This window comes from Bos grunniens, chromosome 29 (genome assembly GCF_055505025.1).
Source record: "Bos grunniens cultivar Pamir isolate PY7600 chromosome 29, Bosgru_T2T1.0, whole genome shotgun sequence".
NCBI lineage: Eukaryota > Metazoa > Chordata > Mammalia > Artiodactyla > Bovidae > Bos > Bos grunniens.
The window spans coordinates 46,840,266-46,912,354 of record NC_141193.1 but is presented as its reverse complement, the minus strand read 5'-3'; the positions used below and the strand labels follow the sequence as shown (position 1 = coordinate 46,912,354).

At 37.9% G+C, this 72,089-nt stretch overlaps 1 pseudogene; it reads left to right on the top strand.

The window, feature by feature from the left end:
- The first annotated feature begins 19,962 nt into the window (after positions 1-19,962).
- LOC147342623 (adenylate kinase 2, mitochondrial pseudogene) lies at positions 19,963-43,590 on the top strand (annotated as a pseudogene).
- Positions 43,591-72,089: the final 28,499 nt, after the last annotated feature.

The window sequence follows — 72,089 nt, the reverse complement described above, 5'->3', positions numbered from 1 at the left end:
ACCACGAAGGTTAATACAAAATTGTATGTTATTTTTAATTTCTATTTTAAATTTCTGGATTTTCCAAATTTTCTACACTGCACCTATTTAATATTTGTAATTGAGAAGAATGAAACACACTTAAAAAATAAGGGAAATGGACAGAAAAGCAGAAAAGATAAAACCAAAAAGTAAGGAATAGATAAGAAAGGAAAACCTCTTGCCTGAACAATGTTATTATTAATTTTTGTAGCAGTTTGGAAAAACTCAAGATTCTTGAGTTTGTGCCTTAAAACAATATTTATTTAAAGTTGTGCCACCATTTATGTCTTAACCCTCTGATGTTTTTGCTCACAAGATAGTGAACGGATTCTCTCTGCTGCACCAGGCATAGTTCTTTCAAAGATTTTTAATACATACCATTGAAACATACATTTAAAAAACTAATTTAAAATAATTTCAAATTTTCATAGTGCTTATAAATATCAGGTCAACAGATTTCACTCTGTACTAATATTGGACACTATAAGTGCTTAATATTAATAATGCTTATTATTCATTGAATTTTTTCTACTTGAGATACTTACCAGGAGTCTCTCTAAGAGGTAAAATACATTAAATTTCTGTAAGTCAAAAAGCTCCTAATCTTAAGGAGTTCATAATCCAGTGAAAGAAGAGACTGGCTTATACACAGCAATACAGTAGATACTATTTTGGATTTATTAACAAGGATCAATAGAAAAACAGATGAATAGTAACCTCTAGCTCTAAAGGGGGAGAAAAGATTTCACCAAGAAAATAATATTCAAATTGACTCTTGAAAAATTCATAAGCTAATTTATTTATCTACTCTCTTTTTATGTTTTTTTGAAATCCTGTGTTCCAGACACTGGGCAAGGCAATAGGGACATAATTTTTATCTACATATTCAATTCCTGATCCACTATAACCTAATATAGGAGACAGAAGTGATTTAAATATAAATCAAAGAAAATATATATATAATTTCAAACTGAAATGTATTCTATGGAGGCAAAGAATGAAGATCTATAAAAACATATAAGACAGAACCCAAATTTACCCTGCTTACACTTGATAGGGTTAATTAGACAAAGTGAAGGATAAAATCAGGAAAAAGTATTGTAGGTGGAAGATCATCTGGTAAAAGGAAGTAGAATACAGTCAACCATTCACAGCAACCAAAAACTTGTACCAGAGCAGAGTACGGGAGGAGAGTAATGTAAGATGAGCCGAAACCCTTGTCAGGATCAGATAGACACCATTTTTAGGCCATGTTAAAGACTCTATACTACATCTTTAGAGCAATGAAAGCTTTTGAAGAGGATATTGCCTCTCAAAGAACAGCATTTTGTTCAATCCTGACCTTAAAATTAGATGGCTAGACGATAGGTAGATAATATTAAGAAAAGAAAGAAAATAAGAAAAGACAGCATGTAACATATTCAGAGAATGATAACCAGATGAGCTTAAGTCAGGCAAAGTGAGGCTTTAGAGGTAATGAAGACATCCTTCACATTTCCATCAGGTTGAAGAAACTTGAGACAGTCTTCCATATACTACACCTTTGACCTCCCTTTTCTTACAGCTTTTACTTTAGAAACTTATAATTGTAAATTTATTTTCTGCCCCTTTGAAATGTAAATTTAAAAAAAAAATCTTCTTGCAAGCTTTTCAACTAAGAAATGTCTTTCTCGGAGACCTGGGAATTGCCCCTTTGAAATGTAATCATCAAGAAAGATAGCTCCTCTATCTCCCAAGTTCTGTGGAAGGGTAGATAGGAACCTAATATTGACAGGTATCTTCCTCCAAGTTGTAAAAACATCTTCTATCTTGAAGATACCACAAAGTTTACTCTTCCTTTGGGTAAAGTCAGTTAGGAACATAGATGGCCCTTAAGTACTCTGACTCCAACTATTAAAAACTATAGACCATTTTTTTCAGTAGAGTTGAACTCACACTGAGTTCTGACTTTCTCCTTTTTTACAATAATCTTAAATAATTTCTCCCCTATCTGTTTAACTCTGGTGCAATTTTTACCTTGACAGAGGTGAGACCAGAAAAATCAAATATGCTGAGGTTTTTTCATTCTATCATTAGGCAATGTTGAAGCATCCAAGGATTTTAAGCAGAAACAATGATCCTATAACTTGGACATAGATGGAAAAAATGCTTCTCGAGGACCTCAAAGATGAGTGAACACATTGATCCCCAGGAGTGCATGGAAACAACCCAGTTTTGGAGAATTGAGTGTTATGGCTCAGTTTCAGATGGCATTAAGCTGCAAAGAAAAGAGGGGACTTTTAGGAGAGGTTTGGCCTAGGACAGTGACAACTACCTTTTGTTTAGAGTCAGAAATTGTAGTCAGGAAGGGCTAAATTAATGGTATCTCAAAAAATGAGGTTGAGCATTGCAGAATTTTGTAAAGGAGGTGACTTCAGCTGCCAAATAGAGGGGGTGAAAATTGACATCTCTGCTGGAAATGTGAGCTTCTTAAGTATTTTGTGATGGTCCTTTCTTACAATATCCTGGAATCTCAAATTATAACCATGTGTATATATATGCTCTGTTGGGTTGACTCTTTGTGACCCCCTGACTGTATATAGCCTGCCAGGCTCCTTTGCCCACAGAATTTTCCAGACAGGAATACAGGATGGGTTGCCATTTCCTCCACCAGGGGATCTTCCCAACCCAGACATCAAACCCGAATCTATTTGTACCTCCTGTACTGGAAGGCAGATTTTTTTACCACTGAGCCACCTTGGAAGCCCCTATAACCATGTGGGACTCAACATATTAGAAGTTACTCGGTGAGGATCTGTTAATGTGAATTAAACTGGCACATACTCTAAATACTAGTGTTTTATTTTATAAACATACCGTCAGTCTTGGTAATACTAATTTAATCAGATTTCAAAGTGAAATTTTTCCTATATTAATACTAATAAACAATTCAAGAATCTATCTATGTGCATAAAGGGAAAATAAATTAGCACAATGCTGACACATAATAGAACTTAAAAATATTAGTTTCCTTGTTTGTTCTTCCCTAATGAAAACACATAAGGAAACAACCAACATGCTATAATACTTTAAAAAATATTGAAATGAAATATAAGGTACCTGTTGATAATTTGAATATATGAACTAAATAAAATCTACTTTAGAGAAAATAGCATTTAAGAAAGTTGAAATTTTGTAAATATATACACATTTGATCATAGAAGGGAGATGTATGGTTTCTGTTTTAATATAATGGAGAAGATTCTTGAGAGTCCCTTGGACTGAAAGGAGATCCAACCATTCCATCCTAAAGGAAATCAGACTGATGCTCAAGCTGAAACTTCAATACTTTGGCCACCTGATGTGAAGAACTGACTTATTGGAAAAGACCCTGATGCTGGAAAAGATTGAAGGCAGGAGAAGAAGGGGATGACAGAAGATGAGATAGTTGGATGGCATCACTGACTCGATGGACATGAGTTTGAGCAAGTTCTGGGAGTTGGTAATGGGCAGGGAGGCCTGGCGTGCTGCAGGGGGTCACAAAGAGTTGGACACGACTGAGTGACTGAATTGAACTGAACTGAACAACTTTGAAATTACAGAAGTTACAGATTTTGAGCAAACTAAAGCAGAAACAATGTACTAAATGTTTGAATCTGCAGAAGTTGCAGTATCTGAGCAAAATAAAACATATTCAATAAAAAATATATACTATATAATATAAAAATGAAATAATCCCTGATATATTTAATATAATTTTCTAAAAATATTATTAAAGAACAAATTGTTGCAACATTTTCTACATTTACATTTTTAAATTATTAGAAATTTTGGGTGGCCAGTAGCATAACAGAACTTTCAGAAGAATTGATGCCTAATCTTCCATGGTTTAGTAGAATTATTTGCTTACTCTCATGAAAATAAGATGATTTTCTTCTATTGACTTAAGACCATTTCTTTATTGTTTTGGTGACTTTCCCTTAGTAAAAGGAATTCCATTAAATTTTGTTAAGCCTTTTAGAGCAGTTAATTTATTTGATTTCCCTTTAAAAAAAAAAATCTTGGTATAAAATTAACATCTCACAAGTATTTTGCTTGAGAAAGATATCATAAAACAAAAACCTTGTTTTTACTATACCCATAGGTGTAGTATAATAGATAATGAAGATTAATAGTGTATGTAATGGCATTGTACTTATGATGAACATGCTCATCATTATAAACTAAACCACAGTAAAAAGAAATAGTTCAGTCGGATATAGTTACAATTAGAATATGGGAATTTAAAGCTGAAATGACACTTCAAAGTCACCCAATTAAACTCTTCGTGACACAGAGGATAGTATTGCATGCTTTAGAGCTTAAGTGACATGTACAGATTTTCAAAGCTAATAAAGGGTGTAGCTAGCTTATATCACAGGTTCCCGCACTATTCAGGTTTTACTGTCTCTGAGCCCCAATTTTCTCAACTATAAAAATAGGATAAAAATGAAACTAGACAATGACATAAGGAGTCAGTAAATGGTTGTTGCTGGTGTTATTATGCCATCTGTCCCAAATTAGTATTGTCAACTCCCAACCCCATTGAGGGTCTGAATGAAACAAAAAAAGTGACTGAAAACCTAATTCTCACTCTCTTCTTCATTCTTTAGTCAGAGAATCAAGGTAGATATTAGAAAGCAATGGAGCCAATGGATATGGTCAAAAATGTTTTGGCTCCAGGGGCATAGATCAGAGAGAAAAGTGATAACACAATAAACACACTCGTGTATTCAACTTAAGTAAGAAGTATATACCAGGGATAGGTTCTTCATTGTTGTGATGGAGACAAAAATGTGATACACACAGGTTTTTCCCTATATTGCAATGAGAGAGACGTAGAATAAATATGTGCATTAAAGTGAAGCATATGAAAGGTGCTATGAATGCATAAAGGAAAAAATGAGTTAATTTTGGGTAAGGAGCACTAAGATTTCACAGCTTGGCTCTTAAAGAATGTATAGGAATTCACCACATGAAGAGAAAGAGAAAAGGGCATTAAACAGGAAGGAAATAGCTTGGATAAAGGCTGGGGGGTGTGAAAATGTGTGAAAAGAAAGGGTGGGTAGTTTGATCCAGTGGAATTTTGAAACACATAAGTGGGAATAACTGAGAATGTGAATGAGATATCCTTTTAAAATGTACCTTTAAAATGTATTAAGAACTTTAAATTTTATCTTATGTGCAATGAGAAAACATTTCAGGTTTCTAAACATCATCTGTGTTTTGGAATTTTATTTAGACTTTCTCTGAAAAGTTACTTTTAGTAAATTATAGTGCCTTCCTTTGGCATCCATAAGCTGAGCAGGTGGAGGCTATAAAAAAAAGTATATGAACTACATCCTGAAAGACAACTTTTTGGCATGGAAATTGTAGATAATAAGTTAACCCAGCTTTTTCACATTTTCTGATAACTCTTATCACCTGAGAGATTGATCGTATGGAAACCAAAATCAGGAAAGTCAATCTAGTGTGTTAATGTAGTCTAGAAACATTTCCTTAATGCCAAAGGAAATTCAGAATCTGCCTTTCATTTGATGCATTGAAAAGGAGCCAACTTACACATTACCACATTGTTATTTCTCCTTTCCTCATGATAAGAAATGAGGTATTATGTCAATATATTGGCAATGGAAAACTCCATGTCATGTGGTTACCTTGAAAGCTGTTTTCACTTGCTTTTGTTTTTTTAGAAAAATAAGTTGGAGTAACTGACATTGAGAAATATGAAAGTCAAGATATTCTACTCAAATTGCATCTCTAGTAAAATAATTTTATGCCAGTATAGTTTGTAATACTGTAAATGAAAGTGGGGACCAAATGCTTGCCTCTTGAAAGCCAATAAAAAGACAAGGCTGGTGAAAAGGAAAGTTTGCCTTATTTTGGATGCCGGCAACTGATGGGGCGGGTGGACTCCTGTCCAAAGGCTGACTCCCTCCATGAACAATCAAGGGGCAAGAGTTTTCATAGGTGAAGGAAGGAGGCTGCATGCAGAAACAGCACAGTTATCTCTGACAGTTGTCTTTAAATTGGTCATGCGGTGGTCTGACCAATATCATCTTGATTGTTTTAAGTACAATTAATTTTCAATTCCAGGGTAGGTTTATTCCCATTTCTTGAAGGTCAATTCCCAGAATAGTGGCAGCTTATGTCATGGCAATTGTGCTCATCACCTGGTTAGCTTCATCCACCTTGGTGGGAGTTTCAGTATCCGTAAGACAGCTCTTAGGATATAGCGCAGAATACTGTGTATAGCCTTGCTGCTGCTAAGTCGCTTCAGTCATGTCTGACTCTGTGCGACCCTACAGAGGGCAGCCCACCAGGCTTCCCCATCCCTGGGATTCTCCAGGTAAGAACACTGGAGTGGGTTGCCACTTCCTTCTCCAATGCATGAAAGAGAAAAGTGAAAGTGAAGTCGCTCAGTCGTATCCGACTCTTAGGGACCCCGTGGGGTCCTACCAGGCTCCTCCATCCATGGGATTTTCCCGGCAAGAGTACTGGAGTGGGGTGCCATTGCCTTCTCCTGTCTATAGCCTTGAGGAGGAACTAAATGTCCTTGACTGTGCTTAGTGACTACGTTATCATTATTTGGTCTCCTTTGACTGTTTTCTTTTGTTTCTGTGTTTTCTCACTTCTCTGATTCAAATTGTTTGGCTAAAGTTTTTCCACAGACGATAGGCAGACAGAGGACTTGCAGGGCAAGGACCACAGGGAACTGATCCATTTCAATATTGTGTCATAAGAAAATTCTTTCATCTTTTCCTGCAGAGTCAATAGTCACTGTTTCAACTGTAGATTTTTAAAAAGACATAACGGCTTGCATATTTTATTTAAAATTACAAAATTCATGCTTTAAAAAACTGTAAACCTAAAAGTTATCTTAAATAGAGGGAAACAAAAATTTGTTAAATGACAAGAAATCTACAGATTCAAAACAAAGTGATAGCAAGGAAAACAGAAAACAAATCAAGATGACGTATTAGGCAAAACATTTCTTATACAAGTAAATGCAAACAGTAAAAACATATATTAACAGAAAAACATAATGTTGCATTGAAAATAAAGCAACTACATGCCACGCATGAGACATTTGAAACTAGTGCCTTAGAAATATCAAAAATACAAGGATGGATAAAGATATATCTGAAAAATATCAGTAATAAAATCAATAGGACTAAAACAGGTTTAAATATGAATTTGAAATGAATTTCAATCTATGGAATATTATTCAATCTATTATATGATAAAAATAGAGATGATTTACAATGAAAAGAGCTACTGTGAAAATGGAAGATGTAGCTGTTTGGGAGAGTAAATGGTTTAATTGTCAAATCAGATTCACATGAATCTCAGTACCAATTTTACTAATAAATGAAAAGATACAGCAAGCTCAAGGCAGCAAACACTCTTCCCTGGGAGAAGTCACACTGTGAGACTCAGTACCCAATTAAAGTCCATTTTCTCCCTCGTTATCATACATTCTGGTTTCAGAGTTAACGTACACAGTTTTTATTTTGAGAAATGTATGTGGATGTATTGTTTACATAGGGGAATAAAATTTGCTTATAAACTTCTCCATTTTATAATTCCATTCTCCAGCCAATTCTGCTCCCATAATTCTACCATTTAAAATTAAGCAACATAGATAAGCCAGGTATGTTAGCTTTCTATTACTGTGGTAACAAAGTACTCCAAATTTAGCAACTTTAAATACAAATATATTATCTCACATCTTGTACAGGTCAGAAATCCAAGGGTCTACAGGGCTAAAATCAAGGTGTCACATGGACAAGTTTCTTACCAGAAGCTCCAGGGAAGAATCCTTTCCAAGCCCACTCAGATGGTTGGTCAATTTTAATTTCTTGTGGTTGTAGGACTAAGGTCCCCAATTTTATTTGCTCTCCGTCAGGAAGGAATATCCCATAGCTCCCAGAGGCAACTCTCCAGTCCTCTCACATAGCCACCATATTTCAAAACTCACAATGATGCATGATATTCTTCTCACACTTGAAATCTAATTTTTGTTTATGTTGCATCATAACTGCCTCCTTCTGCTGTATCTCTCTGGCTCCAGCCAAAAGACAGTTTTCCGCTTTCAAGGGCTCCTATGGTTAGATTGGGCCCACCCAGATAATCCAGGCTAAGTGCCTTATTTATAGTCTTAACTATGTGATTATTCATTACAATTAATGTGAGCCCCATTTTCGACGTAACATAGATTCCAGATATTAAGACATGAATATCTTTGATGAGCCATTACTACGCCTACAAGAACAGGTATATCCTCTTAAAATCATTTCATAGAAAATCACTTTCTATTATCTTTTCACTGGTAATCACATTACTATGTCAATCAGATCTGGTTATCAGCTTATAGGAGACTTTTGACAAGATACTTCCTCCTTTCTGAGCATCTCATTAGACGCTGTTAACCATTGTTTTTATTTTCTTAAACTGACAGAACCTTTCAGGTGCCAAACAATACAGAATCAAAATATATAAAGCAAAATCTACCAGAAATTCGTATAACTATTATATTAAAAAATAATTGATAAGGCTATTAATTTAAATTTATCAAAATCATCACTGACAAATGAGTACACTTTTCTTTGAATAGTCCATCAATTATTTGCAAACATTACCAAATGTCGACACTCTAAAGGAAAACTCAACAAATCTTTAAAAAGGAGAAAAAGTAGATCCAAGGAAGATGAAGAAGGAGAAGGAGGTAGAAGAGGAAGAGGAAAGACCAGGAGGAGAATGAAAAAGGAAAGCAACATTTTTAAGCTCTTCTATATACCAGGAACAGTTTCAAGTACAATTGAATCCTCTAAAACCCAATGAGGCATTCACTGTTATTATCAATATTTTATGATAAGAGAATTTGAACACAGTGATATTAAGTGAAATATTCAAGTAAAATGCACAAATAGTAAATAGTACATCAAAACAGCTTAGCTCCAGAATTTGTCTTTTTAACCACCATTTTGTATTTACCCTGAAAAAAATAAAAATTAATAATAAACATGCATTCATGCTCACTTGTATCTGACTCTTTGTGACCCCATGAACTGGAAGCGAGGCTCCTCCATCCATGGCATTTTTCAGGCAAGAATACTGGAGTGTGTTGCCATTTCCTACTCCAGGGGATATTCACAACCCATGGATTGAACCTGCATCTCTTGTATTGGCAGGAAGATTCTTTACCACTGTATCACCTGGGTACTTTCCATGTTATGAATCAAATGTTTTCCAAAGGTCATAGACTGAAGTTTGAGCCCCCAGTTTATCTATATTTGGAGATGGGCCCTCTAAGGAAGGAATTAGGTTAAACAAGGTCAGAAGGTGGGACCCTGATCCTATCCTTATAAGAAGAGACATCAGGGAACCCATGTACCTCTCATTTCACATGCGCCACACACACCAAGGAAGACCGTGTGAACACAGAGAGAGAAGGCAGCCACCTACAACCCAAGGGGAGAGACTTAACCAGTTATCAACTCTCTGGCAGCTTGACTTTTGCCTTCCAGTCTCCAGAACTGTAAGAAAACAGTTGTTGTTCGGTCACTCAATTGTGTCCAACTCTTTGCAACGCCATGGACTGCAGAATGCCAGGCTTCCTTGTCCTTCACCATCTCCCAGAGCTGGCTCAAATTCATGTCCATTGAGGTGGTGATGCCTTCCAACCATCTCATCTTCTGTCATCCTCTTCTCCTCCTGCCTTCAGTCTTTCCCAGCATCAGAGTCTTTTCCAATGAGTCAGCTCTTCACATTAGGTAGCCAAAGTACTGGAGATTCAGCTTCAGTATCAACTCTTCCAATGAATATTCAGGGTTGATTTCCTTTGGGATTGACTGGTTTGATCTCCTTGCAGTCCAAGGGACTCTCAAGAGTTGTCTTCATCACCACGGTTCAAAAGCATCAGTTCCTTGGATCTCAGTCTTCTTTATGGTCCAGCTCTCACATCCATACATGACTACTGGAAAAAACATTGCTTTGACTATATGTACCTTTGTTGGCAAAGTAATGTCTCTGCTTTTTAATGCACTGTCTATGTTTGTCAAAGCTTTTCTTCCAAGGAGTAAGTGTCTTTTAATTTCATGGTTTTCATGGCTACAGTCACAATCCACAGTGATTTTGGAGGCCAAGAAAATAAAATCTGTCACTGTTTCCATTGTTTGCCCATCTATTTGCCATGAAGTGTTGGAACCAGATGCCATGATCTTAGTTTTTTAAATGTTGAATTTTAAGCCAACTGTTTCATTCTCCTGTTTCACCTTTATCAAGAGGCTCTCTAATTCCTCTTCACTTTCTGCCATAAGGGTGGTGTCATCTGCATATCTGAGGTTATTGCTATTTCTCCCGGCAATCTTGATTCCAGCTTGTGCTTCATCCAGCCCAGCATTTCTCATAATGTCTCTACATATAAGTTAAATAAACAGGGTGGTAATATACAGCCTTGACATACTCCTTTCCCAATTTTGAACGAATCCATTGTTCCATGTCCAATTCTTACTGTTGCTTCTTGACTTCCATACAGGTTTCTCAGGAGGCAGGTAAGGTGGTCTGGTATTCCCATCTCTGTAAGAATTATCCACAGTTTGTTGTGATCCACATGGTCAAAGGCTTTAGAGTAGTCAATGAAGCAGAAGTAGATGTCTTTCTGTAAACCTCTTGCCTTTTCTATGATCCAATGGATGTTGACAATTTGATCTCTGGGTCAAATTGCCGACAGTAAACAGTAAGAAAACAGTAAAAAAAAAAAAAAGTCTCTGTTGTTGTGGTAGCCTGAGCAGACTAATACACCACACCACCTGGATATTTTAAAACTCTTAATAAATACACTTTGCATTAGAGACAAACAAAAATCAAAAGTGTAGAACATATTGAAAGCAATATAATTAAAGTACAGCTTATAAAAACATGTAAGATAGAGCTTTCATGAATGTATGCCCTTTTGGCAACTGAGCATGTATTCCCTATTCTCATGGTGACTGTCACCACTCCTATATTTTTAGTCCATGACTTTTGAAGAAGTTGAAACATAGCTTCAGAAATATGTCCTTATTAAGTTAAACCCATCTATATTTTACATTCTTCTGGCCAGGGCAACTGTTTCAAGAATGTCCATATGATTGAATCAAAAACCCTAAGACCAAGGAGGTTTTTGCTGAAACTTATGAAATAAAACCAGACAATCTTTTTTCTACAAGACTGGAGTGAAGTGAGTATAGGCTAGAGTTGATGAGACCATAAGCCCAAGCTGGTAGCACCAGAAAGCTCACTTACAGAGGTGGGTAGAGAAGTAATGAGACAAAAACTAGGTTCTTTGGAAAATGTTTGAGCCCTACTCAGGCTCCTTTGAATGCAACACCACCCTTGAGACTTAACAGTAACATAAGTCACAAGACTAGTTTTTGGCTGAAAGCAGTTTCAGTTGGATTTTCTGTCACATTCGACCTAAAGAGCTGTAAATAATATAAAGCTGAAGTAGTGCTCCAGGGAGAATTCTATGACTTTTGGACCAAATGTTATATTGTCAAATCTTTGATTCAGCCTTGATTAAAAGTAAAGTAAAAACATGACAATGTTTCTATTGAGTTAAAGAAAACAATCCAAACCATTTTGGAGAACGCAATTCTCAGAATAAATATAACCCTTTGATAAAATGGATGAAAACCTGAGAGATTTTGAAAGTCTCTTTGATCTTGATATGAATGCATATTTTTATTCAGAAGTTTAAACTTCATGTTAATTACTATTATAATCATGGAAAATATATGAGTTCTAACAACACAACTGTCATTTAAGTAGTTCTTACCCACAGATAAAAGATAAAGGTAAACTTAAAGCAGTAGCTATAACTAGATTAAATATGCAACCTAAAATAAAAAAAATAATGGTTTTAGGTTTAGAGACAAAAAGACTTTTAATTTCAATGAAGTCTCTAAAGCCTTGGTTTGGTTACCTAATGGAATATTTTATAGCAAAACAACTTAAAAGAGTTTAAGAACATTAACTCAGAAATATAAAACTCTGACATAAAACATGAGGTTTCAGAGCAAGAAGTACTGGGCAAATATTTTAAATATAGGTTTTGTAAAAATAACAATAAGAAATGAGGAAATACATTTCCAATCTTCATTCTCTATTCTATTTTTTTGATAGGCTACCTTTAGAACAGGTCTTCACTGAGAACTACTAAATGTTTTTGAATATGTTAAGTGTCTATTGTTCTGTTCATCGATTATTTTCTACATTAGGCATCTGCTAATCAGAGGCTTACAGACACATGCTTAAAATTATAACAAGATGAATGAATATGCAAAACTATGTTCATCTGACATTATTCTTGAGTTATTTTTTAATTTGAAGACCATTTTCAAGATTTCTATCTTCATTTTTTTTTCTTTTTAAGCCTCAGGCAATCTCCATGTTAAGTAGCTCTGAGCATATAAATTTAACTGAAAAAAGTTTCTTACACTCCCCAAAATTGCTGAAAATTGAAACTGCAAATTTTGATATACATTTGCAGAGAAACTCATTTTTTATTATGAGCTGAAAAAGCTTGTCTCCTGAATGCTTGAGGCCACTCAGTCAACCAGCTTGCATAATTCAAATACTTGGAAACCCACAAATAATCTAAGGCCAAACTCCAATTGCAGAAAATAGCACAGGAAAACCCTTTCTTGCATATTTCCAACACATATGGTGAATTGCATTTTCTGTTGGTAGAGAATATTTTAACTCTGATGAGTTTGAAATTATATGCAACTAATTAGTACCATTTAGAAAAGAAAAGAAAAAAAAAAAAACTGCCCTTTCTTTTAAGGAGAAAGGAAATTCTAATCTTCCCACAGTGACTACCATTTTTAGTATATGTTAGAAATTATTTTTAGAAAGGAATTTAAGCAAGGGCAGTTAATCAATATGCATGAAATGAGGGTCACGAAGTATGATGCCAATCTGCTTTAGCCTGTCTTGAAATCAGAATCCATAAGTTGGCGAAATATTTTCTGATTGACATTTTGGTTGTGTGAGGATTCAAATCTGTCTCAAAGTTAGTACAACTCTGAGAGTTCAAGTGTGAATAAATCTAGATAGGAGGTTTTTGTTTTGTTTTGTTTTGTTTTTTTCTTTTTCGCTCTTTTAGTTCGTAAGTAGGGCTGCAAGTTTTAAGACGTCATTTGAAAACTAGTACTAATATTTCTGCCCAAGAAAAGTGAAAGCGTTAGTTGCTCTGTTGTGTCTGACTCTTTGTGAGCCCATGGACTGTAGCCTGCCAGGCTCCTCTGTCCATGAGATTCTCCAGGCAAGAACACTGGAGTGGGTTGCCATTTTCTTCTCCAGGGGACCTTTCTGACCCAGGGATCAAACCTGGGTTTCCTGAATTGCAGGTGGATTCTTTACCATCTGAGCCACCAGAGAAGCCCGATATTTCTGCCCAATGCCTTAGCAAAGCCAGGGAAAGGGCATAATAGACATGAAGCATATGGTTACCTCCTCGCTTGTTCTGCTGAAACAGCAGCTAAAGTAATTCCAGGCAGCTAATGCCTCTCCCCTAGATCTTTGGAAATACCTTGATGTCCCCAGTGACTAGGTAGTGTTTCCTTTAATAGTCTCCTCTTCCCTTGCCCAGTCTCTTTCTGGGGGTAGGTGGGGAGTGCATTGGGTGGAGGAGGAGTGTTACCACTCCTTCAAGACACAGTATTCTCAGTTTTCTAACTTCTCTTTCCTTATCAAAATTTGTTCTCAGAGAAAGAGCTATTATCAGTCACTTAGGTATCATTGTGTTATCTTAGCACTTGGATGAGAAAGTCTGGTCTCACATGAAAGGACCTGAGTGCAACAGAAAGTATTAGAGAAATTTCCTCTGGGGAAAAAGCTGTTCAAGCTCTTTTTGTTGTTCAGCTGTTCAGTCATGTCAGACTCTTTGCAACTCCATGGACTGCAGCACTCCAGGGTTCCATGTCCTTCACCATCTCATGGAGCTTGTTCAAACTCATGTCCATTGAGTCTGTGATGCCATCCAACCATCTCATCCTCTGTCATCCCCTTCTTCTCTTGCCTTCTATCTTTCCCAGCATCAGTGTCTTTTACAATGAGTCGGCTTTTTGCATCAGGTGGCCAAAGTATTGAAGTTTCAGCATCAGTCCTTCCAATTATCATTCAGGACTGATCTCCTTTAGGATGGACTGGTTGGATTTCCTTCCAGTCCAAGGGACTCTCAAGAGCCTTCTACAACACCGCAGTTCAAAAGCATCAATTCTTTGGCACTCAGTTTTTTTTTGTTTTTATGGTTCAACTCTCACATCCGTACATGACTACTGAAAAAACCATTGCTTTGACTGTACGGACCTTTGTTGGCAAAGTAATGTCTCTGCTTTTTTTTTTTTTTAATGCTGTCTAGGTTTGTCATATGGACCCTGGTGACTCAGTTGGTAAAGAATCTGCCTGTAATGCAAGAGAGCTGGGTTCAACCCCTGGGTTGGGAAGTTCCCCTGGAGAAGGAAATGACAACCCATTACAGTATCCTTGCCTGGAGAATCCCATGGACAGAGGAGCCTTGTGGCTATAGTTCATGGGGTCACAAAGAGTCAGACACAACTGGGTGACTAACAACTTAACTTTCACTTAGGTTTGTCATAGCTTTTCTTCTAAGGAGCAAGCGTCTTTTAATTTCATGGCTGCAGTCACCATCTGAGGTGATTTTGGAACCCAAGAAAATCAACTCTATAACCGTTTCCATTGTTTCCCCACCTATTTGACATGAAATGATGGGACCAGATGTTATGATCTTCATTTCTCGAATGCTGAGTTTTAAGCCAACTTTTTCATTCTGCTCTTTCACCTTTATCAAGAGGCTCTCTAATTCCTCTTCACTTTCTTCCGTAAGAGTTGTGTCATCTGCATATCTGAGGTTATTGATATTTCTCCCAACAATCTTGATTCCAGCTTGTTTTCTTCATCCAGCCTGGCATTTTGCATGATATACTCTGCATATAAGTTAAATAAGCAGAGTGACAATATACAGCCTTGACGTACTCCTTTATCTATTTGGGACCAGTCTGTCGTCCCATGTCCAGTTCTAACTGTTGCTTCCTGATCTGCATACAGGTTTCTCAGGAGGCAGGTCAGGTGGTCTGGTATTCCCATCTGTTTCAGAATTGTCCACACTTTGTTGTAATTACACAGCTCTTTTTGGTTGCTCTCCTAATCCCCTATGGGCAATAGGACCCTACTGACCTGAAAAGCTTGGCAGCAACCAGCAGGTATATCATCATATTTGTAATATCAGTATGCTTACCAGGAAAAGTCCCATGGACAGAGGAGTCTGGTGAGCTACAGCCCGTGGGGTTGCAAAGAGTTGGATATGACTGAGCATGTACACAATGCAAGGATTAAAACAGTATGCATTCATGGTATACAAAGTAAGTGACTCAGATGGTAGAGTTTGCCTGCAATGCAGGAGACCCTGTTTCGATCTCTGGAGTGGGAAGATCCCCTGGAGAAGGCTAGTTACTTCATTACAATGAGTAATGGATACCCATTCCAGTATTATTGCCTGGAGAATTCCATGGACAGAGGAGCCTGGTGGGCTACAGTCTACAATGTTGCAAAGAGTCGGACACAACTGTGCCACTAACACATACACACATACAAAGTTAAATGCCATCTTAACTACTTCAATCCTCACACTAATCACTATTTATAGATCAGAAAATTTAAGTTCAAGTCTTAATCTATAAATTTGATATTTAGTATTTTGTCATTAAAAAATTGAAGCAGGATCCAAGAAACATTTAATCCAAATTGACATGGTTGTCTGACTGACCCTCTAATATGGATCATGTATCATCGTACTGTTGCCTTTGCTATTATGAAATAATCCCATTTCCCCGCAACTGATAGAGGCCATTTTGCCTTTGTGTGTATTGAGCATATCAGAGTATTTCCTAGCTCTAAAATCGTTTATTTTCCCCCATCAACCTGGGGTAGTTTTCATGTTTGGGTATGTATAAAGTGTGTCAAAAAATTTAAATGATTTGCCCAAATCAGTACTGCTGGAGGAGTTTGTCTGCCCAGCTCCAAAGTTTGATGTATAACACCTACCACCAAATAGGCTTGTGGCCCTTCATGAAAACCCCTCTGCCATCCATGCTGAAATATTAGAATCTGCCAGTCTCTACTGGCTTCTTGGACTTCCCAGCTGACTCAGTGGCTAAGGAATCTGCCTGCAATGCAAAAGATGCAGGTTCTATCCCTCTGTCAGGAAAGATCCCCTGGAGGAGGAATGGCAGCCCATTCCAGTATTCTTGCCTGGAAATCTCATGGACAGAGGAGCCTGAGCAGCTACAGTCCATAGGGTCACAAAGAGTTGGATACAACTGAAGCAACTGAGCATGCAGGCATTGTCTTCTTAGTTTTGGTTTGGCTTATTTCACTTATTTGTTTTCTCCAAATGAATTAATCTTTTTTAAAAATCTGAGCTAATACTCATAAAGCAAACCTAAGTTCCAATGATAATTGTTCCTGCATCTATCTCTTGCCATCTAACATGAGTATATTGTTATATTTTTCCACAGATTTTTAACAGTATTTGGCAATGACTTAACAACTATATTCTCATCGATAGATCTATCCAAAGTTTTACTAGAAAGAAAAACTAAATTAGATGTTTATTGATCATTGAAAGTAGGGTGGGTGGAAAGAGAGCATGCCACTAGTAATCACGTGAAGTAAAATGAGATGTAAAGAAGTGCAGACTGGTCAAATCTGTCCCAGGAAATACGCCCTTCTATGAACAAGGTAAACAGAACAATTTTAAAGCGCCTTGACACTAATGAATCTCTATTTCCTCCCGGGATATTCCTAGTGAATCCACAAACTCATCCACAACAAATATCCCCATTCCAGTCAAGCTCCCCATTCTGTTCTTCTGCCACATCCAACCTCCATCCCATGTACAGACAGCCAGCATCTCCACACCACACCAAAGAGCCACTCCTCACAACTGCCTCAAAAATACTCCCTAACTTTATATGTGTCATTCATGTTTTATCTGTCTAGCAAAAGGACTGCTCTCATATTACCTAAATTTAATCTCCCTTCCTGTATCCTGTTTTCATTTTTTGATGAATGTTTACCGAGTGTCTTTCATGTTTGTCTTACTTGGTATCAACCTATGCAGGTATCCTGTGTCCTGCAGAAAAGTGGTTAGGAAAGAAACTGAGAGCCAGGTCATCTTTTTGAGCCGGGATCAGCAGCAATATTTGCTTATTAAATTTTTTAAAAATTATTCTTTTTATTTTAATTAAATTATTCATTCATTTTATCTTTGGCTGTGTTGGGTTTTGCTGCTGTGCAAGGGCTTTCTCCAGGTGCAGTGAGCAGGGGCTACTTTTTTGCTGCAGTGCTCTGGCTTCTCATCGCACTGGCTTCTCCTGCTGAGGAACACAGGCTCTGGGACCCACAGACTTCATCAGTCGTGGCTCACGGACTCTAGAGCACGGGCTCGGTAATTGCCGTGCACAGGCTCAGTTGTCTTGCAGCATGTGGAATATTTCTGGCCAGAGATCAAACCCATGTCACACGCATTGGCAACTGGATTCCTGCATTGGCAACTAGATCACCAAGGAAGTCCAATAGTATTCTTCTTTTTTCCAAACAATTCTCTCCTCTCTTCCTGCATTTCTCCTTTTCTTTCACTCCTTTTCTTTTTTTTTTTAAGTTTTATTATGGAAAATTTTAAACATATACAACAAGAAATAAGATTATATACGTGTATACCTGTGGCAGATTCATGTTGATATATGGCAAAACCAATACAATATTGTAAAGTTAAAAAATAAAATTTAAAAAAATAAATTAATTAAAAAAATAAAATTAAAAGATTATATAAAGGAATCCTTGCAATCCATCACTCAACCTCAACACTATATCCTCATAGTGAATTTCATTTATTGTTTCCTAGACCCATTTCCCCCATTTCCTAGTTGTTCTGATGCAAATCCAGAAAATCGATCATATTATTTTATTGGGCTGGATGAAGCACAAGCTGGAGTCAAGATTGCCAGGAAAAATATCAATAACCTCAGATATGCAAATGACACCACCCTTACGGTAGAAAGCAAAGATGACTTAAAGAGCCTCTTGATGAAAGTGAAAGAAGAGAGTAAAAGTTGGCTTAAAACTCAACATTAGTCTCAGCATTGGTAAACTAATTTTTGCCAGGACCATTATTGATCAAGCAAATAAATTCAACAGCCATTTGAGGGAGAAAAAAAAAAAAAACTCAACATTAAAAAATCTAAGATCATGACATCTGGTCCCATCACTTCATGGTAAATAGATGGAGAAACAATGGATACAGTGACAGACTTTATTTTCTTACGCCCCAAAATCATTGTAGATGGTGGCTGCACCCACAAAATTAAAAGACACTTGCTCCTTGGAGGAAAAGTTATGACCAATGTGGACAGCATATTAAAAAGCAGAGACATTACTTTGCCAACAAAGGTCTCTCTAGTCAAGGCTATGGTTTTTCCAGTAGTCATGTATGGATGTGAGAGTTGTACTATAAAGAAAACTAAGCACTGAAGAACTGATGCTTTTGAACTGTGGTGTTGGAGAAGACTGTTGAGAGTCCCTTGGACTTTAAGGAGATCCAACCAGTCCATCCTAAAGGAAATCAGTCCTGAATATTGATTAGAAGGACTCAAGCTGAAGCCAAAACTCCATACTTTGGCCACCTGATGCAAAGAACTGACTCATTGGAAAAGACCCTGAACCTGGGAAAGATTGAAGGCAGGAGGAGAAGGGGATAACAGAGGATGAGATGGTTGGATGGCATCACTGATTCGATGGACATGAGTTTGAGTAAGCCAGAGCTTACTGGAGTTGGTGGAGGACATGGAAGCCTAGTGTGCTGTAGTCCATGGGGCTACAAAGAGTCAGACAAGACTGAGCAACTGAACTGAACTGATTATTTCATTTGTGGATAATCCAGTGTTTATCTCCATATGATAAAACTTAAAAAAAAAAAAAGACATCATTATCACATTTTAAAAGTTTGGCCATCTTGTGTTCATCAAATTTCCATTATCTCTTGAAAGTCTTTATTTTTTTTAATTTGTATGTCTGAATCAGGGTCCAAATAAGGTTGATGCATTGAAATTGGTTAATCTGTCCTTCGTGTCTCTAGGTCTCTTTTAATCTACAGCTTTCCTGTAGGGTTTCCAGAGTATGAAGTTTGTTTATCATGTCTTCAAGATGAAGTTTAATGTGTTTTTCTCTCCTCCATATTTCCCATAAATTGGGTATTTGCATATAAAGGCTTAATTTGATTTCACTTTTTTTTGGCAAGATGTCTTAATAGAGGATGTGCATTCTTCTTTCAGGAAGTGATTATATTTGGTGTATTCTCTTTATGTGCTGTTAGAAGCCATCAATGATTATGAAAGGTTGCTGCTGCAAGCTGTGAATGACACCAGGATCTGTGGCCTCCAGAGGAGAGAAATTCGATCCAGAGGCGAGGCTTGAACACTCAGAGTTTTTGTATAGCAAAGTTTTATTAAAGTGTAAAAAGAGACCGAGAAAGCTTCTCACATTGACATCAGAAGGGGACAAAAAGAGTGCTCCCTTGCTATTTTTTAGCAAGGCTGCTAATCAGACAAAAGACATATGTCAAGCCTGAGAGAGTGGCACCAGGCCCCTCTCCCACAACGGGCATTCTGAGATAGAAAGGCACAAGGGGAGTCATGGGCCGTAAAACAGTTGACATGAGCCTTGAAGAAAGGCAGATTTCCAAGCAAATAGGGTTTCGTTAATATAGCTTAAGAAAAAGACATTTCCATAAGAAAAACACATTGGTTAGCTCAAGGTTTGAGATAAAGTTAAGTTCAGGCAGAACCAGGTGTCGTCATGGCAACACAGGATGAGAAGAGAAAAGAAAAAGAGAAAACTCTGCCACTTGAGTTCATTTCCCCCTGCCACCTGGGGACCTCTGGCCTTCCTACCGAGGCTGTTAACCCTCTTGGTTAGATCTGCAAACATTTGCAAAACACAATTGTTCTATCATTCATTTTGTATCTATCAACTGGAGTAAGTCTATGAAGAGAAACTACTATCAACAGCTATTTTGTGTCCAAGCGATATGGTTCAGCAGCTATCAAGATAACTAGCTATATCCCTGGATATACCAATGATAACCAAGTCCGTTTTCTTTTGGAGGAGAGAGATTTAGGCGTATTGAGAAATGCAGTGGAGTTCACCCTTTCAAACATATAGCTCTATCAGTTGTTGCCAGTGCCTGAACTCAGGGAATCATCTCTACAATGAAAATATAGGTCATTTACATCATCCCCCCAAATTCTCTTGTACCCTTTAGAGTCAACACCTTTCCACGCTCAGCCCCTGGCAACCACGGATCTGTTGTTGTTGTTTTATTCACATATTTTTGTCAGAATGTTATACAAATGGAATCATATGCTATGTGGCCTTATGAGTACGGCTTCTTCCACATACCATAATTAGATTTATCTGTGATGTTGCGTATCAGTTTGTTTTCATTTTATTTTGTTTATTTTTCTGAGCAGCCTTCCATTAAAGGATATGTTACTGTTTATCCATTTATCAGTGGAAGGAACTTGAGTTGTTTCCAGTTTTTGATAGTCATGAATAAAACTGCCATAAGGTTCATGTACAGGTTTTAGGATGATCGTAACTTTTCATTTCTCTTAGTTAAATACTTGAATGTAGGATGGATGGGGGTATATGCTTAACTTTATGCAAAACTGCCAAACTCTTTTCTAAAGTGGCTGTGCAATTTTTATTTATACCAACAATGTATGCGAGTTCTATTTATTCTACATTATCATCAGCTTTATGTATTGTCTGGTATGTTTATTTTATCTAATTGGTATGTAGAGATATCTCATTTACATTTTTGTAATGACTAATTGTGTTTAGCATTTTTTTTTCATGTGCTTATTTGCCATTTGTGTATTGTTTTGGTGAATGTCTGTTCAAATTCTTTCCCATTTTCATTGTGGGTTTTTTTGTTCACTTTCTTATTATTATTTTGGAGTTATCTACAGTATATATATTCTGCATCAGTTCAGTTCAGTCTCTCAGTCATGTCTGACTCTTTGTAACTCCATGGACTGTAGCACACCAGGCCTCCCTGTCTATTACCAACTCCCAGAGTTTGCATATTCTGCATAGAAGCCCCTTATCAGATATAAGTTGTACAAATACTGTCTTCTAATCTGGGCTTGTCTTTTTATTATACTAACAGTTCCTTTATGAGTAGATTTCTTTTTTACTTTTGATAAGGACTGATTTCTTTTATGGATCATACTTTGGGTTTAGTGTCTAATGCATCTTTACCTTAGCCAAATATACAAAGATTTTCTCCTTTGATGCTTATAGTTTTAAAGTTTTACATCTAGGCCTCTGGTACTTGGGGCTTCCCAGGTAGCACTAGAGGTAAAGAACCCACCTGTCAATGAGGAAGACATAAGAGATGCGAGTTTGATCCCTGGGTTGGAAAGATCCCCTGGAGGAGGACATGGCAACCCACTCTAGCATTCTTGACGGGAGAATCCCATGGACAGAGGAGCCTGGTGGGCTATAGTCCATAAGATCATAAAGAGTTAGATATGACTGAAGTGACTTAGCAAGCACTCTGGTACTTGGTATTTCATGATAATTTTTAATGTGGTATGTGGTATGGGTCAAGGTTCATTTCTTCTCTACAAATGTCATTTTTCCAGCATCATGTGTTGAAAGTCTAAATGTACACTTTAACTCTACTCAATATCCACTGCAATATTATTCCGTAAATTAGCTTAAATTAATTTTATATTTTGGGCTTCCTTGGTGACTCAGATGGTAAAGAATCCACCTGCAATACAGGAGACCTGGGTTTGATCCCAATCCAGTATTCTGACAGAGGAGCAGGGCAGGTTACAGTCCATGGGGTTGCAAAGAGTTGGACATGACTGAGTGACTTTCATTTTCACAATTTTATATTTATCTTTTTGTTATTGTTCAGTGGCTTATGAGTAAGCTTAAAACAAAACTCTTCCAAGATTTATCTATTTTCCCTATCTCCGTTTCCTCTTTTGCTATGCTCTTCTAAACACTTAATAGTTATGTGTTAAATAGTTAAACACATAAGAGTTAACTACTAGAGATGGTTGATTTCACTTTCACTTTTCACTTTAATGCATTGGAGAAGGCAATGGCAACCCACTCTAGTACTCTTGCCTGGAAAATCCCATGGACAGAGGAGCCTGGTAGGCTCCATGGGGTCGATAGGAGTCAGACACGACTGAGCGACTTCACTTTCACTTTTCACTTTCATGCATTGGAGAAGGAAATGGCAACCCACTCCAATGTTCTTGCCTGGAGAATCCCAGGGACAGGGGAGCCTGGTGGGCTGCCGTCTCTGGGGTCGCACAGTTGGACATGACTGAAGTGACTTAGCAGCAGCAGCGTCAGAGATGATTATTTAAAATAGCTATCTTTCTAATAGTAAGAGTAACAGTTTATCCACAGGGGATCTGAAAGTGAAAATAAAGTCGCTCAGTTGTGTCCAACTCTTTGCAAGTCCATGGACTATGCAGTCCATGGAATTCTCCAGGCCAGAAAACTGGAGTGGGTAGCTGTTGCCTTCTCCAGGGGATCTTCCCAAACCAGGGATCCAGCCCAGGTCTCCAACATTGCAGGCGGATTCTTACCAGCTGAGCCACTGGAGAATCTCTTTCTATTGGTACCAAGTTCCTACAGTGAATAGTGTACATTCCATATATGTATGACTTCATGCAATATTTTACATAAAATTCATACAAATATCTGTGACTAAAAATGCTGAAAGAATACATGAAAAATTGCAGCTACATATAGTTATTGTCATGAAAATGTAATAAACTATATGTTGAGATTTTGATCAATGGAGCTCAAAAGTATGTGGGATGTTTTTCACATTGTAAAATGTAAATTTCCATTTAAATCAAAACTTGACTGGGGAAAAATAACTTTAGGTCTGAGTACGCTCAAAGTGAAAATGTTATGAGCAATTATAAGTACTGATCTGGTTAGGCATGGCATTTCATGTCTGTCATTAACAAGTTTACAGCTTGATATTCTCATTTCTCAAAGAAAAGCTGTCAAAATATTTTCTTATAAATTTCTGAAAGGCATTTCTTGCTCAACTTCATTTCAGAACTAAGTCTCCATGATAAATCTTCTGGCCCAGCATGAACAACTCAATGACTAATCAATCATGCTGTTTTTCAGTTTAAATGTGAATATCTGAGAGCAGTTGTTCTGAAAACCTCCAAAGTAACAAGGTAAAACTGGAGACCTCACACTCATTTTGATCACTACAAGTCTGTACGCAAATCAATTTCAAATACTTCTTATTCTTGAATATAATCAGTATGTACTGCCTGCCATGAAACTTAAAAACTTTTTTTAGAGTTTTGTGGCAAAATAATGCAAGTACCGAAGAGATCATGATGGTATGATAATAACTTTTAAATAATGGTCTCTGGATATGACTGGATATAGTTTGTTACATTGTAGCAAGCACTATACAACTCTGTCATTTCTTTAAGTTAAATAATTACTGCTTTTCTCTACTTCAAATATCCATATACATTTCATGTCATAGATCTATATATGTATTGTTAGTAGTTTTAAAAATACACGACTCCGATGTGACAAGGCTATTCAATAGACCATATGAAATGAAATAAGAAATAAAGCTTTATTCTAAAGAAACATTTTTTTCTTTGGTGTCCTCGAGTGATTGGCAACCAATTTTGAAGAGTACTGTCCAAAAGAGCCTTTCTATTATGGAAGGTTATTTCTAAAATAGATCTCCCTGTGCATAATTTATTTCACGGTGATAAAAATATCATTTCTATCAATTAAATTCTCAACTGTACCACTTGACAACATTTAAACTAAGACTTTCATTATCATTGCTATTATTTCATTGTCACTAAACAAAATCAAAACATCTTGCAGAGACCAACATACTAGAAACAAAAATGACACTAGGGGAGCTTGCAATCTCATTAGGCCAAGAAAATAGACCTAAAACATAGAAAAACATACAGAAAGCAAAGGCAGTAATGCATGTCAGACCTCAGGACAGTCATCATTTCTAAACCGGAAACTTTAAGCAGATATTTCTCTAGTTAAGGGATATTTTCCATTTTTAAATTGAATTTCCATAAGTGCTGAATCCATACTATAGAAATCCCTGGAAACTTCAGTTACATCTTAGCTGCCCAGCCAAGGACATTATTTGTCTTTGGAGATTTCGACTAGCCAGAGTGAGGGGAAAAGAACAAAAGAAAATTCAAAAGCATCACTCTCACAGAAAAAATTCTCTAGAGGCTGTAAATCTCTCAATAAATACATGACAAATAAATTTATTTGGAGTTATAAGACAGCTGCCAAATAAGACTTGTCCCTTGTGTATCTTATAATACCTAAGCATTCCTACAATGGAAATAACAGAAATATACTTGTATATCATTGTACAGTTAGAAGAATTTGCTTTGCATCTTCACATTGCCCTTGAAACATAGCTATTATTACTTGCATTCCTACTTTAGAAATGAGGAAAACAAATGAGAGGTTAAGTATAAGGGAAGGAGCTATAGTGAGAGAGAGAAGAAAGTAAACCCACGTAAGATTAATTCAAAGTCATATTTTAGAAAGTAATAATGAAGGAAGCACTAAAGATATTTTTTCTCCCATAGCTACATGATGATTCTATAAGCATATTCTTTCAGAAACATCCCTTCAGTTTATAAACATAATATTAAGTATTAGCCTCAAAGCTACAATCCCAATTCATTCGGTTTATTCTGCTTGCTATACTATTCCTACTACCAATTCTAATTTTATAATTGGTAATATTCTTTCAAGTGGAGATGAGGTTGAGAGAAAAAAATAACAAGATATCATAATGAATTGACACCCCCAAAAAAGAAACGTCTATATTAAATGCCTTAGGATGGGGAAAGTGATGTACATTCAAGACAAAGATTATTTATTATATTTTTATTTTTAGATTCCAATAATAAATATAATTTCAGTTAAATGAAGACAGCTGTGTATGTATATTTAATAACTTATGAGTTTGATAAGACTATGAAAATAAGCCAAAGAATATAGTCACTGAATGAATAAAGGAACTGAGCAGAAGAAAATATGAAATGGGGAGTGTTAAGATTTGGTGTAGGGACAATTAAGATTCTCTTGACCATAATAGTCAAGAGACCAAATGGATTATAACAGACTATATACCTGGTCCTGTGAAATGTGCTTGAGAATAAGCAGTGAGGCACGGTTCATCATTGAGTGGGCTGCCATGTACGTAAATGACTATAATACAACATGACCTTCTATGAGTGAACCAATAAACTAAGCCTGCCAAGACAGTTATTCCATGTTAAATACTGACAAGGACTGAGGGGGTCAGGTTGAGTGTTATGAGTGGATTTCTTCCATCAAGTTAGGAAAGACATACTGGAAAGGCACACATGTTCATTAAGGCGTCCAGGCCAATCTCCTCACTTGACATCCCTTCGAGAAAATATTACTTTGTAGTGAGCTACTAATTTTTGGTCTCAAAACTATCACAGGCTATGGATAGAAATTTGACTTACAAAGTTTTGAAATGATATTTGGTATGAATTACTGATCAATACTCTATTTTGACCAGCTTTTTTCTTTTTTGGCTGCACCGCACCGCATGCAGGACCTTAGTTTCCTGACCAGAGATTGAACCTGCGTCCCCTGCAGTGAAAGTGTGGAGTGCTAAACACTGGACTGTCATAAAAGTCCCTGGAGCTGTGTTTTACTGCAGCTTTTACAAGGGTTAGTAGATTATTCCTGCTTTTGCAGCTGAGCCTCTCAATAGTTAATCCTCCAGCTTCTTGAGCAACTCAGGCTCCAGATGCTGGCTAATCTCAAAATAATTAGTTCTGCAACCAACAGGCTATGTAAGATGGAGGTTTTGCTAACTGTTGAAATGGGACAATCTGAGAAAACTGGACTCTATTCATTTAATATCAGTGCCTTTGTGAATACGTGTCTCTGTGTATGTGTCACTCATTTATGTGGCAAAAAGTATTTGAAACTTTACTTCCATGCTAGAAAATACATTTCTAACTAGGTTAATAGACTTCATCAAGAAACCAGGAATAAAAGAAATTTGCAAGGAGACTCAAGTAATCAGAAAATCGCTCCATGTTTATAAATAGAGAGAGAGGGAATACTAATATGATAACTGGATTTTGGAGTTTTTATTATATGATAGTTGTAGTTGTGGAATTCTATGGCAATTATACTCTTAAAAGTTCAAACATTAACTCCCTGTGCTGTGAAAGAGAATAGGATTACACTTGAATAGTGAGGTCATACTCTGTGCCAACATCCTGAAAATGAGAGTTTTCTCAAGCTGGAACCCAGAACTGAAAGGGAAGGCTCAAAGGAATAGCAGACAGTCACCTTTATTTTCTCTTAACTCTGATCATGAAGTTGCCAAGGTATTTTGAAAGTAGTTTCTGAGTAATAAATATGATGTTGTCCTTCAAAAACTGGAAATAATAAGTACAATCATTTTTTTCAAAATAGAGTCCCCTAAGCATGACTAAAGAGACTATTTTCCTAGTAACTCAACATTCTTAGAGAAGCTACTGAGAGATTTAGTACAACTGACAGTGGTGAGAGATTTGAGAGCACAGATGATGGAAAAATATAGAGAAAAGAAAGTAAAAAGACAAAACAAATCATCCTCCTCTCCAATGCTCCAAAGTATCTGTAACTTATCTCTAGTATTTCCACACAAAACAGTGGTGTGTATAACACATCTCTTTCCCTCATCAGAACTTAAGCTTCTTGAAGGCAGATATACACAGTTTCCAGTACAGGGCCTGGCACTTGGAAGGCTCATTGCTGCTGCTGCTGCTGTGTCGCTTCAGTCGTGTACGACTCTGTGCGACCCCATAGACGGCAAACCACCAGGCTCCCCCGTCCCTGGGATTCTCCAGGCAAGAACACTGGAGTGGGTTGCCATTTCCTTCTCCAATGCATGAAAGCGAAAAGTGAAAGTGAAGTCACTCAGTCGTGTCTGACTCTTAGTGACCCCATGGACTGCAGCCCACCAGGCTCCTCGGTCCATGGGATTTTCCAGGCAAGAGAACTGGAGTGGGGTGCCATTGCCTTCTCAATAGCTGTTAACAAATGAATAAACAGTACCTAAAACTAAAGTATATCTTTCTCTTATTTTAGAAAATGAAAGAACATGGAAGTGTTAGTCATTCAGTCGTGTCCAACTCTTTGGGACCCCATAGACTACAGCCTGCAGGCTCCTCTGTCCATGGAATTCTCCAGGCAAGAATACTGGAGTGGGTTGCCGTTCCCTTCTCCCGGGGATCTTCCTGACCTAGGGATTGAACCCAGTTCTCCTGCATTGCAGGCAGATTCTTTACCATCTGAGCAACCAGAGCCACCAGGGAAGTCTACAGATGAAATAAAATCACATATTCACAAGTTAGCTGTTATTTGTATACTTGCCATCATACTGAGGTAGAAAATAAATGTTTTTGAGGTATAAGATTAATAACTATATGGTGACCTGATACTATAATCAAGAAATCCCATTTGTTGGAACTCCCTTTAACTAAAAGAACTTGAAAGATTTAATATTTCATTTAAACCTTAAAAATATTCCTTCAATGCCACTATCTAACTTGCTTCTAATTTTGTGAATCCTTTTGGAAGTATACACATCCCAAGTTTGTATCACCAGTCTCCAAACACCAATCATCTTCAAAAGCAAGATGCTGATCTTATCGATAGAAAGGCTACACCATCAGAAATGTTGGAATCTCCACCATGGTCATATGGATGATTAATTATGTAGTATTGCTGGGAAGGACTGATGCTGAAGCTGAATACTTTGGCCACCTGGTGCAAAGAACTGACTCATTGGAAAAGACCCTGATGCTGGGAAAGATTGAAGACAGGAGGAGAAGGGGTCAGACAACAGAGAATGAGGTGGTTGGATGGCATCATTGGCTCCATGGACATGAGTTTGAGCAAGCTCCGGGTACAGTCCATGGGGTCGCAAAGAGTCAGACACGACTGAGTGACTGAACAGCAACTGGCAGCAAGAGCTATTGAGAGGAGACTTGGAATGTTGTCACATTTTGGACCCCTTAAATCTTTATGAAAACGTTTTTCTAAATTGCCCTTTGAATGGGAGAAGAAAGGACCATAAGTTAGCAGAAAGCTCCCCAACTCATTCTTAAATAAGGCTAAGAAGGGAAGGTGGAAAAGTGTCTGCTATGAAGCATTGTGTTATGCGTTTCCAATCTGGTTGAAAATGAATAGATACCTTCTGTCTAAATAGCACTCTACAGCTTGCAAAACTGTATCCCATTTGACCTCATGTGTAGTCAGAAAAGGCTTGCCCAAGTGGCAGAACAGGGACCAGAATCCAGGTTTTCTGATTTTAAAATCTATGCATATATTTAAAAAAAAAAAAAACACAGGTTTTTTTCTTTCATGGAAAATTTTGTTGACTAGTGAGGCTCTCCAAAATTCTGTGTTAAGTAGGATCTGAAGCCACACCCTGACTCAATGGAAAAGACTGCTGTGATTGATTATTAATGTCTACCCTGAACAAAAAATAGAGTGGTAAAATGTCAATCACTCCCACACTATTTTCCCACTTTGAGGTTTCCAGATAAGCATGCCCACCCCAACAGTAACACTGATTCAGTTGAGTTCAGTCACTCAGTCATGTCTGACTTTTTGTGACCCCATGGACTGCAGCACGCCAGGCCTCCCTGTCCATCACCCTCTCCTGGAGTTTACTCAAACTCATGTCCATTGAGTTGGTGATGTCATCCGGCCATCTCATCCTCTGTCTTCCCTTTTCCTCCTGCCTTCAGTCTTTCCCAGCATCAGGGTCCTTTCAAATGAGTCAGCTCTTCACATCAGGTGGCCAGAGTATTGGAGTTTCAGCTTCAGCATCAGTCCTTCCAATGAACACCCAGGACTGATTTCCTTTAGGATGGACTGGTTGGATCTCCTTGCAGTGCAATGGACTCTCAACAGTCTTCTGCAACACCACAGTTCAAAAGCATCAATTATTCAACCTTAAGCTTTCTTCACAGTCCAACTCTCACATCCATACATGATTCCTGGAAAAACCATAGCCTTGACTCGATGGACCTTTGTTGACAAAGTAATGTCTCTGCTTTTGAATATGCTGTCTAGGTTGGTCATAGTTTTTCTTCCAAGGAGCAAGCATCTTTTAATTTACTGGCTGCAGTCACCATCTGCAGTGATTTTGGAGCCCCAAAAAATAAAGTCAGCCACTGTTTCCACTGTTTCCCCATCTATTTGCCATGAAGTGATGGGATCGGATACCATGATCTTAGTTTTCTGAATGTTGAGCTTTAAGCCAGCTTTTTCACTCTCCTCTTTCACTTTCATCAAGAGGCTCTTTACTTCTTCTTCGCTTTCTGTCAGTAATACTGATTATAAGATCATTAATCAATGGAAGGTAAAAATAGTAGCATCCAGCGACAGGAAATTGGAGGCAACTGCTGCAGGTGCCCTGTACTACCCCAACAGACCAGATAGGACTTTATTGACTGGATTGCCCTTAAAGGCATATTCAGAGATGACGGAGAAAGAGCAGGAAAAGAAGTTCTTCCCAAGAAGTTGATTATGCTCTGGAAGGCTGCATCTCTTTATCAGACAAAGTGTGCTATCCATATCTAACTGAAATGAAACCTTTCATCCAATTTATAGCATTTAAATATTTGCATAATTCCAATGATTTAAGAACAGTGAGGTTTAAAGGCTATTATTACCTTCCATACCCATGATTTACTCCTAAATAAGGTATCTTTATTTTTGTCCTTCATAACAATGAAAATATTTGCCCTTTGAATAATGGAGATTTTTCCCAAACATTAGACAAGTAATTATCTTCAGGTAAATTAAGCCTCTTTCAGAAGACCAAGTAAAGGGTCTTGATAAGTATAATAGAAAGACTGTAATTTCTATACTACTATACTCAAAGTGCTTACTGGCAACATATTCTCTGAGGGAAGAAATATAAAGGCATTGCAGCAATGTAATAAGATTACTGTTAATGAAATATGTAGGAAAAGTTTGTGCTTTAAAATGTTGCATCAGCCGTTAATGATTCTTTGGTCTCCTGTTCCTATTAGGCTCTTTCCATGCACTTCTGTCTCTTTTTCTTTGAATTGTCTTGTTGCCCACTACCTTTCTTCTGGCTGCAAAGGCAGAGCCACAGAGATCTTTCAATACCCAGTGCATTTCAAATCTATCCTCATTTTCAAAGCCTAATTCTATGTGGAAAGGTGTAATTTAAATTCAATTTTAGGGTAATTTTAATGGGACATTTGCATAATACAGTTCTGGCTTCTTGTAATTCAAATCTGCTTACTCCAAATAGGCTTCTCTATGGATACACATCCACCATGCATTAAACGTTAATACACTTGGGTTACCTGGGATGAGAGTACAGAAGCACAAAGGAGTAAAACCTATGGGAAAAAGGCTGAAGTGGAATTCATGAAGCTATTAATTAACAGTACTAGAAGACCTTGAATTTTCACAGAATTATACATTGCTAAAACAAGCACACTTATCTAATCTTTCCGTTCTAGTCTCCACTGGGCAACTTCAGGCTCAGATAAGCTCCCTGAGGCAATATAACCACTTTTGAGTAGGGTGATGTCATTGGCAAATTTCATCTTGAAATGTGGTAAATGGTAAAGTGAAGTTAAAAGGACCTTCTTTCAATCACTATCAGATACGCCTACAAGTACTGCTGCCTGCTTTTAAATCTCCTTTCCCTTATTTCTGATGGTTGGGTGATCAGATTTATTTTTCATTACTTAAGTCTTTTTATTTTTTTTATGTCTCTCCTCTTCCATAAGCCCATTATGCAAATTATTCTAAGAAGTAAAGTAGAAGAAAACCTAGTTTTCTTTACTTACCATTCACTACAGGAAAAAATGTTTAAGAAATATAGAAATATAACTCATATATTGACTTTTATGTTATTACTATCTATATCTTAGATAAAGCTCCTCTATTTCATTTCATGGTATGTAAAGTGTATACAATGTTTACAACTCTTGCTCTTCTATTAAGATCTATTCAGCTAATCAATCTGCATCTAAAGTTCAAATTTCTTGTCTGCCCACACGAACTGGACTGGATGGTTTTAAAGAGCTTTATACCTTCCAAGTGGCAGATAGTACCAAAGAGGGATTTTGTCACAGTAACTTTCCCCTAAAACAGTCACCTATAATTCGAGTTTCTCACCTCTCCTAAACATGTTTCATGCTGCTGCCAAAGTTACCTTTCTAAAATAACTGTTCTGATTGTCCACTGTTCACACTGAGCCTGTGCTGTATCCCCACTGCTTTGGGAACTGAGCAGGACCCTTCAGGGCCTTCCTGGGACACCCTTCCCCCCACGTCCTCTGCCTGTCTCCTGTTTGTAGAAAACTACTATCTGCCAGGCCTCCTCTGAGTCACAAAAACCTGGCTCAAGAATTAAGGACTGAAAGGACATGGACATGTGGAAACAAAAATAGCAGTTGGGTCAGGGCTCTGGTAAGGATTTAAACAGTACATCAGCTATATGGAAGTCATAGAATCATTAGTTCCTCTGAAAAGTACCTAGATAAGTATCTGATGTACATTTCCTAAGTTTATGATGCTAAAACCCCCACCAAATGTCCAAAATTAGCTACTTGATGACCATGAGCACATATATGCCACACTCTCTGAAACCAGAGGACTCATAATGTTAAGCTCTACGATACCACCCTGATATCTCACCATCCACCAATCAGAGCTGTGCACGAGCACATCACATACCCAAGACTCCCCTCTTCACCTTGCCTTTAAAAATGCTTCCCTGAAACCCACTGGGGAGTTTGAGTTTTTCCAGGATTAGCTGCCCCAGACTCCTGGTTAGGCACTTTACAATAAACACTTTACTCTCTTTGACTACAACCTGATATCCTCAGACTGACTTTACTGTGAATTGGTGAGTAGACCCAAGTTTGATTTGGTAACACTTTCAAGATTTCTCATGGTGAAAACCCTTCAAAAGCAAACCTTAACCTCCATTCCTTTACTCATGATGGCCTTTAGCTTAGTATTTCCTCCTGTTGTTCAGTCACTCAGTCGTGTCCAACTCTTTGTGACCCCATGCACTGCAGCACACCAGGCTTCCCTGTCCTTCAGAATCACCTGGAGTTTGTCAAACTCATGTCCATTGAGTCAGTGATGCCACAAACCATCTCATCCTCTGTCCTCCCCTTCTCCTGCCTTCAATCTTTCCCAGCCTCAGGGTCTTTTCCAGTGAGTTGGCTCCTCCCATCAGGTGGCCAAAGTACTGGAGCTTCAGCTTCAGCATCAGTCCTTCCAATGAATTTTCAGGACTGATTTCCTTTAGGATGCACTGGTTTGATCTTGCTGTCCAAGGGACTCTCAAGAGTCTTCTCCAGCACCACAGTTCAAAACCATCAATTCTTCGGTGCTCAGTCTTTTTAATTGTCTAGCTCTCACATTCATACACAACTACTGGAAAACCCATAGCTTTGACCATACAGACCTTTGTTGGCAAAGTGATGTCTCTGCTTTTTAATACACTATCTATGTTTGTCATTGCTTTTCTTCTAAGGAGCAAGCATCTTTTAACCCTTCAAGAGCAAACCTTAACCTCCATTCCTTTACTCACAGTGACCTTTAGCTTAGTATTTCCTCCTGGTTCCCATTTATTCTTTGCTAACTGGAAAACATTGTTTCCTTAAAAACTCAACTCATCTGTGACCTCTTCTTTGGAAGTCTTCCATGGTGAAATGATCATAAATATTTCCTCCTTTGTGTTTCCAAAAGTATTATTTTCCATTATTTAGCATGCATAGATTGCTCTATCTTACATCAAAAGTAATTGTTTTAGCTTACTTTATTAGATTATAAGGTCCTTAAGGGCCAATGTTGAGGTTTATTCTAGTATCCTCCAATAGTCCCCACTGCCATCATCCAGCATGAATAAATGCTTTATAAATATACATTGATTTCAGTTTAATTTCTAAAACTCCTAGCAAAGATGAGTAATTTCATAACATTTGGCCTTCACTATCTATCTGCAGGTGCTTTTATGATTATCTTTCCTTTGGTCACTGACATCTCACTAGATTTCTTTCTGACCTCGTGATCTATGGCTTAGAAATCTGGTCTCCAGTGTGTTATATTCTCACCTGATCAATTTTGTACCTGTAATGATTTAATTAAACTACTGATTATTCATTGGTCTGTATGTCTTTATGCATTACATAGCTTGTTTTATTTATATGTGCTTGAGTACTGCTTCTGCTGAAATAAATTGAGTAAGAAAAGATGAATCTAAAGAAAAATGACTTTATCTTTCTAAACTATATCTGATTTCATTGATAATTTTCTTTCAGAATGAGTGTGATTAATATACACTGCCCATAGTATCCTTTAAAGATGTCCTTTTGATATATCCCTCAATTTTGAATTTATAGCCCATGTCCAAGTAGTTCCTGCCAAAAAATAGAAGAAAAAGGAAAATCCAGGTTTTAGATTGATTCAAGGAGTCTTTATATTCAATGTGGAAATATAGAGACATAAGAGAAGCCTCAACAAGGAGATGGTCCTTGTAACATTTGGCAGTTTGCCCACTGAGAACCACTGTTAATTAGCTTTATTACTCTCCAAAGAGACAGGCACACTACCTTGTGTGTAGGTATTCTGCCATCAAACAGATGGGTCTGCACAGAGATGCAAAAAAAAAAAAAAAAAAACCACATGTGAACATCAAACATGGCTCTTAACCATGTTATTTTCAGCTTATAGTACTTAGATGATTTTTGTCCTGCCAATGCCATGATTGCAGGCAAGAAGAGCAAATATAGCAACCACAACCTCAGCAACTGTCAGGGACCAAATGAGAGGGGTTCCCATTTCAAACTGTCTCTTTGACCATTTCTTTGAATTTTAGCTAATGAAAATGCCTAAAAAAAGTTTAGTGCTATGGTACCAAGTATGGAAACTCCAGGATGCACTTTCTTTTATACATAGACAAACACTGGCAAAGAGACTAAAGTCACCATTCTGAAGGCTGATGAGCATTTTCTAGAGGCTGATTTTTGTTTCTGAAAATAAAATTTCTACTGAAAAAATAGCAACCTAAAAAAACATCTCTAGCAGTATATATCCTCAAGAATGTCTAGAACTGACGCACACAAAAAAGATGTCATTTTCATCACAGGGGACTGGAATGCAAAAGTAGGAATTCAGGAGATACATGTAGTAACAGGCGAGTTTGACCTTGGACTACAAAACGAAGCAGGGCAAAGGCTAATAGAGTTGTACCAAGAAAATGTACTGGTCATAGCAAACATCGTCTTCCAACAACACAAGAGACGACTCTACACATGGACATCACCAAATGATCAATACCAAAGCTAGATTGATTATATTCTTTGCAGCCAAAGATGGAGAAGCTCTATACAGTCAGAAAAAAAAACAAGACCAGGAACTTACTGTGGCTTAGATCATGAATTCCTTATTGCCAAATTCAGACTTAAATTGAAGAAAGAGAAAACCACTAGACCATTCAAGTATGACCTAAATCAAATCCCTTACAATTATACAGTAGAAGTGACAAATAGATTCAAGGGATTAGATCTGATAGAGTGCCTGAAGAACTATGGACAGAGGTTTATGACATCGTACAGGAGGCAATGATTAAAACCATCCCCATGAAGAAGAAATGTAAAAAAGGCAAAATGGTTGTCTGAGGAGGCCTTACAAAAAGCTGAGAAAAGAAGAGAAGTGAAAAGCAAAGGAGAAAAGGAAAGATATACTCATTTGAATGTAGAGTTTCAGAGAATAGCAAGGAGAGATAAGAAAGCCTTTCTCAGTGATCAATGCAAAGAAACAGAGGAAAATAAGAGAATGGAAAAGACAGGAGATCTCTTCAAGATAATTAAAGATAACAAGGGAACATTTCATGCAAAGATGGGCACAATAAAGGACAGAAGTGGTATGGACCTAATAGAAGCAGAAAATGTTAAGAGATGGCAAGAATACACAGAAGAAAGAAGAATAACACAAAAAAGATCTTCATGACGCAGGTAACCACGATGGTATGATAACTCACCTAGATCCAGACATCCTGGAATGTGAAGTCAACTGGGCCTTAGGAAGCATCACGACAAACAAAGCTAGTGGATGTGATGGAATTCCAGTTGAGCTATTTCAAATCCTAAAAGATGATGCTGTGAAAGTGTTGCACTCAGTATGCCAGCTAATTTGGAAAACTCAGCAGTGGCCATAGGACTAGAAAAGGTCAGTTTTCATTCCAATCTCAAAGAAAGGCAATGGCAAAGAATGCTCAAACTATCGTATGATTGCACTCATCTCACACACTAGCAAAGTAATGCTCAGAATTCTCCAAGCTAGGCTTCAACAGTAAGTACGTGAACCGAGAACTTCTAGAGATTCAAACTGAGTTTAGAAAAGACAGAGGAACCAGAGATCAAATTGCCAACAGCTATTGGATCATAGAAAAACAAAGGAATTCCAGAAAAACATCTAATTCCACTTCATTGACTACACTAAATCCTTCGTGTTGATCACAACAAACTGTGGAATATTCTTAAAGAAATGGGAATACCAGACCACCTTACCTGCCTCCTGAGAAACCTGTATGCAGGTCAAGAAGCAATAGTTAGAACCAGACATGGAACACCATACTGTTTCCAAATCAGGAAAGGAGTACGTCAAGGCTGTATATTGTCACCCTGATTATTTAACTTACATGAAGAGTGTATCTTGCAAAATGCCAGGCTGGATGAAGCACAAGTTTGACTCAAGATTGCCAGGAGAAATTATTAATAACCTCAGATATGCAGATGACACCACCATTATGGCAGAAAGCAAAGAGGAACTAAAGAGCCTCTTGATGAATGTGAAAGAAGAGAGTGAAAGAACTGGCTTAAAACTCAATATTCAGAAAACTAAGATCATGGCATCTGGTCCCATCACTTGATGGCAAATAGATGGGGAAACAATGGAAACAGTGACAGACTTTATTTTGGGCGTCAAAATCACTGCAGATGGTGACTGCACCCATGAAATTAAAAGATGTCTACTCCTTGGAAGAAAAGCTATGACAAACCTACATAGCATATTAAAAAGCATTACTTTACTGATAAAGTCTGTATAGTCAAAGCTATGGCTTTTCCAGTAGTCATGTATGGATGTGAGAGTTGGACCATAAAGAAAGCCGAATGTTGAAGAATTGATGCTTTTGAACTGTGATGTTGGAGAAGACTCTTGAGAATCCCCTGGACTGAAAGGAGGTCAAACCAGTCCATCCTAAATGAAATCAGGCCTGAATATTCACTGGAAGGATTGATGCTGAAGCTGAAGCTCCAATACTATGGACACCTAATGTAAAGAGCCAACTCATTGGAAAAGACCTTGATGCTGGAAAAGATTGAAGGTAGGAGGATAAGGGGATGACAGAGGCTAAGATGGATGAATGACATCACCGACTTGATGGACATGAGTTTGAGCAAGCTCCAGGAGTTGGTGATGGACAGGGAAGCCTGGCTTGCTGCAGTCCATGGGGTCACAAAAAGTCAGACATGACTGAGTGACTGAACTGAACTGAACTGAGCAGTATGTATCATTGAAATTCAAAAAGTACCACTTGTAGGTTTAAATTTTGACCGTCAAATTTTAATACATTTCCATTTTTTAAGAAAATGCATCATATATTAGCCAAAGAAATTTCCTACAACCTTAAATTTATAATCTTATAAACAAAACATAAAATTAAAGCCAATTAATATTAATGAAGCACTTATTATATACACAGCACTACGCTGAGCTCTGTGTGGGATAAAGCAAGACAATGGTTCTACTATCTTTGGACTTTCTATGCAGTTGTAAAGGGCATCCATGATAAGTTATATTTCAAATTTTACAATTGTTTACTGAAAGAAATATACCCAGTTTAAGGCAGCAGGAGAGATCCTTAAAGGAGGTAAAACTTAAAATAGGCTGAGAAGAGTGAGTAGAATTTACAGTCAGTGGAATACAGTATGTACAGTTGTTCTCTGTCCTTCATGGAGGAGATAAAGACAGGATTCAAAGGCAGTGAGACTCTCCAGATAATTTATATGGCTTTCCATGGTTTTTTGTATCTTGTTATATAGTTTTACTTAAAATATTCTGATAATTACCCAAATAACTAATCTTCTCAAGTGGATTTCCTACAAAGATCCTATACATCATGCCTTGTGAGGGAGATGTTGTCTTTAGTTGCAGGGATGACCATAAAAACCTGTTTGCTTAAGTGAGCCTGGCCAGTTCACCAGGGCTCACTATGCAAATTTCTCAATCAGAGATATCTGAGGGATTTCCAGGGTCACTTCCAGCACAAACACCTTGCTCACCTTGCTCATCTTGCTCTTACAGAATTATTTACTCCCCTCCCCCATTTCTAAGGAAAAGCAATTTCCATATTCCTGCTCAGCTCAACAGCATCCAGTCTTGGAAGCTGAAATTTGCAAAATGTCTTAATTGGTCCACATTGTCTATTTTCCTGCTGCTGTGCTCCTCTGCTACTTCAGTTCCATTCAGGACCAGAGCTTTCCTTTTCCCCAAGCCTCATAATCAATGATGTGTCCTCTGCTTCTTCCCAGCCTTGACTTTTTCTGACTTCTTGATTCAATAAACTTCTGCTCTGGAAAGGAACTGGCTGGCCCTTATCGATGGGTGTATAAATTTTAATGATCCTCTCCACTAACATTAAGCTATCAAGTTTGCCTTAATAATCAGAGTGTCTTTAAGTATAAATGTCTCCCAGTTTCCTCTTTGGGGGAGAGAAACAATATAATAGATTAAAATGTAATGTCTTCCCTAAATGCTCGGATTGAATTCACCTGGCAGCTTCCTATGAAAACTAAAAAATAACTGCTCAACGGGCTCATGTATTATATATTTGAATAATGGGAAATGTTAAACAAAATGTCTGACTCACAGTAGGCACTCAGTAAATATTTAAAGAATTAGCAAATTAATTCCTTTCCTTTCACATGCTTGTTGTAATCTGACAAAAACCCTGTTGCCTAGTAACTACTCAATGAAACTGTTCCTGATCAGAAGATAGGATTATTATTTATAATTTATAAATTATGCTTGCTAAGTATATTTATAAATTATTTGCAAAATGTAGCATTCAACTTTTAACTTCCTATAGCAAATAGCGAGTCAACTGTGAATATTAGACATTTTAAAAAGGTTGTGTGTGTGAGTGTGTGGTGTATTAGTTACTCAGTCATTTCCAACTCTTTGCAACCCCATGGACTGTAGCCCATCAGGTTCCTCTGTCCATGGAATTAGGTTATTATTCATTTACTCAAGAAATATTACTTAGACACTCTGTCAGGATTCATGAGGTTATGCTACAAAGATAAACAGCCTGAAAACTCAATGGCTTAAAACAATAAATCTTTTACTCACACTATTACTGCATATGCATAAGAGGGTTCTATGGCAGACTCATAAGAGGGTTCTGCTGACTGTGGACACTCACTGACCAATTTGACAGAGATTTCATCTCACCTTATTCTTCTATGATCACAGATGCAGAGAAAACAGAGATAGTTATGAACCAAATACCAGTTCCTAAAGCAATTTCATGGAATGCCGCATGTCACATCTGACAAAATTTTATTGGTCAAAGAAAGTCATGTGAATATGGCTGGGTTCAATAGACAAAGGTATATAACCCTCCACATCTGTAGTACCATAGGAAACAAATCGGGCTTCCCTTGTGGCTTAGCTGGTAAAGAATCTGCCTGCAATGCGGGAGACCTGGGTTCGATCCCTGGGTTGGGGAGATCCCCTGGAGAAAGGAAAGGCTACCCTCTCCAGTGTTCTGGCCTGGAGAATTCCATGGACTGTAGTCCTTGGGGTCACAAAGAGTCGGACATGACTGAGCGACTTTCACTTTCAGGAACGAATCAGGATATAAAAAGTGTCTATAAAAGGTGTTACTAAAAAGTAACACAGTCTTCTACAAGCATGCAGCAATTTACTTGGTCTGATGCACCAAGTTACAAGGTGAACAAGATGAACTTGAGCTATTGCTGATCATTAGCACCTTCTGGGAATTGGGAATCACTTTGCTTCTCTGTGTCCTCCCCACAGAAAAAATATCTGTTCAATCTACGATTGTGGATAATGACAATGACTATGTTTACTTCACAGACATAATCACAAAATAAACAATAATCTTTTACAATGAAGTTGAACAGAGCAAACACTTGGGTTATTAAGGCCTAAGTGTAGAGCCTATCTAGATTTTCTCCTACTCATTCATCCCAACAAGGCTTACTGTAAAAAATCGATATAGGAGACAAACTGTCCTTCTAACTGCCCGTGCCATGCCCCTAAGTCCCCTCCGTTTTGTTTTCATCCTCTCTACCACTCTTCCTAAAACTCTAACCAGATCTGGAAGCCTGGAAAATAAAAAGCCTCAGTTGCCTTCCTATCTTGTCTTTGGGGATGGTCACTGACAGCAGAGGTGCTAACAAAGAGATACAAAGTGTGGCAAAGTGTCAAGTGCTACAAAAATTTAAGAATGACTGTTATGACAAACCCCAAGAAGTGTGTCTCTATTGAGGGCAATGAGGACAGAAGAGATTTGGGAGACAAAACTTGGGTACCTTTCTGATCTGATAGTTGTAAGAGTAAATATATATAGCCTGCTTTTTTTCTTAAGTGAAGTGAAGCGAAAGTCACTCAGTCGTGTCAGACTCTTTGTGACCCCATGGACTATACAGTCCGTGGAAGTCTCCAGGCCAGAATACTGGAGTGGGTAGCCTTTCTCTTCTCCAGGGAATCTGTCCAACTCAGGGATCAAACCCAGCTCTCCCGCATTGCAGTTTAATTCTTTATCAGCTGAGCCACAAAGGAAGCCCTTTTCTTAAGTATTAGGTCTAATTAAGTTTTCCTACTTTTGTTATAAGTTTAAGCTCCTGTTTTCTTTTGGGTATGATCCTTTCTATCAAAGAAGTCACTTTGTTCTAAATTCCCCTAAAAAATGCCTATCAATTTATGTTGGGAACAAGCTGGATGGAGCAGCTAGGTTGACCTTACTTCCGTATTATTGCCTGGAGGATTCCATGGACACTGGAGCCTGGCAGGCTACAGTCCATGGGGTCACAGAAAGTCAGACACGACTGACTGACTTAACACTTTCACTTTCACTTCAGAGCTGTTAATTAGGAAGCTAGACTTGGCTGAAGGCATTATGCTACATTGGGAATACCATGGGATTTGAAGTCAAGCTGATACACTTCTGAGAACAGATTCTATTGCTCATCACCAAATTTCTCACTGAACTTCAGATCTTTTCTTCAAAATGGAGATAATGTCATCCATCTCATATTTTCAAAGGAGTAAAAACAACAACAACAAAAAAAGGTAATGCAATACCATAGGAAAATGCCTAGCAGAGAGATCCTCCCTCCCTCTGTTGGTGAATTTATGGGCCCTCTTCCTGCCTTTTTTTTTTTTTTTTCTCCTCAGAGTATGTGATTTGTTTCATCTTTATCTATAGTTCCTGATTTTATATGAAATATAAAAGTTATGATCATCTCAGGAAATGCTTTATTGGGTCTGTAAACAGTAGCACTAAATTATAACTGATAACCAGACTCAGGATGTTATCTCTCTCTGAGGTAATTTGAATTTTGAAAGGGGATAAAGTCTTAAAGAATTGATCTCATGTAAGCACTATACCCTGAGTCTTTTAACTTTCAACTTGTGTAACCCTGAGCTAATCACTATATATCCTTGCCCATTCTAAGCCTCATATTTTTTTTATTTTGTCTTGTTGTTGTTTTCAACTTTACCATGATGAACCCAAATTTGGTTTTCTTTAAAGGTAAATTCTACCAGCCCTAACCTTCTGTAGTTTTTATGTGAAACCTCAAGCAATAATAAAGAATGGAAATAATATTTACCAAATGCAAAACCTGGGCTATGTGATCTAAAAAATCTTTAATTCTCAAAGAATTTTTGAGTCATGATTAATTTGCAAATGAGCACCTTGAGGTTTAGCAAGAGTTAAGAGACTTGCCTCCATTGACAAGCGGAAGAGACGAACTTTAAACTCACACTCATCTAACTCTCCGGGTGGAGCAGTGGTAAAGACCCCACCTGCCAGTGCAGGAGATACAAGAGATGAGGATTCCATCCCTGGGTCAGGAAGATCCCCTGGAGTAGGAAATGGCAACCCACTCCAGAATTCTTGCCTAGAAAGTTCCATGGACAGAGGAGCCTGGTGGGCTAGAGTCCATGAAGCCACAGTCAGATATAACTGAACAAGCACAGGCGTCTAACTCCAAAGACTCTGCTCATTTCACCAGGAAATACTCCTACAATGGGAAAGTCTTTTTGCCACCTATGAAATTACACCATTCAGTTCAGTTCAGTCGCTCTGTCATGTCCAACTCTTTGCAACCCCATGAATTCCAGCATGCCAGGCCTCCCTGTCCATCACCAACTCCCGGAGTTCACTCAAACTCATGTCCATTGAGTCAGTGATGCCATCCAGCCATCTCATCCTCTTTCGTCCCCTTCTCCTCCTGCCCCCAATCCCTCCCAGCATCAGGGTCTTTTCCAATGAGTCAACTCTTCACATTAGGTGGCCAAAGTATCGGAGTTTCAGCTTTAGCATCAGTCCTTCCAAAGAACACCCAGGACTAATCTCATTTAGAATGGACTGGTTGGATCTCCTTGTAGTCCAAGGGACTCTCAAGAGTCTTCTCCAACACCACAGTTCAAAAGCATCAATTCTTTGGTGCTCAGCTTTCTTCACAGTCCAACTCTCGCATCCATACATGACCACAGGAAAAACCATAGCCTTGACTAGACGGACCTTTGTTGGCAAAGTAATGTCTCTGCTTTTGAATATGCTATCTAGGTTGGTCATAACTTCCCTTCCAAGGAGTAAGCGTCTTTTAATTTCATGGCTGCAATCACCATCTGCAGTGATTTTGGAGCCCCCCAAAATAAAGTCTAACACTGTTTCCACTGTTTCCCCATCTATTCCCCATGAAGTGATGGGACCAGATGCCATGATCTTAGGAAGTCACTATTATCAAGACCGTTTGTTTTATTGCAGCTATCTGCACACCATCATTTATAAACTCCTAGAGAGAGACATGCATATTTTAAGTTCCAGCACCTAAGACAATGGAGGGATCAAGTATGTTTTCAGTTGGGGTTTTCAACAGAATAGAAGACAGAAAGAGGAGGGAGAGGGGAGGGAGGAAGATAAGAAAGAAGGAAGTAATTATATCTTACTCATTATTAGCTTTAGGGATCTTGCTTTGCTGGGCTGGAATAAGAGCTATCTGAGAGCTATTTCTAGATATCCATTCTCTACTATAAGCAAGATACTGTGAAATTTATTTTGAGAACTGTTTAAATTTTTTCAACTTTAATACCTTCTCCATTCAACTTTATGACACCACACACAAGAAGGTATTTTATGCTAAAAGGAATGAAAAGCTTTTCCTCTATGCTCTTAGGTTCTGTATTTGAGACATGCAAATTAAACTGGCAAAAGACAGTTTAAGAGGAGAAAAGCATACATATTTTATGTACATGGAGAATCTACAGAAAAGAAGTGAAAACCCAAAGAAGTGTTTAGACTGAGGGCTTATCTATCATTTTAAAAAGAGCAACAGGGGTGTGGGATGAGCAGTGAGAGGCTTCAGAGGCCACCAAGGTGCCTAAGGCAGCACCAACTCAAGAGTATCCCAAGGTACCCGGGCTACCTGGAGCCAGCAAGCATTCCCAGGCACCCAAATCTACTGAAAACGTCTGTGTCTGCCATGCTAAGGGTCTTCTGGCTCAGATCTGGGAGAAAAGCTGAAGGCAGCTATGGATGCTGGAAAACTGATGAGTGATGAAACGGCCACGGAGCTCACTGAGAATTGGGAGATCTCTCCATGCAGAAATAGTATTCTTCTAGATGGCTTCTCTCAGACTGTGAGGCAGGCAGAAAGGCTTGGTGACCTCATGGAGAAGAGGAAAGAGAAGCTTGATTCTGTGCTTGAGTTCAGCATCCCAGGCTCTCTGCTGATCCAGAGACTCACAGGAAGGCCCCCAGAATGGCCATTCATACACAAGGAGTTCAATCCCCTAAAGGCGTCCATGAAAGATGGTATCACAGAGGAACCCTTGATCTGACAATCAGATGATAATAAAAAGGCCTTGAAAATCCACCCTGACACCTACCACACTGACCACCCATTGGTGGAATAAGACAGTAAAGGGGCTCCACTCTGCCATCCATGCATCCCAGACCCGTGATGTCCTGTTTGCAGCATCCTAGCAATGTTGTCCAAAGCCACACCCCAGAAACAGAAGGCTAGGCAGGACTGCATAGCTGCTCATCACCACGTGGCCTGGTCCCTGCCTGTAGATGCTGGGCAGAGGGGAGGGTGGTCAGGGTAAGGCTGGAGGGGAGGAGATGGAGGGTACAAGACAGGAAGAGCGGCCGTGCCGCAGTGAAGCAATTCCTTTCATGAAGCCACTTAAAATGCATAGACAAAGGGGAAAACTAATTTTAAAAAACACTACCTGGAGGGTATAGGTAGAAATGGAGATGTAGCATTATTTTCATTTACTCTGGACTGGTGACAATATTTCACAAAGCCAGTGCCCTAAGACTTCAGCTTTTATCAGAGCCTCCTGCCAACTTAGATATGCAGGAAGTCACACTGTCTCCTTGTCATCCTGTAGCCTGAATCAGGGTGGAAGTTGACTACTAACACTGGTTCCCCATAGCATGAGATCAAAATGTCATCTTCACACTGGAAAGGGACACAGAGTGTGTTCCAGGGACAGTGGCTCAGCTAATCAAGTTTCCTGGCATCAGGAGGCAGGTGGGACAGGCTGGTGTCTCTCCCTTCCCAACTCATTTACCAGCCCACTGATTTACCAGCCCACCTGCCCTCGTAGGTAAGCTCAGGGCAACCACCCAGCACACATCACAGCCCTACACTCCTGCCTTCTTCCATCCACGTCATGCGAAAGGATCCTTTTTAATAAATGAACAAGTATCCTAAGCAACATCATCCAAAGACTGTCCTTTTCATCCTCAAATCCTGTGACTGACATCACTCAACAGCACTGGGATGTATCATTTTCAGGGAGGCATTTTCTTAACTGTCCAAATACTGCCCTGTTTGGCCCCTAAATCAATAAAGTGTGCTAGAAGTTTGTGTAAATTAAAAAAAAAAAAAAAGAGCAATAAGTTGTGGAAGATGACTAGGAAATGTAAGATAAGTAAGGGTTGTTTACTAAGAGGCGTCCTACAAACTCATTTCAGTGCTATCTCGGGTCTTCCTGATACAGGAGAGGGAACACCTTTACAAATGGAAATGTATAATACCTTTGTAAGGGGAAATTTATGTCCTGCTCTCAGGCAGGAGGATGGAGGGTAGCAAGCTTGTGTTTGTTGTTTTCCAATCGCCTTCAGCTCATCCCTATGCCAAAATGGCATTTTTTTGGAAGGTGGAATATTCTGATCCCCTTCAATGCCAATAAGGTTTTGGAATATCTAAAGGAACAACAAAACCTATTAGAAAGTCTAGAGAGGATGGGTGTAAGGAAATGCTCTCATTCTCTGTTGATTGCTACACTGAGTATATAATTTATGTATCAAAGTTATTTAAAATAACATATCCCCCAATTTAGCAACCCTACTTCCTAGAATATATTTAGAGGCAATAACCAGATATATGTACAAACTGTGTCTATATATATTTGTTAATCAAAGTCAATTTTATAATAGCAATAAACTAGGGGGGAAAACTAGTTTATTTAGAAAAACTAGTTTATTTAGAAAAACTAGTTTATTTAGAAAAACTGTGTGACCCCAAGGACGGCAGTCCACCAGGCTCCTCTGTCCACGGGATTCTCTAGGCAAGAACTGGAGTGGGTTGCCATTTTCCTTCTCCAGTGAATAACAATGGAATACTGTAAAAAGTTTTGGGCTTCCCAGGTAGCACAAGTGGTAAAGAGCCCACCTACCTATGCAGAAGACATAAAAAACATAGTTTTGACCCCTGGGTAGGAAAGAACTCCTGGAGGAGGGCATGGCAACCCACTCCAGTATTCTTGCCTGGAGAATCCCAGGGACAGGGGAGCCTGGTGGGCTACAGTCCATGGGGTCTCAAAGAGTTGGACAGGACTGAGATGACTTAGCATGCATGTACACACTGTAAAAGATTTAGGCATGTTCTCAATACCAACAAGAACTTGAAATATTGCCACTATATAACCCACAACTCTGAAAAATAGATCAGTTTCACAGTACATGTCCATAGAGAGTGGGCAGAGTGTCAGAACAATGGGGAAAAATCTTAACCTTCAGCTCCATCCTCTTTTCTAGTGAGTTTGCATGCGCGTGCCTGCTAAGTTGCTTCAGCTGTGTCTGACTCTTGTGACGATATGGGCTCTAGCCCACCAGATGCCTCTGCCCATGGGATTCTCCAGGCAAGAATAAGGAGTGGGTTGCCACGCCCTCCTCCAGGGGATCTTCCCAACTCAGGGATGGAACCTGAGTCTCCTGTGGCTGCTCCCTTGCACATGGATTCTTTACCACTTTACCACTGAGTCACTGGGGAAGCCCTCTAGTAAGTTTATAGAATATCAAATAAAATCCCATCACATGGGTTAATCAAATGTTTTACTCTTAAATGAAAGTCTAGGAACTTTGCTGGTGGTTCAGTGGTTAAGACTCTGAGCTCCCAGTGCAGAGGACCCGGATTCAATCCATGATCAGGGAACTAAACCTCACATGCTGCAACTATGAGTTTGCATGGCACAACTAAACATCACGCATCCCACTACTCACCTGGTGCAGCCAAATAGATAAATATCAGAAAAAACAAGTCTAATATAGTGGTTTCCAACATTGCTCTTCAACTAGGACGTGATTTTTATCTTGTGACGCATTTTGAAAACGTTGATCTCTCTGTGATGACAATGGTGTGGAAAAAATTTACCTACTCCTTGGGGTTGTAAGTAGGAAATCTGAAAAAACAACAGCAATAGCATTAAAAAGTCATTCCAAATTTTATTTGTAAAGGTGGAATTGTTTAAATATTTTGTAAAACCGCATCTATAGACCAGCCTACAGGAAGGTTTAATTTTCTCCATGGTGTTTGCTCTGGATCTCAGGGGTGGTCCTACTCCTTTCCCTGTCATTTTATATGTGTGTGTTCAGTCGCTCAGTTATGACTGACTCTTTGTGACTCCATGGACTGTAGCCCACCTGGCTCCTCTGTCCATGGAATTTTCCAGGCAAGAATATTGGAGTGAGTTGCCATTTCCCATTCAAGGGGATCTTCCTGCCCCAGGGTTGGAACCCACATCTCCTACATTGACAGCTGGGTGCCACCTGGGAAGCCCAGCATAGAAATTCAGGTTAAAGACCTCAAAACAAATGGTCAGGCTCAGAAACATTCAATCAGGTTGCCTATTTTATTTCTTTTAAACAAAATTAGATATTTACAAGAATATCAACATCATACTTTTTTAAAATTTATTTATTTATTTTTTACTTTATAATATTGTATTTGTGTTTTGTTTTGCTGGAGACAGAGAAGGCAATGGCACCCCACTCCAGTACTCTTGCCTGGAAAATCCCATGGATGGAGGAGTCAGGTGGGCTGCAGTCCATGGGATCACTAAGAGTCAGACACGACTGAGCGACTTCACTTTCACTTTTCACTTTCATGCATTGGAGAAGGAAACGGCAACCCACTCCAGTGTTCTTGCCTGGAGAATCCCAGGGACTGGGCAGCCTGGTGGGCTGCCATCTATGGGGTCACACAGAGTCGGACACGACTGAAGTGACTTAGCAGTAGCAGTAGCAGTTTGCTGGAGAGGGTGTGGAGAAAAGGGAACCCTCTTACATTGTTGGTGGGAATGCAAACTAGTACAGCCACTATGGAGAACAGTGTGTAGATTCCTTAAAAAACTGGAAATAGAACTGCCATACAACCCAGCAATCCCACTGCTGGGCATACACACCAAGGAAACCAGAATTGAAAGACACGTGTACCCCAATGTTCATCGCAACATCATACTTCTTAAAGCCACAGAAACTTGAGAGCTGAAAGGCACCATGTGCTCAACATGTGCTCAGTTGCTTCAGTAATGACTGCCTGTTTGTGACCCCGTGGACGGTACCTCTCCAGGCTCCTCCATCTGTGGGATTTCCCAGGCAAGAATACTGGAGTGGGTTGCCATGTCCTTCTCCAGGGGATCTTCCCCACCCAGGATCGAACCTGCGTCTCCTGTGGCTCGCCCACTGGCAGGCAAATTCTTTACCACTGAGCCACCAGGGAGGCCATGGAGAGTCTCAGAAACTGATGGTGGTACTTGCTTCAGCAGAACATATACTAAAAATTTATAGTAAATGAGATGTCAATGTAAAGTGTAAATCTTAGAAGAACTTCTTTGCCATTGTACAAGTCCCAGTTATCTTCCACAGTACCCTCTTATTGAGCCACTTTTTCCTAAAATAAGTATTAATAATTTCTGTCCTCACTCTTTACTTCAGCACTTCCAGGACTTCTCGTCCTGGAATTTTAGCCTTGCCCATTCCCTCCCCGATGTGGGGTTGAAGCATCACAGTACTGTCAGAGTCAATCTTCCCCTCAATTGGTTGTTCCTGTCAAGCTGTTGTTAGCAGAGTGAATCTGCTTTTCTCTGTCTCCTCCCTTAATCACTGTGAAATGAAAACAATATGAGACACTTGCTGGTTTCCATTACTCTGCTTTCTTCATTCTGAAACAATGTATTGCTTTTCTGACAAATAGAGCTCCTGTGGAAAGCATGTATGCCTATATCTTAAACTTCTTTTGGCCATTTGTTCTTGCTGCTCAGTCATTAAGTTGTGTCTGACTTTCTGTAACCTCATGGACTGCAGCATATCAGGCTTCCCTTCAGTATCTCCTGGAGTTTGCTCAAATTCATGTCCATTGAGTCAGTGATGCTATCTAACCTATCTTATCCTCTGCCGCCCTCTTTTCCTTTTGCCTTCAATCTTTCCCAACATCAGGATATAAGGCAGTTCAATTCCAAGGCATATATTGACTTAAACTAGTTGTTTATTAACCTCATCTATTTTTGTGGAAGGTTTTATATAATTTAACTGATGTTTAACTCTCCTTTCCCAAATATTGTTTTAATAGGACAAGAATCTTTGGGGGCAATTTTAAATTGATTCAAAATACTTTACATTTTAATAATTAAACAGTACTTTCCACAAAGTGAATTTAGGATCTTGCCCTAGTCTCTGAAGAAAAATCCTCAGAGGAATTTAATTAAAGATAACCTATTTCCCATATATTACATAAAATTTAATTAAAGAATCAATCTCTGCTTTTGACTCAAAGGGATTGGGCCAAAAGAATTAAAAACCCACGTATGTTAAAAAAAAAATTCTAAAACGTGATGCTTTGTATTCACCAGAAAACTACATTTTTTTTCTCTCTTTTGATATACGTTATCAAAATAAAACCATTCAGGGCAGTAGAACATTTTCACATTACTATTACAATATCAATACCACGAGGTATTGTTGTTGAGTCCTTTTGTTGTCAGTTTAAATATAAAGAAATTGGGCTTCCCTGGTGGCTAGGTGGTAAAGAATCCGCATGCTAATACAGGAGACACAGGTGTGATCCCTTATCCAGGAAGATCCCACTTGCTGGGGAGCAGCTAAGTCTGTGCCCCCACACTACTGAGCCTGCGCGCTAGAGGCCGGGAGTACCCACCGAGCTCCACGTGCCCAAGAGCCCGGCTCTGCAGCAGGAGACGCGCCCACAGCGAAAAGCCGCACCCCTGCAGCTCTAGCGCAGCCCCGGCCCATGGCAACAGAGGAAGCTTGCGCAGCAACAAAGACACACCACCGCCAAAAACAAACAAATAGAATGTTTAAAATATACATAAATATGAAGAAATCAAGATCAATTTGTATCGATATGTTGGCTAAAGTCACCAGTACACACAGCAGAACTAGAGATTTCTAACGTAAGACCGGTAATCCTCCCATTACGTCAGTACCCAAGAGTCACCTACGATGAGAAATTGGTCTGTAATATTTGTCCGGATGGGACTCCACAGTATATGAGCCAGCCAACAATATGTAGATTCTCACTCACTGTCATCTGAGTTACAAGTTTAATCATCAGATCTCTTGGTCTGCACCCAAAACAGCTTAACTACCTTGAGCTACTTATTCACTCTACTTCTTTACTCCTCTGCCACGTAAGTTTCTAAATGTTCAAATACTTTTCAGTTTCATCTCCCAATATAACCAGCTTTCTAACTCCTTTGTAAATTAAACCTTCAGATGCTGTATCTCATTCTGTTGCTGCTGCTGCTAAGTCGCTTCAGTCGTGTCGGACTCTGTGCGACCCCATGGAAGGCAGCCCACCAGGCTTCCCCGTCCCTGGGATTTTCCAGGCAAGAACACTGGAGTGGGTTGCCATTTCCTTCTCCAATGCATGAAAGTGAAAAGTGAGAGTAAAGTCGCTCAGTCGTATCTGACTCTTTGCGACCGCATGGACTGCAGCCCACCAGGCTCCTCTGTCCATGGGATTTTCCAGGTAAGAGTCCTGGAGTGGGCTGCCATTGGTGGTTCTCATATCCATGCAGTGTTTCTTTCCAAAGAATATACTATCCGTTGCAGTCTTAACCTGACAATGAACTTGAGTAGGGGGAAAGATGATACTTACTTCTTTAAAATATATACAAATTTCCGCATATTTGAATATGTGCAAGTTCTTAAATTTTAATAATTCTTTGAGGGAAATTTTTTATTTTTCCAAAAAACACTTAATTTCATCTTAGTTGTAAGGCAGTGTTCATCATGGTAGGAATATTGGGGAGCTGGAGAGAAAGAAAACATTGCTCAATGCATATACGAAAGAAAAAGTAAAAGAAAGAAAGGCAGAGGAATACATTTTTCACTTATTGAAAAACATTTTTTGAGCACCTACTGTGTGAGATACCATGTATTACCTTATAGAACACTTAAAAGAATGCAAATTACTTTCAAAAACATTGTCTAATTCAATAATAATTTATTAAAATCTGAATATTTACTAATGAATAAAATCTTTTAATGTTACCTTATTAGAGTTTCTAGATTCACAATTGATACAGGGAAAAAATAAATCTTAACAGATAATGACTAAAGTTTGCAAAAAGTGATTGCTAAAGCTGAGCTCTTGAAACTGAATCCTGGCAAAAAATTCTCAGAGGTATAAGGTACAGCTGTGCATTCAAACCTGAAATCACTACATCAGCTAATTTTAGACTATACTTATCAGTAATAATGGTATGTCATTGTTCTCATTTTTTCATTCTATATTACCCATGATTCCTGCTGTGACAGCTAAATTGTTCTCAAATTTACCATAGTCAAAAAAGTTTAAATTACACATGTGTATGATATTGTTTCTAGAACTTAAGAAAATTGATGACGATGATGATGGAGAGCTTACTCCTGACTTTTGACAAGTTTAGATTGAACTACAGCCAAAAAAGATTTTCAAAGTGTATAATAACAGCGCTTTTTAGATATACAAGGAAACAACTTTTATCACATTTCATGAAGTCCCCATTCACTTGGAATAAACTGGATATTAATTATATGTATATATATTTTATGCTACTATTATATTTATTACTCTTTTGAGACTGTTTTAATGAACATAGCAGAATAGTAACCTAGAAAGCTCAAATTTCCCATCTTATGTTTCATCCAGAGAGGTTAGCCAATACTAGGACTAGTTTCACTCAACTTTGGTTGGTTAATTACTTGTTTTGCTCGCCAGCTGCACACTATTTGAGGGTCATGTATGTGAAAATAAGAAAATAAAGACAGGATTGTAGATGAGGTCCAACTGATCATGTTTTTCCCCTGTCCCATGATACCTTTCATTAAAATCTACTTATTTTATTTGGGCTTATTCAATTGGTAAAAAATCAGAAATAATAGCATCTGAGAATTTTACTTACTGTGATTATAAACATATAAAGATTTCCTGTTTAATCTTCCCAATAATCCTTACAAATAGGGAATAGATTTTTTTTCCACATAAAGAAAAGAGTCAAAGAAATTATTTGACAAAAGGATAAAGAGCTCAGTTTCAATATTGAATCTATTTGACTTAAAAATCCATTGTCCTTCCTCACTATTAGTCTAGTTTTGACACAAAAGATCAACCACGAAGGTAGTTCAATAATTCAGATGTGGAAGAAAATGTGGCTAGACTACATGAGTCAAGTTGGAAAGACAAAGAATAAGGGAAGGATGATGGCTCATCCTAAGGGTTTTCTAAGAATATTTCAGTATGACTCAAAGTAAGGTAAGGCTCAATATACCTCAGTGACCCACAGAAGTCTGTAACGCAATTTGATTCAAGAAATATGGTTGCTAATTATTGCCCTAATCCCACTTTCCAATCCGAATTACAGCCTGACATGTACTCAAAAGCTTGTTGCATATAATAAGACTATTTAAATTCCATAGTGGATATTATTGCTTCTTTTTTTGTTCATTTCAAAACAGTGTTTTAAATAAGCCTATAAAAATGTATACACATTATATAATAGGCTTGCAAAATAAGCAAAGTCCACTATTTTATAATTTATATCAGGTATGCTTGAGCAGATTTTCTGAAGTGGAAATTCTTACCTTTTAATTTGTTCTTTTTCTCTCTTATTTATTCTAAACTTATTCTCAATTTCACAAAAACCACTCCTGAATGGTCTATTAAGCCAATAACAATTTATCTTGTAATGGTGTAAGTCATGTACCTGGTACTGTTTTAGTCCCTAGAGAAACAGAAGTGAATAAGACGTGGTGGTTGCCCACTGGAAACTCACAGTCTCTTAGGGAGCCTGGTAAATAAATTCAATACAACGAGGTGAGGTCCTTGTATAGATTCTCAGATGCACAATGAGGGAGAAAGGAGAGAGGAGCCACTTGCTTCTTATTCCTGTAATCTTTGCTCTTAAAGCTAGAATTGGCTTTTGACTCTCATATATTACAACTGCTAAGCTAAACTGACTTTGCACATTAATCTGATCATACCTTCCTAGTTTAAATTATATTAACAGTCTCCCATCATATAAATTAGAACATCTGACCAAAATAGAAGTCTGTATAAATTCTGATCCTTCACTACCTTTCATTTCTCTTTACACTAAAATAAATACCATCAGTTTTGCCATATCACAAAAATATCTTAAAGGCTATTCCTCTTTCTTCTAGCTAACTCCTAGTTAAATTTTCTGATGACTCTTTTTTACTAATATCCTCTTAATTTTAGCTCAAGATTTGCATTCTCTAGGAATTCTTCCTGACCCTAGAGCATGATTTCAGTGCACATAACTTGTGCTCCCAAAGCAGCATGATTATAAGGCTAACACTAAATTGTTGAATTAGTTTTCTATGCTGCATAGTAAATTACCACAAACTTAGCAGTTTAAAACAATTTAAAACAATTTCACATTTATCTAACATTTCCTGTGGATTAGGATTCTGGGCACAGCTAAGTTGCAGGAATACAATCAAGATGTCAGTAGTCAGTAAGTGCTGGGTTCTCACTGGGAAGCTCAATGGGGACTTCAAATGCTTACATCTATACTTCAGGCAAAAATGATACCTTTTAAGCGATCAGAGAGTTTACATTCTGAACTTGCTTTTACAGTACAATAAAGAGGTTCAAGTTTGAAATGTAGTTACAGGGAGATAATGTCAGTAGAGTAGATGCAGTCAACACAAGTAATTAATTGATTTGACCTAAAAATGTGTACAATAGTAGCTATGACATCAGCTGACTTAAATCTACACCCAGGAAGCAGGACTGAATACCTTGGCTCCAGGGATTTCATTCACAGCTGGCGAGACCACTTGAAAAACTTTCATAGAGCTGAATGCATCAAATCATTGACTATAATTCATGATAGATACCCTAGGTTCTCTCCTCTCATGACTGACCCAATGGATGCAGCCATGACACAGCAGTGATGCCACCATTTCTTCAGGTGAAGCTCATACAGGCACGCAGCACAAAGTAGTCCGGGACCAAGCAAGTACCCTGTGATGCACATGTGCAGTGCTGTAAATGATCTCAGCTGTTACATAGCCATTATTTACAGAACGTGGGGTAAGAGCATCTGAACACGCTATCTTATCTACAGTTGTTCTTTCTCTACAGGTGGCTGCTGCTGCTGCTAAGTCGCTTCAGTCATGTTCAATTCTGTGTGACCCCATAGACGGCAGCCCACCAAGCTCCCCAATCCCTGGGATTCTCCAGGCAAGAACACCAGAGTGGGTTGCCATTTCCTTCTCCAATGCATGAAAGTGAAAAGTCAAAGTGAAGTTGCTCAGTCGTGTCCGACTCTTTGCGATCCCATGGACTGCAGCCTACCAGGCTCCTCCGTCCATGGGATTTTCCAGGCAAGAATACTAGAGTGGGGTGCCATTGCCTTCTCTGCTACAGGCGGCTAGGAGCCATCTTTTGTCCTTCAAAATTCTCTATCAAGGTAACTAACTCATAAATGGGAATATCTAGCCATGGTGACAGGCATAATAATGAGGAATAAGAGGGTGGATGGAGGTAATAATGCATTCTTCCTGGCTAGTCATAAGTCATTAGTTGATAACTATTGATTGAGTATGTCAATGGTAAAAAATGATTAAAAAAAAAAAAGTTGTTCAATGTGTTCAGAAAGAATTACTCTGCTCTCTGCCTACAACATAGCATCAAAAAAAAAAATCTTTTCATAAACAATAGTAATAATACCATGCATTTACTGAACAATTACTGGACATACTTAGAGTTAGTCAGACATTATCTACTTTAGTTCTCCTTACTAAGTATAAGGTATTTTTTACTGCAAATTTACAGATTAAGTATAATGATTATTATGGCATTTTTTGCTCACCAGCCTACCTCCTCCATTCCTCAGATTGACAGCAGCCACTGGAACACAACTTTCATTCCTAGTGTGACCTCATGGATCAATTGAACCTTGTTCTCAAATAATTGTGAATTACTGTGATTATGATTTTGACTTGTTTGGTGGTTAGCTGGCGGATTCACTCTGAGATTTGCCTTTATTTGCAGCCCCCTGGAACTCTGTCATTGCTAGATGGCCTCTTGGTAAGAACTTTCCAAAAATATTTAAAAGTGTGTATTATTACAGCCACCTGTGGCAAGGCAGAGACGATAGGGCAAGGTATTCTGAGACAGAACTAAAAGACTGAGGAAAATTAGGCTAAGGAAGGAGACACACAGGGAAATGAGGGATTTCCGCATCTACTAAGGAATCAGAGAGCAACATCATGCTCAGGGATGAATATAGGCCCATAAAAGCCCTCAAGGGATCTTGGACTCAACTTCTGGCTGATATATTAGCACTGAATAAGCAGAAGAAAAAGGCTGAGGCAGAGTTATAACTGTCCTGGCTAAGCATTGGAGTGCTATAACTCAGAACCAATCTACAAAGAATGAGAGGAGTTTTTGCTTTATTTGTTTTACTTTTTGGCTTCAGGAGTTTAAAGAAATCTCTGTCCAGTCATTGGCTGACTGCTAAGCTAATGGATTGGAGACTCCATAACATCATGACAGGAAATACTGTCTTGCAAACAGTTTGGAAAAGTCACTGAAAATCTGGATGACTGCAGACAGAAAGAGCAACAGAGCAAACTTGCTGGGAGTAGGTGGAGGAGGGAAGATCTGAATTTTAGTTATTACATTGTAATATTCAAATTCTCCAGTTTTTAAACAAAATAATTATGAGACAAGGACAATAGAGCTCATTAACAAGAATCAAAGAAATTTCAGAAACCATTCTCAAGGAAGCAGAGACATTGAAGTTACAACTGTCTTAAATATGCTCAAAGAGCTAAAGAAAACCATGGACAAAAATCAAAGGAAAATAGGAAAACTATTACAGAATATACTAATCTTTATCACTAATAGAGAACGTCAATTTGTTGTGTAGTCACTAAGAATCAGTTCTGTGATTCCATGGAACATAGCCTGCCAGGCTCCTCTGTCCATGAGGTTTCCTAGTCAAGAATACTGACGTGGATTGCCATTTCCTTGTCCAAGGGATCTTCCCAACCCAAGGATCAAACCCAGGTCAACTACATTGGCAGGAGAATTCTTTACTATTGAGCCACCAGAGAGGAATATCAGTGAAGACGTACAAATTATAAAAAAGAACCAAATAAATATGCTAGAGTTGAGACACACAAAACTGAAATGAAAATCTCATTACAAGAGCCCAATAATAGATTTGGGCAGGCAAAAGAATCAACAAACTTGAGGATAGGTCAACTGAAACTATCTAGGCTGAGGAGAAGAAAGATAAAAGAATGAAGACAAATGGATAGTTAAAAGCAAATGGGAATAAAATCAAAATGATACACTAGAAAAAGTCAGTTAGAAAAACAAAAAGCATTAATGAAAATTCAGGAACAAAAAACATATAAGAAAGCAAATAGAAAAATGGCAGAAGTCCTCTCATTAGTAATTACTATAAGTATACATTGAAGTACAATTCAATGCACTAAAAAGCAGAATAGTCCTGTTGTTAAATATTTTCTCTGAAGATATTCAAATATCCAACAAGCTCATGAAAAGAGGCCCAACATCCTTAGTCATTCGGAGAAGGTAATGGCACCCCACTCCAGTACTCTTGCCTGGAGAATCCCAAGGACAGGGGAGCCTGGTGGGCTACGGTCTATGGGGTCACATAGAGCCAGATATGATTGAAGTGACTTGGCAGCAGCAGCAGCAGCATCCTTAGTCATTAAGCAAATGCAAATCAAAACCATAATAAGATACCACTTCACACCCAGTAAAACAACTACGAAAACATGGGAAATAGCAAGCATTAGTGAGAATGCAGAAAAACTGGAACTTTTCTTATTACTGGTGGGAATGTAAAGTTATGCAGCTATTGCAGAAAACACTTTAGTCATTCCTGTTTAAACAAAGAATTACCTTGTGTTCCAGCAATTTCACTTCTGAGTGTGTACCCAAGAGAAATGAAAACAGGTGTTCAAACAAAAACTTGGACATGAATGTTCATAGCAGCACTATAGCCAAATCAAGGAAATGACCCAAAGGTCCATCAACTGATTAATGAATATGCCAAACATGGGATATTCGGATAATGGAATATCACTCAGCCATAAAAAAGAATGAAATACTGATACATATTACAGAATGAATGAACCTTGTAAACATTAGGCTAAGTGAAAGAAACCAGATGAAAAAGCCAACAGTGTGATTCCATTTATATAAATATTAACAATAAGCAAATCCATAGAGACAGGAAGCAGATTAGTGGTCGCAAAGGCTTGGAGGTAGAAGGTATTGAAGAGGAGTGCTAAATATATGTGAAGTTTCCTATTGGAGTGATGAAAAATACTCTGGAATTAAATAGTAGTGATAGGTGTACAACTTTGTAAATGTACTGTCACTAAAGTTGAATTACATCATATTTTAACACCCTAAAAAATTTGAAACAAGTTAAAAGAAAGAGCAATATAAACAATTTGATAGTTTCTTAGAGGAAGACAGCATGGAGATATTACAGACTCAGAAAAATAATACAAAATCAAGCCTTATTACTTATTAGTTGCTACCATTTATTAATAAATATTTTATGGAGATTAAGTAAAACAAAAATATATGAAAATTTACCAATGTAGAACTTGACCCATGGAAAGGTTTCTATACCTATGGATTGAATCTAAACTTCTTTAAAGATGTTTTGATGTTACTGCTTCAGGGGCATTTTTGTATAATTATCCTGTATTGTTAAGTAACTGTATAATTATCCAGTTATTTAACAGAGCTGTTATAGATGAATCTAACTTCTTTGAAGATATTTTGATGTTACTGCTTCAGGGGCATTTTTGTATAATTATCCTGTATTATTAAATAACTATAATTATCCAGTTATTTAACAGAGCTGTTATAGATGTACTGGGTCCAAAGTCAGACTGATATTGCCCAAGTTTAAATCTGGGTTCTTTTATTCAGTAACCTTCAGACATTTGCTTTACCTCTCTCTACCTCAGTTTTCTCATTTCTAAAATGGGGATAAGCACAGCATTTTACTTTCAAAGGAATGAGAATTATAGTGGTATATGTTTGACAAAGTTGTCACACAGTACTAGGCTCTAAAATCAGCCCTCAACAGATGTTTTTCTTATCACCATCATCATCATTATTACAAAGATTGACTTTTCTACTGTTAAGTCCCACTCCTTATTCATAAGAAGAAAAAAATAGTTCACACTTTAAAAAATTTTGTATTGAAGTATAGTTGATCCACAATGCTGTGTTAGTTTCAAGTGTACAGCAGAGTGATTCAGTTATATGTGTGTGTGTGTGTGTGTATACATATATATCTTCTTTTTTAGATAATTTTCCATTATATATTACTAGAAGATATTGAATATAGTTCCCTGTGCTATACTGTCATTCTTGTTGTTTTTACTTATATATATTAGTGTGTATCTGTTAAACCCAAACTTCTAATTTATCCTTCCCCATCCCCTCTTTCCCTTTGGGTAGCCATGAGATTGTGTTCTGTGTCCGTAATTCACACTTTGAATGGGAAGGTAGATTATCTCAATGAAACCATTTCTTTCCTCATTCCAAGTAGGAAATGTTCCTTCCAACTGGTTTCTATACTTTCTGTTTTGCTTCCTGAAACGTATATCCTCACCCTAACCGAATTCTCCAGTCCAGTGGTGTAGCCTGTCCAGATATTTATTTCTATTGTTCTTTAGGACAATATCCATAATTGCTCTTCCTTGGGTTCATGAACCAATGACCCTTGCATTACCTCCATTTTGTCTGGGACAAATTCATAAATTGCTGCTTTTTTAGGAGAAAAGGTAAGACATGCTGAACCACCAGGTCTTTTAGTCCTGAAATTAACTCTATGGTTTTATTTAAAAAAAAATTTTGGTGAGTTCAAAATTTTCTAGTTGTAAAAACAATGAAAGTGATAACTCATATCCAGAATAGTCTATTTATCTCATCACAGCCATCTAGGTGTCATGAACTAGACCATGAATCAGAACAATTTGTTCCACAAAGGTAGGAGTACAAATCCTCAGGTTGTCAAAAAGCAATTTCTCAATAGGCCAACTGAGAAGATAATTCAATAAAGCTTAGAAACTTGTTGAAATCTGTCCCCTTGCTACACTCCTTGCTGAGAAATATATTTAGAAAATTCTAAGAAAACAAAAAGCTTGTCAGAACATACCCAGGGAAAAAACATAACAGAAGTATAAAATATTAGCATGCTCCAAACACATAAGTTTGAATATTCAGTAGTTAACAAACATATTCTTGAATTTTACTCTAAGCAGTGATGAAAAGCTCAAAACTGTTTACAATTGTTAAAAAAAAAATAGGAACATAAGAATAAAACACAAAGTCATATGAGGAAAACACACATAAAAATCTGCCACATATTTCCTCAGAGTACCACCTAAAGTGGCTGATAATTTAAGAAAATTGTATGCCCTTAATTCTCCAGTGGCTCAGATGGTAAAGAATCTGCTTGTAACACAAAAGTCAGTCCCTGGATGGGGAAGATCCTCTGGAGAAGAAAATAGCTACCCATTCCACTATTCTTGCCTGAAGAATTCTGTGGACAAAGGAGCGTGATAGGCTACAGTCCATGGGGTCGCAAAGAGCTGGATACAACTGAGTGACTAACACCTTCATTTTCAAAAATATTCAGAGGATGAGATAGAGGAATCTAGAGCCTATTATACAGAGTGAAGTAAGTCGGAAAGAGAAAGATAATATCGTATGCTAAGGCATATATATATGGAATCTAGAAAAATGGTACTGAAGAATTTATTTGGAGGGCAGCGATGGAGAAAAAGACATGGAGAATAGACTTATGCACATGGGGAGAGGGGAGGAGAGGGTGAGATATATGTTGAGAGTAACATGGAAACTTACATTACCATATGTAAAATAGATAGCCAACAGGAATTTGCTGTGTGTCTCAGGAAATTCAAACACGGGCTCTATATCAACCTAAAGGGGTGGGATGGGGGGGACATGGGAGGGAGGTTCAAAAGAGAGGGGATATATGTATACCTATGGCTGATTCATGTTGAGGTTTGACAGAAAACAACAAAATTTTGTAAAGCAATTATCCTTTAATTGAAAAATAAATAAATTTTTACAATACTCAGAGGAAAGCAAAATAAAAGAATAATGAAATACCATTTTCAATGATAATTGCAATCTATGATTCTTAAGTGATACTATGGGGAATTTCCAAATATACAAAATAGATAAAATACCATGAACTTCAATATAGTCATTATCCAGCTTCACCAATTATCAACTCATGCACGTTTCGTTTCATCTCTCCTCCCGTCATCTTTTCACACTCATATTTAACTGAAGCAAATTCTAGCCTTCAAGTCATTTCATTAAAAGCACATATTTTTTTATGTATCTCAAGTATATGGTGTTGGGGGAAGTACACCCTGAGTTCACCTCCTCCCATGCACACACCAAAATTGCAACTATTTACACAGCAAGTATCAATAAGAATGACTGGATAACTGGCAGAAAAGATTTTGCATAACTAAAGACATAAAGATAGAGGGAAGGAGTCACAATTTTCCATAGATTGGGGTACTTTCATAATGACAAACACTAAATCGGTTAGAAGCCACTGCGCAACATACAAACAGGAATTTCTGGATACTTTGGGTTGTATAGTCATCTTAATATGGGTAGCATTACAAAATTGTATACACACACACTCATATATTCCTCCCTTGGTGTCTGTGGGGGCCTGGTTCCAAGACCCACCGTGGATACCAAAATCCATATATGCTCAAGTTCCATAGTCATCCCACTGTAGCTCCAAATCCTCAGATTCAACCAAAATGGATCATGTGGTACTGTGTTTATTTATTGAAAAAAATCCACATACAAGTGGACACGTGCCATTCTGATCAAGGGTTAGCTGTGTATATACATGTGTGTACAATTTTTTTCTTGCCTTTTCATTGAGCATTAATATGTGAAAAATCTGTCAGTTCAGTTCAGTTGCTGAGTCGTGTCTGACTCTGTGACCCCATGGATTGCAAAATGACAGGCTCCCCTGTCCATCACCAATTCCTACAGTTTACTCAAACTCATGTCCATCGAGTCGGTGATGCCATCTAACCATCTCATCCTCTGTCGTCCCCTTCTCCTCCCACCTTCAGTCTTTCCCAGCATCAGGGTCTTTTCAAATAAGTCAGTTCTTCCCATCAGGTGGCCGAAGTATTGGAGCCCCAGCTTCCGCATCAGTCCTTCCAATGAATATTTAGGACTGATTTCCTTTAGGATGGACTGGTTGGATCTCCTTGCAGTCCAAGGGACTCTCAAGAGTCTTCTCCAACACCATAGTTCAAAACCATCAATTATTTGCACTCAGCTTTCTTTTTAGTCCAACTCTCACATCCATACATGACTACTGGAAAAACCATACCTTTGACTAGACGGACCTTTGCTCGCAAAGGAATGTCTCTGCTTCTTAATATGCTGTCTAGGTTGGTCATAACATTTCTTCCAAGGAGCAAGTATCTTTTTGTTTCATGGCTGCAGTCACCATCTGCAGTGATTTTGGAGCCCAAAAATAGTCTGTCACTATTTCCACTATTTCCCCATCTATTTACCATGAAGTGATGGGACTAGATGCCATGATCTTAGTTTTCTGAATGTTGAGCTTTAAGCTAACTTAACAAACCTTCAGTTTGTTGGGATAGAAAAGACATAGAGGAAGGAACCAGGAAAACATGGGTTCAGAAATGCAGTCTTACTCCTCTCATTTCTCAAAGAAAAGGAGCATGGGGAATAGTTTGTTCAAAGCCTTTCTGATCCTCTTAGGAGACCAATTGATTCAAGCACGCAATACTGGGCTCTTAAAAGATTAATAGAGATTGCTTATTTGTGACTACGGATCAAAAAAATGACAAGGCATAGCCCTGTTGCATGCTACCCTAAACATTTGCTCTTGGGCTCAGCTCATGTTGCTTTCAGATGTGAGCATTCATCTGGATGAATGTGGACGGTAAGAATGCAGTATTAGTGACTGCTTCTGAACCATCCATGGCTTCAGTACTGCTGGCATCAAATGCTAAATGCTGTCTTTATCTTCTTTTTTGTTGTTGTTTATTTAGTTTCAAATGTGAATTACAGAACACAAACAAAAATTCATGCTGAGCAAAAACATGTAGAACAAATAATCACCACAAATTAAACATCCATGTACACACCTCCTTGGACAAGAAACAGAGATCTTCTGACTTCAGAACTCCCCTCTTTTGAATCCAGATTACTACCCCTTGTATCTCCATAGGTCATAATTATCTTATCTTTTATAGCAAATCACTCTCTTTTTTTTTATATAATGTTACTGCTTTCCCTTTTACATTTACATGTAAACTCCCTTTGGAATATAGGGAGGGATGACAACAGATTCTGTTACAAGAGGTATGAAATATATATATATATATTTTTTACTTTTATTTTGAAACAATCTTAAGTAGTAATAAAAAGTTTCATATATACCTCATTCACATTCTCCCCATGTTAATATTCTACCACATTAGTTTTTTCAGGAGAGAAAGTACGAAAAATAGAGAGAGAGATACCCAAAGTAAGAAACCTTGAGTCCAAGCTGTAGACATCATGCCCTTTCTCTCTACATATTTTAATTGCAAAATACATTCTTTTATATAACCACTGAACATCAAGTTAGTACAGTGTAATTGATATAGTTCAATATTCCACCCTACAGATAGTATTCAATTTTTGACAATTAACCCATTAATTTCCTTTATATAAAAAATAGTATTGCATTTAATGGTTATAGATCCTTAGTCTCCTTATAGCTGGAAACATACTTCGGTCACTTTTTGTCTTTCATGACCTTGATATTTTTGAAGAGATAAACACAGTTCATAGAATGTTCCCTAATTTAGGTCTGTCTATAATTTTCTCATGATTAGATTCATTTTATGCATTTTTAGCAGGAATACCAACCATGGAAGTGATGTTGTGCCTTAACCGCACATGTCGGGGGCGTGTGTTACACTATCTGTCCCATGGCTGGTGATGTTACATTCGGTCACTTGGTCAAGGTGACATTGGTCAAGTTTTCCCATCATAACAATATGTCTCTTTTTCTTTTTTTAATTAATATATATCCTGTCAGAAGGTGCTTTTGAAATTACTTGGATATCTTTTTTCTCATCAAACTCTCACTTTCTAGTTTTAGCAAGTACTTGCCCCAGTATTGCAATAGTGGTTGCCAATCCTGATGGTTTTTTTGTCCCATCATTTCTTCTGCAATTAATAATTTGCATTCTATTGTAAGGAGAATATTTCTTTCTCTACATTTAATTTAGTTATTCATTTATTTATATTAATATAGACTTATACTATTTTTATTCTGAGTAATGACCCACTAATATACCTATTTCTTTTGATCTTGATTTGATCAATGGTGGCCCTTGAAGTCTGGCTTCTGTGCTTTTTGACATGCTTCCATAATTTTAAATGCCTCCTTGTTTTCTGATAAAGCAAGATGTTCTACATTCATCATGCACTCTGCCAGGCCTAACCCTGGAGTCAGCCTTGTTTCCAATGAGCTTCGATGTCCTATGTGAGAGAATGGAATTTAGAATTTTATATTGTTCTCTCTTTCTTTATCATTCTATCTACCTAACAATCTAAGCATGAATTCATATGGATACTTAAATTTTCAATTAGCTGTCACAAATCTAGAAAGATTTGTTCTAGACTTTGCATATTTCTAATCCCCTTTTCTAACAGTGAAAAATCCGGTTCCTTCTACATAAGAATCTATGTTCCACCTTAGAGTACATATTTAATTTGAGAATCCCTAACCCATATCTCTATTTAAAAATTTGATGTTGTTTACAGTTTGATTCTTTTTCTTTTTTAGCTCAATGGTACATAGTAAAAATATTTGCTCTAGTGTTACTTGGGCAAGTCTTTCCTTCATCCTTTACAGATGTGACTAATTTATACATTTGAAACACAATCTGATTCATCTGTTTCTGTTTGTAATCCCTTGTTGATTTAATTTCTTAAAAAAAAAAATGACTTGGCTCTAATAGTCAAAACTGTACAAAAAGTCTCACTCAGAGGAGTGAGAGAGCACTCCTCCTCTGCTCTGTTCCTCTAGGCGATCTTATTTCTACACACCTTCTATGGACAACTAACAGCATGTTTGTGACTTACTGTTTCTGATTTGTTTTGGGGTTTTTTCTGTTGGGGAGGGTTGCAAAAGTGAATAGATATGGTATATTTCCTTATTCTTACCATTTTACTTACACTTTTCTTCCTTATTTGACAACTTATTTTGAAAATTCGATCCATTGGTACATTTTCTCACTGTCTAATTTTCATTGTGATTTTATTTAACCTTCAGTGTTAGCCTTTTATCACAGTTTCAAAATGTTGGGGATTCAGGATTTATTTTCTAATTAGCTTTTTGGTGCATGATTTCTAGATTAATTATATAATAGAGGATATATGGAACTTCCCTGATGACTCAGTGGTAAAGAATCTGCCTGCAATGCAGGATACCCAGGTTCAATCCCTGGGTTGGGAAGAGTCCCTGGAGGAAGGCATGGCAACCCACTGTAGTACTCTTGTCTGGAGAATTCCATCAACAGAGGAGCCTGGCAGGCTGCAGTCCATGGGGTCACACGGGTCGGACATAACTGAAACGACTAAGCAGCAGCAGCAGAGGATATACATTCTGTGGGCTTTTAATCTTCTGAAATTTGTTAAAACTTTGTTTTGTTGTAAAGTATGTATGGCCGATTTTGGAAAGGTTCTGTGTGTACCCACATATAATGTGAATACTATAGCTGTTGGGCACAGTAGTAAATTTGGCAATGTATGAGGATTAAACTAGTAGGTAAATTAGTTAAATTAGTAGGTAAAAAACCCAGGTCTACAGGAAGTATAAGGAGGGTTCGCAATCCCAGATCACAGACCAGTACTGGCCTGTGGCCTGACAGTACCTGGCCTCGCGGCTGGAGGTAAGCCGTGGTCAAGCAAGCGAAACTTTCTCTGTATCTACAGCGGCTCCGCACCGCTCACGTGGCTGCCTGAACACCGGCTCCTGTCGGATCAGCCATGGCATTAGGTGGTCAGAGGAGTGCCAACTCTACCGTGAACTGCAAACGCAGGGGATCTAGGTTGTGTGCTGCTTAAGAGAATCTAACGCCTGAAGATCTGAGGCGGAAGAGGGGTAGTGACGCCGGCGTTGGGGAGGGATTGCCCCTCTCCTCCATCACCGCAGATGGACTCTAGCTACAGGACCACAAGCTTGGGGCTCCCACTGATTCTGCACCATCGTGAGCTGTATAAATCATTTCATCACATGTCACAATGCAACAATGATAGAAATAAGGTGCACAAAAATGCAATGCCCTTGAATCATCCTGACACTGTCAGCCCCTCATCCCCAGTCCATGGGAAAATTGTCCTGGTCCCTGGCACCAAAAAGGTTGGAACTGCTGGGGCAGAAGACCAGGGGGAGGAAGCAACAATGCAGTCATAGTTTGCTTAGAAAAAGAGTGGCAAAGTAAAAACCAAACTTAAAGCATGCAGAGATTTATTATATAGAAAACTGTGGCCACCTCTTCATCCCTAGTAAGATACACCTCAGGAAATCGGCTTAAATTGCATTAGAAAGGATTTAAGTCCCATACAAGAAGTGTTAGACTTGAGAGTGGAAGGAGATAAATGGTTCTTAAGGGAAATGTGGTCACCCTACTCTTAGCAAAAGATTCTGCATCTCAAAATATCCATGATCCCTCTGAATTTGAAAAAAAAAAAAAAAATCCGCTTTGGGGGCTCTGAGAGTATGCACGTAGAGGGTGGTCTACTAAACAAATGCTTTCTTGATAAAGGATATGCCAAAACCACCTCCAGGCAAAGGAAAGAATTTCCTGAGAAGATGTAAGCACTACTTTGGGTAATTTTAAAAAGCGCTCATATCCCTTTCACAGTAGATTTTTAAGAGTAGTATATTTTTTTCTGTCTGAAATGATTTACTCAACCCTCCTTAGAGAAACATCAATCGCTGTGATGAAGACAGTTTTCTCAATAAGTCTTATGTAAAAAATTTTACCATCATTTTACATAGGAAAAACTTCAAGACTCAACATTATTCTACGTATATGCAGTGGAGCCAACACTCAGTACCAGGAATTGTGGAAGCCAGTGCTAAAACCACACTGTGAAGCAAACTGCAAGGCTTGGCTTGGTCACCATCAGAGGGTCAGTTATCCAACAACACAGAGTAAATAACCAGTTGTGATACATCAAAGAACCTGAACTCGACACAGAGAACTTGAAGATGCAGAGTGGGAAGGAGAGGGTGGGGCAAAGTAAGAGAGGAGAACTGATATATACAGTACTATGTGCAAAATAGATAGCTAATGGGAAGCTGCTATATAGCACAGGGAGCTCAGCTCAGTGCTCTGTGATGACCCCATTCCTCTGGGACGGAGGTTCAAGAGGAAGGACATATATGTACACATATAGCTGGTTCACTTTGTTGTACAGCAGAAACTAACACAACATTGTAAAGCAATTATACTTCAATAAAAACAAAACAAAAAGAGCACCAAACAATTTTATAGGCTTCCCAGGTGGCTCTAGTGGTAAAGAACCTGCCTGCCAATGCAGGAGACATAAGAGACATGGTTTGACCTAAGTCGGGAAGATTCCTCTGGAGGAGGGAATGGCACCCACTCCAGTATTCTTGCCTGGAGAATCCCATGGACAGAGGAGCCTGGCGGGCTACAGTCCATAGGGTTACATAGAGTCAGACACGACTGAAGCGACTTTAGTGTGCATGCAAGCAGTTTTACAGATTGTAAATAAATGATGAATTCCCACAGAATAAGAGAAAAAGAAACTGATTCATAAATAATCCAGTCAATTCTCTCAAAATTTAGTAGGAACCTCTGAGATACTAAACATCATTCAATCTTTTTTTTTTTCATTTCTTCAACAAATATTTGTGGAACAACTATGATGTACCAGTCCCTCTTGTAGGTGCTGGGGACACAGCAGAGATGAAGTAGACAAGATGGTTATCTTCATAGATTTTATACTCTAGAGAGTGTAACTAAGTAATAGGAAGCAACAATAATTATTATCAACATTTATTGGGTGCTTATATGTCCCAAACACTGTCTTAATAGTGTATTATTTTCATAGTAACTCAAAAAGTTACAGTCTTTACAAAGACCGCAGAGAAGGAAAATATACGACAGGGAGGTTAAATATTTCGGCCTAGGGAAGACAACTAAAAAGTGCAAAACCAGTGCCTGGGTCCAGAGTCCCTATCTCTTAATCATTATTTCAGTTAATCTGGAATTATATGTTTTTCTAAAGATTCAGCTGATACTTGTCTCTTCATGAAAAACAAAGAAACTAAAATTTAACAGGGCAAAAAAAAAAAAGAAAGAAAACCAATACTTTGGAAGAGTAGCAGATGAAGGTGATATTAGTTTTCAATTGTTTTATCAAGAAACGCTTCTGATAAAATTACCTGTATGCTGAGAAATAAAAGACAAGGGAGACCATGGGAAGACCTTCTTGAAGAGGGTTCAAGGCAGGAGGAAGAGCAAATGTTAACAGCTTGAGGTGAGAGGAAGTTGGGTTCATGCAGAAAAATTAAAAGCCAGAGTGGCAGAAGTAGAGTTATACCCGAGAATGTGACGAAATGACGCCAGAAAATACAAGTGGCTGAATCATGTCAAACTAAAGAAATGACTGTTTAATTTATTCTAATTAGGGTGCCAAACCATGAGAGAGTTTTAAGCAGAAGGAGGGTAGGGGGAAAAGTGTCCAATTAAAACTTAAAAAAAAATAGCATAAGTTGCTTTATGGAAATAAATACTGTGAAGAATGAAAATCAGAGCAAAAAAACAGGTAGGAAGCAAATCAAGTTATCTAGATCAGAGGTGATGGTAACACAGACCACAGTCTAACTAAACCATAATCATAGTGTGCAGAGTTAGAGAGATATATTTTGAGGTAAATATTTATCACTATGAGAAGCCAGTGCCCTGTCAAGTGTCTCTCCTAAACTTAGGAAAGTACTTTATCAAATATCCAGCTTCAGCTCATCTTTCCAACATTACCTCATGTTGAAAGGGAAACCCTTGTGGAGATTAAAGTGGTTCTTGGATACAATTTTTTTAAAAAAAATCAGATATAATTTTTTATATATTTATTAAAAATCCCAAGATATAAATGTTTATGTAAATTATGCTTAAAATAATTTAAATTTTCACATTATATATGTATATGTGCATGTTTGTGCTACAAAGAAACACAAAATTTACAAAAATTGTGTAGTTTAAGGTAGTGGAATGAACATGATATTTTCTTCCTCAGCCCCAAAAGTCTTGTAAAAATATTGTATCTTTTTCATTCAAAAACACAGTTATAATAGATATTCCCTTTGACATTATATTTTTAAGATTAATAAGAGTTTAAATGCTAATAGCTAGAGAGAAATCTTTCTAAAGAGTACTTTCTCTTGGACACATGAGCATAAGACTGGTTTTGGTAACTCATGGATGCTTATGCAGAAAATGGCTTTCTATACAGACTAAGAAAGAAAAGAGAGAAACAAAGAGAGAGAAAAAAGAGAGAGAGAGGGAAAATAAGAAGGAAGAGGAGGAGGAGGAAGTGAGTGAGAGACAAAAGGAAGAAAGGAAGCTCTACGTTCATGCACATTTCTCTTTGCACTTTCAGGACATGATTATGACGCAGGGCTTCCCAGGTGGCCCCAGTATTAAAGAACCCTCCTGCCAGTGCAAAAGACATGGGTTCAGTCCCTGGGTTGGGAAGATCCCTGGACCAGAACATGGCAACCCACTCCAGTATTCTTGCCTGGAGAATCCCATGGACAGAGGAGCCTGGCGGGCTACAGTCCATGGGGTCGCACAGAGTCAGAAACAACTGAAGCAACTTAGCACACACACACATCACCCATGAATAATAATTCTGAGATGACTTCTTTATAAGCACTACAGAATTCTTATAAACTTTTGCAAAATGTATATACAAAGTAAAATTCAATTAAAATGTACCCCAGTCCCGCATACAGAGGAATACCACTCTTTCCTCTTTTTATGTGGTACCAACTATTAACATTCTTAAGACATTATAGGAAATGTAATTTAAAAAAAAAGAAACTGATGACCTGGCTTTACAGGTAATCAAGTCTCATATAAACACACTCAACATGGTAGATATAGCCATGCCTATATTATTAATGATGAACCTGAAGCCTGGAGAATTGCTTTTCTGAAATCACACAGCTGGTAAGTAACAGAATCAGAACTACAATGTTGATTTGTAAACTGAATCCAGTTCTCTTTCCATGATGGCATGATAGCACGGCTACCTCTAAAACAGCAAGCACCGGAAGCATGGAGGATTCATAAAAACTGATAACACAAACTATAAGGCAAAAAAGATAGCTACTGTTGGCAAAAATTTTAAATAGAATATTTTAAAAATATGCCTACTGTTCTTAGAAATATAAGAGATAGAAGAAAAGTGGGAAAGATTCAAAATCGAGTGGGCATAGTTTTTTTCACAGTAACTGAAAACCTACTATGCACCATTCATGGAACTCAGGAATTGAATATAGTTACTATTTTTCCTTTATGTTATATAAAACCGTTCACAAATTACACAAGAACATCAGAGCACTTGGGAAGAACTAAGTGCTATATGAAATAAATTGAACTTGTCATGACATTTATAAACCCAATGAGATGGTTCTATACTAAGAAAATGGGATGAAACATTTAATCAGAATTTTAATAGGAAAAAGCCTACAAGTTTTATACCCATAAAGTATAATCAACATTAAATAAAAACTTCTGCTTTCAATAGGAGAAAAATGTGTTTTGGTCAAATGTGTTAACTTTACAGGCTAAAACTCAGTTACAAATAACATTACAGATAAACAGCTATTTGTGAGCTTTTGTTTTCTATTGGTCAAATTCAAATGATTTAAAATTAAACATTTATTTAATATCTGTTCATTTCTTCCATTTTATAAGACATAGAGTATTTGTAACTATTTAAGTATTTGTAGTTGTTTGTTTTAATTCTGTTTTATTCACTAGTCAGGTAAATCCTAAAGGGTAGGGACTGTGTTTATCTCGTTCATTACTGTCCCCATCAAAGGAATGGATACATTATTACATTATAATTTGATGAATTTGTACTGATTGTGTGAACTAGGTACCATAGCAGCAAAGAAAATAAAAGCAGAAAAGATGTATCTCAATTCATCACTCTAGATTTTGATTACCTCTTTCTTTGTTTGTCTCCCTCATTGCTAATTATTATAGAAATGCAAATTGAAATGACAATGAGATACCATCTCACACCAGTAAGAATCGGCCATCATCAAAAAATCTACAAAGAATAAACACTGCAGAGGGTGTGGAGAAAAGGGAACCCTCCTACACTGTTGGCGGGAATGTAAATTCTATAGCCACTATGGAGAATAGTACAAAGGTTCCCTAAAAAGCTAAAAACAAAGCTACCATAGGATACAACAGTGCCATTCCTGGGCATATATGGGCGTAACCCGAAGAAAACATGGTTTCAAAGGATACATGTACCCCAATGTTCACAATAGCCAGGCATGGATGTTCACTGACAGATGAATGGAAAAGAAGATGTGGTACGTGTATAGAATGGAATATTACTTAGCCACTAAAAAGAATGAAATAATGTCAGCAACATGAGTGGAACTGGATGTCATCATACTGAGTGACGCAAGTCCAACAGAGAAAGACAAGTATCATATGACATTGCTTATATGTAGAATCTAAAAATAATTATACAAATGAACTTATTTACAAAACAGAAACAGACCCACAGACTTAGAGAACAAACGAAAGGGGAAGAGTTGGGGGGCTAGGAATAGACTGGGAATTTGGAATTGATAGATAACCAACAAGGACATACTGCATAGCACTGGAAGCTCTGCTCAATATTCTGTAGTAACATAAATAGGGAAAGAATTTGAAAAAATAAAAACATACATGTGTGTGTGTGTGTGTGTGTGTGTGTGTGTGTGTGTAACTGGATCACCTTACTGTAAACCTGAAACTAACATAATAGTGTTAATCAACTGTGATCTAATATGAAATGAAACCTTTAAAAATAAAAATAACATAAAGTAAAATAAAATTTTCTCATGGGCATTGACTAAGTTTTATTCACTCTGTCCCAGATTATTAACTTTGAATGATAAATGGGCACTCACTAAATATTTATTGAAAAAAATTGAACTGGGTAGGAAATAAAAGAGTACAGTTGCACAGGAAAGAGCAGATGCAGCAAGGGCCATATATCCTAGTTTGATAAGTAGATAATAAACATAAGAGAGAAGAGCCACACAGGATACATGTTTCTGAGGATATGACATTTAGCTCCAGATGTTAACACTTTTGAGACACTGTACATCAAGGCATAAAATAGGTCTTTTTTTAAGTCAAAACAAGTCACTAAAATAGTTATTAAAGAAAAATAGACACTATGTAATATGATCTGGAAAAAGAAAAGATTTAGAAATTTATTAAATGAGGTAGAGTAAGTAATTCAAGAAGCTTATTGTTATGGTAATTACCTCTCCAGATTTCCTGAAACACTATCTCATATAGTGTTTCATATAGTTTCTCCACTACCCTTACTATTAAATATTCTACAAATTCTAACACTGAAGTAACCAAAATACTTTCACTGCCTACCATTGATATAGGAAAAGGAAAAAAGAACAAAAACAGCAACAAACCTTGAGAGCATATATCCCACTTGAGGAGCTTTGCAATGATAAGTTCAGTTACTCAGTCATGTCCGACTCTTTGTGATCCCATGGACTGCAGCACACCAGGCTTCCCTGCCCATCACCAACTCCTGGGGTTTATTCAAACTCATGTCCATCGAGTCCGTGATGCCATCCAACCATCTCATCCTCTGTCGTCCCCTTCTTCTCCTGCCTTCAATCTTTCCCAGCATCAGGGTCTTTTCCAATGAGTCAGTTCTTGACATCATTAGAGTTTCAGCTTCAGCATCAGTCCTTCCAATGAATACTCAGGAATGATTTCCTTTAGGATGAATTGGTTGGAGCTCCTCACAGTCTAAGGGACTCAAGAGTCTTCTCCAACACCACAGTTCAAAAGCATCAATTCTTCTGTGCTCAGCTTTCTTTATAGTCCAACTCTCCCATCCATGAACTACTACTGCAAAAACCATAGTTTTGATTAGATGGACCTTTGTTGGCAAAGTAATGTCTCTTCTTTTTAATATGCTGTCTAGGCTGGTCATAACTTTTCTTCCAAACAACAAGTGTCTTTTAATTTCATGGCTGCAGTCACCATCTGCAGTGATTTTGAAGCCCCAAAAAATAAAGTCTGTCACTGTTTCCCCACGTATTTGCCATGAAGTGATGGAACCAGATGCCATGATCTTAGTTTTCTGAATATTGAGTTTTAAGCCAGTTATTTCACTCTCCTTTTTCACTTTCATCAAGAGGCTCTTTAGTTCTTCATTGCTTTCTGCCATAATGGTAGTGTCATCTGCACATCTGAGGTTATTGATATTTCTCCCAGCTATCTTGATTCCAGCTTGTGTTTCATCCAGT